This window comes from Aphelocoma coerulescens, unplaced genomic scaffold, assembly GCF_041296385.1.
Source record: "Aphelocoma coerulescens isolate FSJ_1873_10779 unplaced genomic scaffold, UR_Acoe_1.0 HiC_scaffold_284, whole genome shotgun sequence".
Classification (NCBI taxonomy): Eukaryota; Metazoa; Chordata; class Aves; order Passeriformes; family Corvidae; genus Aphelocoma; species Aphelocoma coerulescens.
In genome coordinates this window covers 13,929-85,002 of record NW_027183628.1, presented here as the reverse complement: position 1 = coordinate 85,002, position 71,074 = coordinate 13,929, and the positions used below count along the sequence as shown (strand labels likewise).

General features: G+C 49.0%; 1 protein-coding gene across 1 annotated transcript; it reads right to left on the bottom strand.

Moving 5' to 3' along the window:
* Positions 1 to 41,850: 41,850 nt before the first annotated feature.
* LOC138101404 (zinc finger TRAF-type-containing protein 1-A) lies at positions 41,851 to 63,966 on the bottom strand. The gene is made up of 3 exons (XM_068999207.1): positions 63,692 to 63,966; positions 45,042 to 45,253; positions 41,851 to 42,395 (listed from the first exon to the last, which is right to left on the bottom strand). The coding sequence occupies exons 1-3, from the start codon at positions 63,910 to 63,912 to the stop codon at positions 42,004 to 42,006; spliced, it is 825 nt and encodes a 274-aa protein (XP_068855308.1). The 5' UTR covers positions 63,913 to 63,966; the 3' UTR covers positions 41,851 to 42,003.
* Between the last annotated feature and the right edge of the window lie 7,108 nt (positions 63,967 to 71,074).

Here is a 71,074-nt window from a genome sequence, read left to right as displayed (position 1 = left end):
AGAGGGAGAGAGGGAGGAAAGTGGGAGAGAGGGAGAGGGAGAGAGAGGAGGAAAAGCAGGAGAGAGGGAGGAAAGTGGGAGAGAGGGAGGGAAATGTCGGGAAAGAGGGAGAGGGAAATGTCGGGAAAGAGGAGGAAAAGCAGGAGAGAGGGGAGGGAAAGTGGGAGAGGGACGAGGGAAATGTTGGGGAAGAGGGAAAGGGAAAGGTCGGGAAGGAGGAGGAAAAGTGGGAGAGAGAGGGAGGGAAATGTCGGGAAAGAGGGAGAGGGAAATGTCGGGAAAGAGGAGGAAAAGCGGGAGAGAGAGGAGGGAAAGAGGGAGAGAGGGAGGAAAGTGGGAGAGAGGGAGAGGGAGAGAGAGGAGGAAAAGCAGGAGAGAGGGAGGAAAGTGGGAGAGAGAGGGAGGAAAGAGGGAGAGAGGGAGGGAAACGTCGGGAAAGAGGGAGAGGGAAAGGTCGGGAAAGAGGAGAAAAAGCAGGAGAGAGAGGAGGGAAAGTGGGAGAGGGACGAGGGAAATGTTGGGAAAGAGGAGGAAAAGTGGGAGAGAGAGGGAGGGAAAGAGGGAGAGAGAGGGAGGGAAATGTCAGGAAAGAGGAAAAAACATCAAGAACCAACAAAACCCGGGAGAATCCACCCCAAAAATCCCCAGGGAAAAGGGGCAAAGTCCCAGGGAGGCGGCTCTGAAGGGATTCCGGACTGGCCGAGATTCCTGGATCCCAAAATCCCGGCCCAGGTTCCAAAATCCAATCCCAGATTTCCAAATCCAGTCCCAGACTCCCCAAATCCAATCCCAGATTCCCAAAATCCAATCCCAAAAACCCCAAATCCAATCCCAGATTCCCAAATCCCATCCCAGATTTCCAAATCCGGTCCCAGACTCCCCAAATCCAATCCCAGATTCCCAAAATCCAATCCCAAAAACCCCAAATCCAATCCCAGATCCCAAAATCCAGTCCCAGGTTCCCAAATCCAGTCCCAGACTCCCCAGATCCAATCCCAGATCCCCAAAATCCAATCCCAGGTTCCAAAATCCAATCCCAGATTCCCAAAATCCTGTCCCAGGTTCCCTAAATCCAATCCCAGATTCCCCAAATCCAATCCCAGGTCCCCAAAATCAATTCCAGATTCTCAAAATCCATTCCCAGACTCCCCAAATCCAATCCCAGATTCCCGAAATCCATTCCCAGATTCCCAGATCCAATCCCAAAAACCCCAAATCCAATCCCAGACTCCCCAATTCCAATCCCAGATTCCCAAAATCCCATCCCAGGTTCCCCAAATCCAATCCTATATCCCCAAAATCCTCTCCCAGATCCTCAAATCCACTCCCAGATTCCCAAAATCTGCTCCCAAAAACCCCAAATCCAATCCCAGATTCCCAAATCCAATCCCAGATCCCCCAAATCCAATCCCAGATTCCCAAATCCAATCCCAGATTCCCCAAATCCAATCCCAGGTTCCCAAATCCAATCCCAGGTCCCCAAAATCAATTCCAGATTCCCAAAATCCATTCCCAGACTCCCCAAATCCAATCCCAGATCCTCAAATCCAATCCCAGATTCCCAAAATCTGCTCCCAAAAACCCCAAATCCAATCCCAGATTCCCAAAATCCAATCCCAGATTCCCCAAATCCAATCCCAGGTTCCAAAATCAATGCCCAGATTCCCAAAATCCATTCTCAGAACTCCCCAAATCCAATCCCAGATCCCCAAAATCTGCTCCCAGATCCTCAAATCCCATCCCAGATTCCCAAAATCCAATCCCAGATTCCCCCAAATCCAATCCCAGATCCCAAAATCCAGTCCCAGGTTCCCAAATCCAGTCCCAGACTCCCCAGATCCAATCCCAGATCCCCAAAATCCAATCCCAGATTCCCCAAAATCCAATCCCAGGTTCCAAAATCCAATCCCAGATTCCCAAAATCCATTCCCAGATTCCCAAATCCAATCCCAGATTCCCCAAAATCCCGTCCCAGGTTCCCAAATCCAATCCCAGATTTCCAAATCCAGTCCCAGACTCCCCAAATCCAATCCCAGATTCCCAAAATCCAATCCCAAAAACCCCAAATCCAATCCCAGATCCCAAAATCCAGTCCCAGGTTCCCAAATCCAGTCCCAGACTCCCCAGATCCAATCCCAGATCCCCAAAATCCAATCCCAGATTCCCCAAAATCCAATCCCAGATCCCCAAAATCCAATCCCAGATTCCCCAAAATCCAATCCCAGGTTCCCTAAATCCAATCCCAGATCCCAAAATCCCGTCCCAGGTTCCCAAATCCAATCCCAGATTCCCCAAATCCAATCCCAGGATCCCAAATCCAATCCCAGGTCCCCAAAATCAATTCCAGATTCCCAAAATCCATTCCCAGACTCCCCAAATCCAATCCCAGATCCTCAAATCCAATCCCAGATTCCCGAAATCCATTCCCAGATTCCCAGATCCAATCCCAAAAACCCCAAATCCAATCCCAGACTCCCCAATTCCAATCCCAGATTCCCAAAATCCCATCCCAGGTTCCCCAAATCCAATCCCATATCCCCAAAATCCTCTCCCAGATCCTCAAATCCACTCCCAGATTCCCAAAATCCGCTCCCAAAAACCCCAAATCCAATCCCAGATTCCCAAAATCCAATCCCAGATTCCCCAAATCCAATCCCAGGTTCCAAAATCAATGCCCAGATTCCCAAAATCCATTCTCAGAACCCCCCAAATCCAATCCCAGATCCCCAAAATCTGCTCCCAGATCCTCAAATCCCATCCCAGATTCCCAAAATCCATTCCCAGACTCCCCAAATCCAATCCCAGATTCCCAAATCCAGTCCCAAACTCCCCAAATCCAATCCCAGGTTCCAAAATCAAATCCCAGATTCCCAAAATCCATTCCCAGACTCCCCAGATCCAATCCCAGACTCCCAAAATCCAGTCCCAGATTCCCAGATCCAATCCCAAAAACCCCAGAACCAATCCCAGATTCCCAAAATCCAATCCCAGATCCTCAAATCCAATCCCAGATTCCCAAAATCTGCTCCCAAAAACCCCAAATCCAATCCCAGATTCCCAAAATCCCGTCCCAGGTTCCCCAAATCCAATCCCAGGTTCCCAAATCCAATCCCAGACCCCCCAAAATCCAATCCCAGGTTCCAAAATCCAATCCCAGGTCCCCAAAATCGTCTCCCAGATTCCCAAATCCAGTCCCAAACTCCCCAAATCCAATCCCAGGTTTCAAAATCAATTCCCAGATTCCCAAAATCCATTCTCAGACTCCCCAAATCCTCTCCAAATCCCCCCAAATCCCCTCCCAATCTCCCCAAACCCCATCCCAATCCCCCAAATTCCCCCCCAATCCCCCAAATCCCCTCCCAATCCCCCCAAATCCCATCCCAAACTTCCCAAATCCATTCCCAGTTCCCCAAAATCCATTCCCAATTCCCCCAAATCCCCTCCCAATCCTCCAAAATCCCCTCCAGTCCCCCAAACCCCATCCCAATCCCCCCAATCCCCTCCCAGTCCCCCAAAATCCCTTCCCAGACTTCCCAAATCCCCTCCCAATCCCCCCAAATCCCCTCCCAGTCCCCCCAAATCCCCTCCCAATCCCCCCAAATTCATTCCCAGTCCCCCAAATCCATTCCCAATCCCCCCAAATCCCATCCCAATCCCCTCCCACCCCCTCCAACCCCACTCCCAACCTCTCCAAACTTCTCCCAGCTTCCCCAAAATCCTTCCCCAAACCCCTCTGTCCCCTCACCTCGAGGGCAGCCTGGAACCTGCCGAGCTCGGCCAGGCGCCCCCAAATCCCCTCCCAAACCCCAAAATCCCATCCCAATCCCCCCAAATCCCATCCCAGTCCCCCCAAATCCTCTCCCAGTCCCCCCAAACCCCATCCCAATCCCCCCCAAATCCATTCCCAGTCCCCCAAATTCCATCCCAGTCCCCCCAAATCCCCTCCCAGACCCCCAAATCCCATCCCAGACTTTCCAAATCCCATCCCAATCCCCCCAAATCCCCTCCCAAACCCCAAAATCCCCTCCCAGTCCCCCCAAATCCCATCCCAGACTTCCCAAATCCATTCCCAGTCCCCCCAAATCCATTCCCAGTCCCCAAAATCCCATCCCAGTGCCCCAAATCCCTTCCCAGTTCCCCCAAATCCCCTCCCAGTCCCCCCAAATCCCATCCCAGACTTTCCAAATCCCATCCCAGTCCCCCCAAATCCCCTCCCAATCCCCCCAAATCCATTCCCAGTCCCTCAAATCCCCTCCCAGACTTCCCAAATCCTCTCCCAGTCCCCCCAAATCCCATCCCAGACTTCCCAAATCCATTCCCAGTCCCCCAAAATCCCCTCCCAGTCCCCCAAATCCCCTCCCAATCCCCCCAAAATCCCATCCCAATCCCCCCAAATCCCATCCCAGTCCCCCCAAATCCTCTCCCAGTCCCCCCAAACCCCATCCCAATCCCCCCCAAATCCATTCCCAGTCCCCCAAATCCCATCCCAGTCCCCCCAAATCCCCTCCCAGACCCCCAAATCCCATCCCAGACTTTCCAAATCCCATCCCAGTCCCCCCAAATCCCCTCCCAATCCCCCCAAATCCATTCCCAGTCCCCCAAATCCCCTCCCAGACTTCCAAAATCCATTCCCAGTCCCCCCAAATCCATTCCCAGTCCCCAAAATCCCCATCCCAGTCCCCCAAAATCCCTTCCCAGTTCCCCCAAATCCATTCCCAGACTTCCCAAATCCCCTCCCAATTCCCCCAAATCCCCTCCCAATCCCCCCAAATCCATTCCCAGTCCCCCCAAACCCCATCCCAATCCCCCCCAAATCCATTCCCAGTCCCCAAAATCCCATCCCAGTGCCCCAAAATCCCTTCCCAGTTCCCCCAAATCCCATCCCAGACTTCCCAAATCCCCTCCCAATCCCCCCAAATCCCCTCCCAATCCCCCCAAATCCATTCCCAGTCCCCCAAACCCCATCCCAATCCCCCCCAAATCCATTCCCAGTCCCCAAAATCCCATCCCAGTGCCCCAAATCCCTTCCCAGTTCCCCCAAATCCCATCCCAGACTTCCCAAATCCCCTCCCAGTCCCCCCAAATCCTCTCCCAGTCCCCCCAAACCCCATCCCAATCCCCCCCAAATCCATTCCCAGTCCCCAAAATCCCATCCCAGTGCCCCAAAATCCCATCCCAATCCCCCCAAATCCATTCCCAGTCCCCCAAATCCCCTCCCAGACTTCCCAAATCCATTCCCAGTCCCCCAAATCCCCTCCCAGACTTCCAAAATCCTCTCCCAGTCCCCCAAAATCCCCTCCCAGTCCCCCCAAATCCATTCCCAGTCCCCCCAAACCCCATCCCAGACTTCCCAAATCCCCTCCCAATTCCCCAAAATCCCCTCCCAATCCCCCCAATCCCCTCCCAGTCCCCCCAAATCCTATCCCAGACTTCCCAAATCCATTCCCAGTCCCCCCAAATCCCATCCCAGACTTTCCAAATCCCATCCCAGTCCCTCCAAACCCCATCCCAGACTTCCCAAATCCATTCCCAGACCCCCAAATCCCCTCCTAATCCCCCCAAATCCCCTCCCACCCCCTCCAACCTTTTCCCACCCCCTCCAACCCCACTCCCAACCTCTCCAAACTTCTCCCAGTTCCCCAAAATCCTTCCCCAAACCCCTCTGTCCCCTCACCTCGAGGGCAGCCTGGAACCTGCCGAGCTCGGCCAGGCGCCCCCAAATCCCCTCCCAAACCCCAAAATCCCATCCCAATCCCCCCAAATCCCCTCCCAATCCCCCAAAATCCCATCCCAGTCCCCCAAATCCCCTCCCAGTCCCCCCAAATCCCCTCCCAATCCCCCCAAATCCATTCCCAATCCCCCAAAATCCCCTCCCAGTCCCCCCAAATCCTCTCCCAGGCCCCCCAAACCCCATCCCAATCCCCCCCAAATCCATTCCCAGTCCCCAAAATCCCATCCCAGTGCCCCAAAATCCCCTCCCAATCCCCCCAAATCCATTCCCAGTCCCCCAAATCCCCTCCCAGACTTCCAAAATCCCCTCCCAATCCCCCAAATCCCCTCCCAGTCCCCCCAAATCCCCTCCCAATCCCCCCAAATCCCCTCCCAGTCCCCCAAATCCCCTCCCAATCCCCCAAACCCCCTCCCAGTCCCCCAAATCCCCTCCCAGTCCCCCAAATCCCCTCCCAATCCCCCCAAATCCATTCCCAGTCCCTCCAAACCCCATCCCAGACTTCCCAAATCCATTCCCAGTCCCCAAAATCCCCATCCCAGTGCCCCAAATCCCTTCCCAGTCCCCCCAAATCCCATCCCAGACTTTCGAAATCCCTTCCCAGTCCCCCCAAACCCCATCCCAATCCCCCCAAATCCATTCCCAGTCCCCCAAATCCCATCCCAGACTTCCAAAATCCTCTCCCAGTCCCCCCAAATCCCATCCCAGACTTCCCAAATCCATTCCCAATCCCCCAAATCCCCTGCAGTTCCCCCAAATCCCCTCCCAGTTCCCCCAAATCCCCTCCCAGACTTCCAAAATCCTCTCCCAATCCCCCCAAATCCATTCCCAGTCCCTCCAAACCCCATCCCAGACTTCCCAAATCCATTCCCAGACCCCCAAATCCCCTCCCAATCCCCCCAAATCCATTCCCAGTCCCTCCAAACCCCATCCCAGACTTCCCAAATCCATTCCCAATCCCCCCAAATCCCCTCCCAATCCCCCCAAATCCATTCCCAGTCCCCCAAATCCCCTCCCAGACTTCCAAAATCCTCTCCCAGTCCCCCAAAATCCCCTCCCAATCCCCCCAAATCCCATCCCAATCCCCCAAATCCCCTCCCAATCCCCCCCAATCCCCTCCCAGTCCCCCCAAATCCATTCCCAATCCCCCAAATCCCCTCCCAGTCCCCCCAAATCCTCTCCCAGTCCCCCCAAACCCCATCCCAATCCCCCCAAATCCCCTCCCACCCCCTCCAACCCCATTCCCAACCTCTCCAAACTTCTCCCAGTTCCCCAAAATCCTTCCCCAAACCCCTCTGTCCCCTCACCTCGAGGGCAGCCTGGAACCTGCCGAGCTCGGCCAGGCGCCCCCAAATCCCCTCCCAAACCCCAAAATCCCATCCCAATCCCCCAAAATCCCCCCCCAATCCCCCCAAATCCCCTCCCAGTCCCCCCAAATCCATTCCCAATCCCCCCAAATCCCCTCCCAATCCCCAAACCCCTTTATCCCCCCCTCCCCCTCACCTCGAGGGCAGCCTGGAACCTGCCGAGCTCGGCCAGGCGCCCCCAAATCCCCTCCCAATCCCCAAAATCCATTCCCAGTTCCCCCAAATCCCCTCCCAGTCCCCCAAACCCCATCCCAGACTTTCCAAATCCCCTCCCAATCCCCCCAAATCCCCTCCCAGTCCCCCCAAATCCATTCCCAGTCCCCCCAAATCCCCTCCCAGTCCCCCCAAATCCTCTCCCAGTCCCCCCAAACCCCATCCCAATCCCCCCAAATCCCCTCCCACCCCCTCCAACCCCACTCCCAACCTCTCCAAACTTCTCCCAGCTTCCCCAAAATCCTTCCCCAAACCCCTCTGTCCCCTCACCTCGAGGGCAGCCTGGAACCTGCCGAGCTCGGCCAGGCGCTCCCCGATTTTCCGATGGGCCACGGCGCATCCCAAGGGATCCCCGGCCCCTTCCAGCAGCCTCAGCTCTTCCCGGTGCTCCTCCAGAGCCTCCTCGTAGCGCCCTGGAGGAGGGGAGAGCGTTCCAGGAATATTCCAGAGGGGGTTTTTTTGGGTTTTTTTCCCAAGGATTTCAGGGATTTGGGACTCACCGTGAGAGGCCAGAAGCTCGCCCAGGCGGTTGCAGGCGGCGGCTGCGTCGGCGGCGTTGCGGAGGCGCCGGGATTTTTCCTTGGATTTTTGGAGGTCTGGGATGAGGGGGGGAAGGGAGAAGGGAGAGTTGGGAAAAATTGGGAATTTCTATTTTTTTGGGGTTTTTTTTTTTTTTTTTTTTTTTTTTTGGTGGGGTTGCGGAAAGAGGTTTTAGGGAGGAGGGGGGGTTGGGATGCGGGAGATGCTTCCAAAGATCTGAGGAATCTCCTCAAGGATTCCCCCCACCAAGGAGCTGAGGGATCTTTTGAAGGATCCAGGGAATCTCCCCAGAGGTCCAAGAACCCCCCAAGGACCCCAAAAAATCCCAAGGATCCAGGGAATTCCCCCAAGGATTCAGGGAATCCCTTGAAGGATCCAGGGAATCACCCCAGGGATCCAGGGAATTCCCCCAAGGATCCAGGGAATCCCCTCAGGGATCCAAGAACTTTCCTGAAGGATCCAGGGAATCCTCCCAGGGATCCAGGGGATCTTCCCAAGGGTGCCAGGAGCCTCCTGAGCATCCCTGGGAATTCCCCCAAGGATCCAAGGATTCCCCAAGGATCCAGGAAATCACCACAAGGATCCCAGGGAATCCCCTCCCCCCCCCCACCAAGGATCCAAGGATTCCCCAAAGGACCCCAAAATCCCCACAAGGATCCAGGGAATCCCCTCAAGGATCCAAGGAGCCCTCCAGGACTTCAGGAATCTCCTGAAGGATCCAGGAAATCACTGAAAGATCCAGGGAATCCCCCCCAAGGATCCAAGGAATCCCTTAAGGTTCCAGGGAATCCAATAAAGATCCAGGGAATTCCCCCATAGGAATTCAGGGAGTCCCCCAAAGGATCCAAGGAATCCCTTGAAGGATCCAAGGAATCCCCTCAAGGACCCCCCCAAGGAGCTGAGGGATCTTTTGAAGGATCCAGGGAATCTCCCCAGAGATCCAAGAACCCCCCAAGGACCCCAAAAAATCCCAAGGATCCAGGGAATCCCCCAAGGAATCCCTTAAGGTTCCAGGGAATCCAATAAAGATCCAGGGAATTCCCCCCAAAGGAATTCAGGGAGTCCCCCCGAAGGATCCAAGGAATCTCCTCAAGGACCCCCCCAAGGAGCTGAGGGATCTTTTGAAGGATCCAGGGAATCTCCCCAGAGGTCCAAGAGCCCCCCCAAGGACCCCAAAAAATCCCAAGGATCCAGGGAATCCCCCAAGGAATCCCTTAAGGTTCCAGGGAATCCAATAAAGATCCAGGGAATTCCCCCAAAGGAATTCAGGGAGTCCCCCCGAAGGATCCAAGGAATCCCCTCAAGGACCCCCCCAAGGAGCTGAGGGATCTTTTGAAGGATCCAGGGAATCTCCCCAGAGGTCCAAGAACCCCCCAAGGACCCCAAAAAATCCCAAGGATCCAGGGAATCCCCCAAGGAATCCCTTAAGGTTCCAGGGAATCCAATAAAGATCCAGGGAATTCCCCCCAAAGGAATTCAGGGAGTCCTCCCCAAGGATCCAAGGAATCCCTTGAAGGATCCAAGGAATCTCCTCAAGGATCCCCCCAAGGACCTGAGGAATCTTTTGAAGGATCCAGGGAATCCCCCCAGAGATCCAAGAACCCCCCCATGGACACCAAAAAATCCCAAGGATCCAGGGAATCCCCTCAAGGATCCAAGGAAACCCCAAAAGGATCCAGGAAATCTTCCCAAGGGTCCTGGGAATTCCCCCAAAAATCCAAGGAATCCCCGAGGATCCAGGAAAGCCCCACAAGGATCCCAGGGAATCTCCTCAGGGATCCAAAAAACCCCGTAAGGATCAAGGGGATTCCCTCAAAGGATCCAGAGAATTCCCACAAGGATCCAAGAACTTCCCCCAAGGATCCAGGGAATTCCCAAAAGGATCCAGGGAATCCCCTCAAGGATCCAAGGAGCCCCCCAGGGACTCCCCAAAAACCCCTTAAGGATCCAAGGAATCCCTCAAGGATCCTGGGAATCATCCCAAGGGTCCCAGGAGCCTCCCAAGGATCCAGGGAATCATCCCAAGGATCCAGGGAATCCCTTGAAGGATCCAGGAAATCCCCACAAGGATCCAGGGAATCCCCTCAAGGATCCAAGGAGCCCCCCAAGGACCCCAGAAACTCCCAAAGGATCCAGGGAATCCCCTCAAGGATCCAGGGAATCCCTTTAAGGATCCAAGAACCCTCCCAGGACCTGGACGATCCCTTTAAGGATCCAAGGAATCCCCTCAAGGATCCCCCCAAGGACCTGAGGGATCTTTTGAAGGATCCAGGGAATCCCCCCAGAGATCCAAGAACCCCCCCAAGGACCCCAAAAAATCCCAAGGATCCAGGGAATCATCCCAAGGATTCAGGGAATCCCTTGAAGGATCCAGGGAATCCCCTCAAGGATCCAGGGAATCACCCCAGGGATCCAGGGAATTCCCCCAAGGATCCAGGGAATCCCCTCAGGGATCCAAGAACTTTCCTGAAGGATCCAGGGAATCCTCCCAGGGATCCAGGGGATCTTCCCAAGGGTGCCAGGAGCCTCCTGAGCATCCCTGGGAATTCCCCCAAGGATCCAAGGATTCCCCAAGGATCCAGGAAATCACCACAAGGATCCCAGGGAATCCCCTCCCCCCCCCCCCCAAGGATCCAAGGATTCCCCAAAGGACCCCAAAATCCCCACAAGGATCCAGGGAATCCCCTCAAGGATCCAAGGAGCCCTCCAGGACTTCAGGAATCTCCTGAAGGATCCAGGAAATCACTGAAAGATCCAGGGAATCCCCCCCAAGGATCCAAGGAATCCCTTAAGGTTCCAGGGAATCCAATAAAGATCCAGGGAATTCCCCCCAAAGGAATTCAGGGAGTCCCCCCGAAGGATCCAAGGAATCCCTTGAAGGATCCAAGGAATCCCCTCAAGGACCCCCCCAAGGAGCTGAGGGATCTTTTGAAGGATCCAGGGAATCCCCCCAGAGATCCAAGAACCCCCCATGGACCCCAAAAAATCCCAAGGATCCAGGGAATCCCCCAAGGAATCCCTTAAGGTTCCAGGGAATCCAATAAAGATCCAGGGAATTCCCCCCAAAGGAATTCAGGGAATCCCCCAAAGGATCCAAGGAATCTCCTCAAGGACCCCACCAAGGAGCTGAGGGATCTTTTGAAGGATCCAGGGAATCTCCCCAGAGGTCCAAGAACCCCCCCATGGACACCAAAAAATCCCAAGGATCCAGGGAATCCCCCAAGGAATCCCTTAAGGTTTCAGGGAATCCAATAAAGATCCAGGGAATTCCCCCCAAAGGAATTCAGGGAGTCCCCCAAAGGATCCAAGGAATCCCTTGAAGGATCCAAGGAATCCCCTCAAGGACCCCCCCAAGGACCTGAGGGATCTTTTGAAGGATCCAGGGAATCTCCCCAGAGGTCCAAGAACCCCCCCATGGACACCAAAAAATTCCAAGGATCCAGGGAATCCCCTCAAGGATCCCAGGAAACCCCAAAAGGATCCAGGAAATCTTCCCAAGGGTCCTGGGAATTCCCCCAAAAATCCAAGGAATCCCCGAGGATCCAGGAAAGCCCCACAAGGATCCCAGGGAATCTCCTCAGGGATCCAAAAAACCCCGTAAGGATCAAGGGGATTCCCTCAAAGGACCCAGAGAATTCCCACAAGGATCCAAGAACTTCCCCCAAGGATCCAGGGAATTCCCAAAAGGATCCAGGGAATCCCCTCAAGGATCCAAGGAGCCCCCCAGGGACTCCCCAAAAACCCCTTAAGGATCCAAGGAATCCCTCAAGGATCCTGGGAATCATCCCAAGGGTCCCAGGAGCCTCCCAAGGATCCAGGGAATTCCCCCAAGGATCCAGGGAATCCCTTGAAGGATCCAGGAAATCCCCACAAGGATCCAGGGAATCCCCTCAAGGATCCAAGGAGCCCCCCAAGGACCCCAGAAACTCCCAAAGGATCCAGGGAATCCCCTCAAGGATCCAGGGAATCCCTTTAAGGATCCAAGAACCCTCCCAGGACCTGGACGATCCCTTTAAGGATCCAAGGAATCCCCTCAAGGATCCCCCCAAGGACCTGAGGGATCTTTTGAAGGATCCAGGGAATCCCCCCAGAGATCCAAGAACCCCCCCAAGGACCCCAAAAAATCCCAAGGATCCAGGGAATCATCCCAAGGATTCAGGGAATCCCTTGAAGGATCCAGGGAATCCCCCCAGGGATCCAGGGAATTCCCCCAAGGATCCAGGGAATCCCCTCAGGGATCCAAGAACTTTCCTGAAGGATCCAGGGAATCCTCCCAGGGATCCAGGGGATCTTCCCAAGGGTGCCAGGAGCCTCCTGAGCATCCCTGGGAATTCCCCCAAGGATCCAAGGATTCCCCAAGGATCCAGGAAATCACCACAAGGATCCCAGGGAATCCCCTCCCCCCCCCCCCCAAGGATCCAAGGATTCCCCAAAGGACCCCAAAATCCCCACAAGGATCCAGGGAATCCCCTCAAGGATCCAAGGAGCCCTCCAGGACTTCAGGAATCTCCTGAAGGATCCAGGAAATCACTGAAAGATCCAGGGAATCCCCCCCAAGGATCCAAGGAATCCCTTAAGGTTCCAGGGAATCCAATAAAGATCCAGGGAATTCCCCCAAAGGAATTCAGGGAGTCCCCCCGAAGGATCCAAGGAATCCCTTGAAGGATCCAAGGAATCCCTTGAAGGATCCAAGGAATCCCCTCAAGGATCCCCCCAAGGACCTGAGGGATCTTTTGAAGGATCCAGGGAATCCCCCCAGAGATCCAAGAACCCCCCATGGACACCAAAAAATCCCAAGGATCCAGGGAATCCCCTCAAGGATCCAAGGAAACCCCAAAAGGATCCAGGAAATCTTCCCAAGGGTCCTGGGAATTCCCCCAAAAATCCAAGGAATCCCCGAGGATCCAGGAAAGCCCCACAAGGATCCCAGGGAATCTCCTCAGGGATCCAAAAAACCCCGTAAGGATCAAGGGGATTCCCTCAAAGGATCCAGAGAATTCCCACAAGGATCCAAGAACTTCCCCCAAGGATCCAGGGAATTCCCAAAAGGATCCAGGGAATCCCCTCAAGGATCCAAGGAGCCCCCCAGGGACTCCCCAAAACCCCCTTAAGGATCCAAGGAATCCCTCAAGGATCCTGGGAATCATCCCAAGGGTCCCAGGAGCCTCCCAAGGATCCAGGGAATTCCCCCAAGGATTCAGGGAATCCCTCCAAGGATCCAGGAAATCCTCTCAAGGATCCAGGGAATCACCCCAGGGATCCAGGGAATTCCCCCAAGGATCCAGGGAATCCCCTCAGGGATCCAAGAACTTTCCTGAAGGATCCAGGGAATCCTCCCAGGGATCCAGGGGATCTTCCCAAGGGTGCCAGGAGCCTCCTGAGCATCCCTGGGAATTCCCCCAAGGATCCAAGGATTCCCCAAGGATCCAGGAAATCACCACAAGGATCCCAGGGAATCCCCTCCCCCCCCCCCCCCAAGGATCCAAGGAATCCCCCAAAGGACCCCAAAATCCCCACAAGGATCCAGGGAATCCCCTCAAGGATCCAAGGAGCCCTCCAGGACTTCAGGAATCTCCTGAAGGATCCAGGAAATCACTGAAAGATCCAGGGAATCCCCCCCAAGGATCCAAGGAATCCCTTAAGGTTCCAGGGAATCCAATAAAGATCCAGGGAATTCCCCCCAAAGGAATTCAGGGAGTCCCCCCGAAGGATCCAAGGAATCCCTTGAAGGATCCAAGGAATCCCTTGAAGGATCCAAGGAATCCCCTCAAGGACCCCCCCAAGGACCTGAGGGATCTTTTGAAGGATCCAGGGAATCCCCCCAGAGATCCAAGAACCCCCCATGGACCCCAAAAAATCCCAAGGATCCAGGGAATCCCCTCAAGGAATCCTTTAAGGTTTCAGGGAATCCAATAAAGATCCAGGGAATTCCCCCAAAGGAATTCAGGGAGTCCCCCCGAAGGATCCAAGGAATCTCCTCAAGGACCCCCCCAAGGACCTGAGGGATCTTTTGAAGGATCCAGGGAATCTCCCCAGAGGTCCAAGAACCCCCCAAGGACCCCAAAAAATCCCAAGGATCCAGGGAATCCCCCAAGGAATCCTTTAAGGTTTCAGGGAATCCAATAAAGATCCAGGGAATTCCCCCCAAAGGAATTCAGGGAGTCCCCCCCAAGGATCCAAGGAATCCCTTGAAGGATCCAAGGAATCCCCTCAAGGACCCCCCCAAGGACCTGAGGGATCTTTTGAAGGATCCAGGGAATCTCCCCAGAGATCCAAGAACCCCCCCATGGACACCAAAAAATTCCAAGGATCCAGGGAATCCCCTCAAGGATCCCAGGAAACCCCAAAAGGATCCAGGAAATCTTCCCAAGGGTCCTGGGAATTCCCCTAAAAATCCAAGGAATCCCCGAGGATCCAGGAAAGCCCCACAAGGATCCCAGGGAATCTCCTCAGGGATCCAAAAAACCCCGTAAGGATCAAGGGGATTCCCTCAAAGGATCCAGAGAATTCCCACAAGGATCCAAGAACTTCCCCCAAGGATCCAGGGAATTCCCAAAAGGATCCAGGGAATCCCCTCAAGGATCCAAGGAGCCCCCCAGGGACTCCCCAAAAACCCCTTAAGGATCCAAGGAATCCCTCAAGGATCCTGGGAATCATCCCAAGGGTCCCAGGAGCCTCCCAAGGATCCAGGGAATCATCCCAAGGATCCAGGGAATCCCTTGAAGGATCCAGGAAATCCCCACAAGGATCCAGGGAATCCCCTCAAGGATCCAAGGAGCCCCCCAAGGACCCCAGAAACTCCCAAAGGATCCAGGGAATCCCCTCAAGGATCCAGGGAATCCCTTTAAGGATCCAAGAACCCTCCCAGGACCTGGACGATCCCTTTAAGGATCCAAGGAATCCCCTCAAGGATCCCCCCAAGGACCTGAGGGATCTTTTGAAGGATCCAGGGAATCCCCCCAGAGATCCAAGAACCCCCCCAAGGACCCCAAAAAATCCCAAGGATCCAGGGAATCATCCCAAGGATTCAGGGAATCCCTTGAAGGATCCAGGGAATCCCCCCAGGGATCCAGGGAATTCCCCCAAGGATCCAGGGAATCCCCTCAGGGATCCAAGAACTTTCCTGAAGGATCCAGGGAATCCTCCCAGGGATCCAGGGGATCTTCCCAAGGGTGCCAGGAGATCTTCCCAAGGGTGCCAGGAGCCTCCTGAGCATCCCTGGGAATTCCCCCAAGGATCCAAGGATTCCCCAAGGATCCAGGAAATCACCACAAGGATCCCAGGGAATCCCCTCCCCCTCCACCCAAGGATCCAAGGATTCCCCAAAGGACCCCAAAATCCCCACAAGGATCCAGGGAATCCCCTCAAGGATCCAAGGAGCCCTCCAGGACTTCAGGAATCTCCTGAAGGATCCAGGAAATCACTGAAAGATCCAGGGAATCCCCCCCAAGGATCCAAGGAATCCCTTAAGGTTCCAGGGAATCCAATAAAGATCCAGGGAATTCCCCCCAAAGGAATTCAGGGAGTCCCCCCGAAGGATCCAAGGAATCCCTTGAAGGATCCAAGGAATCCCCTCAAGGACCCCCCCAAGGACCTGAGGGATCTTTTGAAGGATCCAGGGAATCTCCCCAGAGGTCCAAGAACCCCCCCATGGATACCAAAAAATCCCAAGGATCCAGGGAATCCCCCAAGGAATCCCTTAAGGTTCCAGGGAATCCAATAAAGATCCAGGGAATTCCCCCCAAAGGAATTCAGGGAGTCCCCCAAAGGATCCAAGGAATCCCTTGAAGGATCCAAGGAATCCCTTGAAGGATCCAAGGAATCCCCTCAAGGACCCCCCCAAGGACCTGAGGGATCTTTTGAAGGATCCAGGGAATCTCCCCAGAGATCCAAGAACCCCCCCATGGACACCAAAAAATCCCAAGGATCCAGGGAATTCCCCCAAGGAATCCCTTAAGGTTCCAGGGAATCCAATAAAGATCCAGGGAATTCCCCCAAAGGAATTCAGGGAGTCCCCCAAAGGATCCAAGGAATCCCTTGAAGGATCCAAGGAATCCCCTCAAGGACCCCCCCAAGGACCTGAGGGATCTTTTGAAGGATCCAGGGAATCTCCCCAGAGATCCAAGAACCCCCCCATGGACACCAAAAAATCCCAAGGATCCAGGGAATCCCCTCAAGGATCCAAGGAGCCCCCCAGGGACTCCCCAAAAACCCCTTAAGGATCCAAGGAATCCCTCAAGGATCCTGGGAATCATCCCAAGGGTCCCAGGAGCCTCCCAAGGATCCAGGGAATCATCCCAAGGATTCAGGGAATCCCTTGAAGGATCCAGGAAATCCCCACAAGGATCCAGGGAATCCCCTCAAGGATCCAAGGAGCCCCCCAAGGACCCCAGAAACTCCCAAAGGATCCAGGGAATCCCCTCAAGGATCCAGGGAATCCCTTGAAGGATCCAGGGAATCCCTTGAAGGATCCAGGGAATCCCCCCAGGGATCCAGGGAATTCCCCCAAGGATGCAGGGAATCCCCTCAGGGATCCAAGAACTTTCCTGAAGGATCCAGGGAATCCTCCCAGGGATCCAGGGGATCTTCCCAAGGGTGCCAGGAGCCTCCTGAGCATCCCTGGGAATTCCCCCAAGGATCCAAGGATTCCCCAAGGATCCAGGAAATCACCACAAGGATCCCAGGGAATCCCCTCCCCCCCCCCCCAAGGATCCAAGGAATCCCCAAAGGACCCCAAAATCCCCACAAGGATCCAGGGAATCCCCTCAAGGATCCAAGGAGCCCTCCAGGACTTCAGGAATCTCCTGAAGGATCCAGGAAATCACTGAAAGATCCAGGGAATCCCCCCCAAGGATCCAAGGAATCCCTTAAGGTTCCAGGGAATCCAATAAAGATCCAGGGAATTCCCCCCAAAGGAATTCAGGGAGTCCCCCCCAAGGATCCAAGGAATCCCTTGAAGGATCCAAGGAATCCCCTCAAGGATCCCCCCAAGGACCTGAGGGATCTTTTGAAGGATCCAGGGAATCCCCCCAGAGATCCAAGAACCCCCCCATGGACACCAAAAAATCCCAAGGATCCAGGGAATCCCCTCAAGGATCCAAGGAAACCCCAAAAGGATCCAGGAAATCTTCCCAAGGGTCCTGGGAATTCCCCCAAAAATCCAAGGAATCCCCGAGGATCCAGGAAAGCCCCACAAGGATCCCAGGGAATCTCCTCAGGGATCCAAAAAACCCTGTAAGGATCAAGGGGATTCCCTCAAAGGATCCAGAGAATTCCCACAAGGATCCAAGAACTTCCCCCAAGGATCCAGGGAATTCCCAAAAGGATCCAGGGAATCCCCAAAAGGATCCAAGGAGCCCCCCAGGGACTCCCCAAAAACCCCTTAAGGATCCAAGGAATCCCTCAAGGATCCTGGGAATCATCCCAAGGGTCCCAGGAGCCTCCCAAGGATCCAGGGAATCATCCCAAGGATTCAGGGAATCCCTTGAAGGATCCAGGAAATCCCCACAAGGATCCAGGGAATCCCCCCAAGGATCCAAGGAGCCCCCCAAGGACCCCAGAAACTCCCAAAGGATCCAGAGAATCCCCTCAAGGATCCAGGGAATCCCTTTAAGGATCCAAGAACCCTCCCAGGACCTGGAGGATCCCTTTAAGGATCCAAGGAATCCCCTCAAGGATCCCCCCAAGGACCTGAGGGATCTTTTGAAGGATCCAGGGAATCCCCCCAGAGATCCAAGAACCCCCCCAAGGACCCCAAAAAATCCCAAGGATCCAGGGAATCATCCCAAGGATTCAGGGAATCCCTTGAAGGATCCAGGGAATCCCCCCAGGGATCCAGGGAATTCCCCCAAGGATCCAGGGAATCCCCTCAGGGATCCAAGAACTTTCCTGAAGGATCCAGGGAATCCTCCCAGGGATCCAGGGGATCTTCCCAAGGGTGCCAGGAGATCTTCCCAAGGGTGCCAGGAGCCTCCTGAGCATCCCTGGGAATTCCCCCAAGGATCCAAGGATTCCCCAAGGATCCAGGAAATCACCACAAGGATCCCAGGGAATCCCCTCCCCCTCCACCCAAGGATCCAAGGATTCCCCAAAGGACCCCAAAATCCCCACAAGGATCCAGGGAATCCCCTCAAGGATCCAAGGAGCCCTCCAGGACTTCAGGAATCTCCTGAAGGATCCAGGAAATCACTGAAAGATCCAGGGAATCCCCCCCAAGGATCCAAGGAATCCCTTAAGGTTCCAGGGAATCCAATAAAGATCCAGGGAATTCCCCCCAAAGGAATTCAGGGAGTCCCCCCGAAGGATCCAAGGAATCCCTTGAAGGATCCAAGGAATCCCCTCAAGGACCCCCCCAAGGACCTGAGGGATCTTTTGAAGGATCCAGGGAATCTCCCCAGAGGTCCAAGAACCCCCCCATGGATACCAAAAAATCCCAAGGATCCAGGGAATCCCCCAAGGAATCCCTTAAGGTTCCAGGGAATCCAATAAAGATCCAGGGAATTCCCCCCAAAGGAATTCAGGGAGTCCCCCAAAGGATCCAAGGAATCCCTTGAAGGATCCAAGGAATCCCTTGAAGGATCCAAGGAATCCCCTCAAGGACCCCCCCAAGGACCTGAGGGATCTTTTGAAGGATCCAGGGAATCTCCCCAGAGATCCAAGAACCCCCCCATGGACACCAAAAAATCCCAAGGATCCAGGGAATCCCCTCAAGGATCCAAGGAGCCCCCCAGGGACTCCCCAAAAACCCCTTAAGGATCCAAGGAATCCCTCAAGGATCCTGGGAATCATCCCAAGGGTCCCAGGAGCCTCCCAAGGATCCAGGGAATCATCCCAAGGATTCAGGGAATCCCTTGAAGGATCCAGGAAATCCCCACAAGGATCCAGGGAATCCCCTCAAGGATCCAAGGAGCCCCCCAAGGACCCCAGAAACTCCCAAAGGATCCAGGGAATCCCCTCAAGGATCCAGGGAATCCCTTGAAGGATCCAGGGAATCCCTTGAAGGATCCAGGGAATCCCCCCAGGGATCCAGGGAATTCCCCCAAGGATGCAGGGAATCCCCTCAGGGATCCAAGAACTTTCCTGAAGGATCCAGGGAATCCTCCCAGGGATCCAGGGGATCTTCCCAAGGGTGCCAGGAGCCTCCTGAGCATCCCTGGGAATTCCCCCAAGGATCCAAGGATTCCCCAAGGATCCAGGAAATCACCACAAGGATCCCAGGGAATCCCCTCCCCCCCCCCCCAAGGATCCAAGGAATCCCCAAAGGACCCCAAAATCCCCACAAGGATCCAGGGAATCCCCTCAAGGATCCAAGGAGCCCTCCAGGACTTCAGGAATCTCCTGAAGGATCCAGGAAATCACTGAAAGATCCAGGGAATCCCCCCCAAGGATCCAAGGAATCCCTTAAGGTTCCAGGGAATCCAATAAAGATCCAGGGAATTCCCCCCAAAGGAATTCAGGGAGTCCCCCCCAAGGATCCAAGGAATCCCTTGAAGGATCCAAGGAATCCCCTCAAGGATCCCCCCAAGGACCTGAGGGATCTTTTGAAGGATCCAGGGAATCCCCCCAGAGATCCAAGAACCCCCCCATGGACACCAAAAAATCCCAAGGATCCAGGGAATCCCCTCAAGGATCCAAGGAAACCCCAAAAGGATCCAGGAAATCTTCCCAAGGGTCCTGGGAATTCCCCCAAAAATCCAAGGAATCCCCGAGGATCCAGGAAAGCCCCACAAGGATCCCAGGGAATCTCCTCAGGGATCCAAAAAACCCTGTAAGGATCAAGGGGATTCCCTCAAAGGATCCAGAGAATTCCCACAAGGATCCAAGAACTTCCCCCAAGGATCCAGGGAATTCCCAAAAGGATCCAGGGAATCCCCAAAAGGATCCAAGGAGCCCCCCAGGGACTCCCCAAAAACCCCTTAAGGATCCAAGGAATCCCTCAAGGATCCTGGGAATCATCCCAAGGGTCCCAGGAGCCTCCCAAGGATCCAGGGAATCATCCCAAGGATTCAGGGAATCCCTTGAAGGATCCAGGAAATCCCCACAAGGATCCAGGGAATCCCCCCAAGGATCCAAGGAGCCCCCCAAGGACCCCAGAAACTCCCAAAGGATCCAGAGAATCCCCTCAAGGATCCAGGGAATCCCTTTAAGGATCCAAGAACCCTCCCAGGACCTGGAGGATCCCTTTAAGGATCCAGGGAATCCCCTCAAGGATCCAGGGAATCCCCTCAAGGATCCAGGGAATCCCCCTCAAGGATCCAGGGAATCATCCCAAGGATTCAGAGAATTCCTTTAAAGATCCAGGAAATCCCTCCAAGGATCCTGGAAATCCCCCAGGGATCCAGGAAATCCCTTTAAAGATCCAAGAACCCTCCCAGGACCTGGAGAATCCCTTTAAGGATCCAGGGAATCCCCTCAAGGATCCAGGGAATCCCCCCCAGGACCCAAAAAAAAACCCCCTTAAGGATCCAGGGAATCCCCTCAAGGATCCAGGGAATCCCCCCCAGGACCCAAAAAAACCCCTTAAGGATCCAGGGAATCCCCCCCAGGGATCCAGAGAATTCCCCAAAGGATCCAGGGAATCCCTTTAAGGATCCAAGAACCCTCCCAGGACCTGGAGGATCCCTTTAAGGATCCAGGGAATCCCCTCAAGGATCCAGGGAATCCCCCCCAGGACCCAAAAAAAACCCTTAAGGATCCAGGGAATCCCCCCCAGGGATCCAGGGAATCCCCTCAGGGATCCAGGGAATCCCTTTAAGGATCCAAGAACCCTCCCAGGACCTGGAGAATCCCCTCAAGGATCCAGGGAATCCCCCCCAGGACCCAAAAAAACCCCTTAAGGATCCAGGGAATCCCCCCCAGGGATCCAGAGAATTCCCAAAAGGATCCAGGGAATCCCTTTAAGGATCCAAGAACCCTCCCAGGACCTGGAGGATCCCTTTAAGGATCCAGGGAATCCCCTCAAGGATCCAGGGAATCCCTCTCAAGGATCTAGGGAATCATCCCAAGGATTCAGAGAATTCCTTTAAAGATCCAGGAAATCCCTCCAAGGATCCTGGAAATCCCCCAGGGATCCAGGAAATCCCTTTAAGGATCCAAGAACCCTCCCAGGACCTGGAGGATCCCTTTAAGGATCCAGGGAATCCCCTCAAGGATCCAGGGAATCCCTGAGGGACTCAAGAAGAGCGGGATGGGAGGAATTCGGGGGGATTTGGAGGAGATCAGGACACGGGGAAGGGGCTGAGGGAGAATTTGGGATGAATCTGAGATGGAAAAACGGAGGGAGAACCTGAGGGGGGAGGGGAATTTGAGGGGAAAACTGGGGGGATTTAAACTCCCCTTGGATTAAAATTTGGGGGGGAATTCGATCTTCTGAGGGGGGAAAAAAAGGAGATTTTGGGGGGGATTTGAGCCCCTCTGGAGGGGTTTGAGGGATCCTTGGGGGGATTTGAGCTTCTGAGGGGGGAAAAAAAAGGAGAATTTGGGGATTGAGGGGGATGGGGGGGGGTGTGAATACTTTGAGCGCCTCTGGGGCTATTTGAGCCCGTGAGGGGGAATTTGAGTCCCTATGAGGGGTTTGAGGACTCCCAGGAGGGTTTGAAGACCCGAACCCAGAGTGAGGATTAAAACTCCTGTGAGGGGAATTGGAGCCCATGGCGGCCTGAGGGAGAGAAAACCTGAGGGGACCGCGGGGCCGCCTGAGGACGCCCCAGGGCGGGGGAGACTCCTCGAGCTCTCAGGGTCCCCGTGCCCCCTTCCAGCCCTCATTAAAGCCTTTTAAGCCCGGGTTAAACCCCGTTAAACGCCATTAAAGCCCCAACTCACGGCGGATCTCCCGCGCCGCCTCAGCGCTGAGCTCGCCCGCCATTCCCGCCGCTCGCAGAAACCACGCCCCCCCCTCGCGTTCTGATTGGCTGAGTGCCGCCGCTTCTACCAATCAGCGCCCGGAACGGCGGGAAGGGCAGCTCCTATTGGTCAATGCGGGCCGAGGTCCCGCCTCCCCCCGTGAGGCGGGAAAAGGCGCTTCCGCCCTCCCCTCAGGGGCCGCGGGGAAGGTGGTGGCGCCCCCTGGTGGCGCCCAGTAGCTCCCAGTAGCTCCCAGTTCGCTCCCAGTAGCTCCCAGTAAATCCCAGTTCACTTCCAGTAAATCCCAGTGACTCCCAGGGCACTCCCAGTATCCCCCAGTAAATCCCAGTTGGCTCCCAGTAGCTCCCAGAAAATCCCAGTTCACTCCCAGTAGCTCCCAGTTCACTCCCAGTAGCTCCCAGTAAATCCCAGTTCACTCCCAGTAGCCCCCAGTAAATCCCAGTGACTCCCAGTGACTCCCAGTAAATCCCAGTGGCTCCCAGTAAATCCCAGTGACTCCCAGTGACTCCCAGTAAATCCCAGTAGCTCCCAGTAAATCCCAGTGACTCCCAGTAGCTCCCAGTTCACTCCCAGTAGCTCCCAGTAAATCCCAGTGACTCCCAGTGACTCCCAGTAAATCCCAGTAGCTCCCAGTAAATCCCAGTAGCTCCCAGTTCACTCCAGTAGCTCCCAGTAGCTCCCACTTCATTCCCAGTTTGCTCCCAGTAGCTCCCAGTTCGCTCCCAATAGCTCCCAGTAAATCCCAGTAGCTCCCAGTAAATCCCAGTAGCTCCCAGTTCACTCCAGTAGCTCCCAGTAGCTCCCACTTCATTCCCAGTTTGCTCCCAGTAGCTCCCAGTTCGCTCCCAATAGCTCCCAGTAAATCCCAGTAGCTCCCAGCAAATCCCAGTTCACTCCCAGTAGCTCCCAATTCACTCCAGTGGCCCCAGTGACTCCCAGTGAATCCCAGTAGCTCCCAGTAAATCCCAGTGACTCCCAGTAAATCCCACTTCACTCCCAGTAGCTCCCAGTTCACTCCAGTAGCTCCCAGTAGCTCCCAGTAACTCCCAGTTCACTCCCAGTAGCTCCCAGTGACTCCCAGTAAATCCCAGTTCACTCCAGTAGCTCCCAGTAGCTCCCAGTTCACTCCAGTAGCTCCCAGTAAATCCCAGTTCACTCCCAGTAGCTCTCAGTGACTCCCAGTAAACCCCAGTAGCTCCCAGTTCACTCCCAGTAAATCCCAGTTCGCTCCCAGTAGCTCCCAGTAAATCCCAGTTCACTTCCAGTAAATCCCAGTGACTCCCAGTAAACCCCAGTAGCTCCCAGTTCACTCCAGTAGCTCCCAGTAGCTCCCAGTTCATTCCCAGTTTGCTCCCAGTAGCTCCCAGTTCGCTCCCAGTAGCTCCCAGTAAATCCCAGTAGCTCCCAGCAAATCCCAGTTCACTCCCAGTAGCTCCCAGTGACTCCCAGTAAACCCCAGTAAATCCCAGTTCACTCCCAGTAAATCCCAGTTCGCTCCCAGTAGCCCCCAGTGACTCCCAGTAGCTCCCGGTAGCTCCCAGTTCACTCCCAGTAGCTCCCAGTGAATCCCAGTGACTCCCAGTAAATCCCAGTTCACTCCCAGTAGCTCCCAGTGACTCCCAGTAAATCCCAGTAGCTCCCAGTTCAGTCCCAGTAGCTCCCAGTAAATCCCAGTGACTCCCAGTAAATCCCACTTCACTCCCAGTAGCTCCCAGTTCACTCCCAGTAAATCCCAGTTCACTCCAGTGGCCCAGTAACTCCCAGTTCACTCCCAGTAGCTCCCAGTAAATCCCAGTGACTCCCAGTAAATCCCAGTTCACTCCCAGGAACTCCCAGTAACTCCCAGTTCACTCCCAGTAGCTCCCAGTAAATCCCAGTTCACTCCCAGTAGCTCCCAGTTCACTCCAGTAGGTCCCAGTAGCTCCCAGTTCACTCCCAGTAGCTCCCAGTAAATCCCAGTTCACTCCCAGTAGCCCCCAGTGACTCCCAGTAAATCCCAGTAGCTCCCAGTTCGCTCCCAGTAGCTCCCAGTTCACTCCAGTAGCTCCCAGTAGCTCCCAGCAAATCCCAGTTCACTCCCAGTATCCCCCAGTGCCTCCCAGTGCTCCCAGTTCCCCCAGTTAAACATCCCAGTGCCCCTCAGCAGCTCCCAGTATCCCCAGTAACTGCCACCCCAGTGCTCCCAGTATTCCCAGTATCCCCAGTATCCCCAGCCCAGTCTCCCCAGTAACCTCAGTCCCAGTGCTCCCAGTATTCCCAGTGACCCCATCCCAGTGCTCCCAGTATCCCCAGTAACCCCATCCCAGTGCTCCCAGTATCCCCAGTATCCCCACCCCAGTGCTCCCAGTATCCCCAGTAACCTCGACCAGTGCTCCCAGTATGCCCTACATGCAGCCCAGTGCTCCCAGTGCTCCCAGTATCCCCATCCCAGCGCTCCCAGTATCCCCACTACCCTCAGCCATCTTCCCAGTAACTCCCAGTATCCCCATCCCAGTGCTCCCAGTATCCCCAGTACCCCCATCCCAGTGCTCCCAGTAACCCCAGTACCCCCATCCAGAGTTCCCAGTAACCCCGTCCCAGTGCTCCCAGTTTCCCCAGTAACCCCATCCCAGTGCTCCCAGTATCCCCAGTGCTCCCAGTATCCCCAGTGCTCCCAGTACGCCGGTTCCAGCTCTCCCAGTATCCCCATCCCAGTGCTCCCAGTGCTCCCAGTATCCCCATCCCAGTACTCCCAGTGCTCCCAGTGCTCCCAGTGCTCCCAGTGCTCCCAGTAACCATATCCCAGTGCTCCCAGTAACCCCAGTACCCCCATCCAGAGTTCCCAGTAACCCCGTCCCAGTGCTCCCAGTTTCCCCAGTAACCCCATCCCAGTGCTCCCAGTGCTCCCAGTGCTCCCACTACGCCGGTTCCAGCTCTCCCAGTATCCCCATCCCAGTGCTCCCAGTGCTCCCAGTAACCCCATCCCAGTACTCCCAGTGCTCCCAGTGCTCCCAGTATCCCCAGTGCTCCCAGTAACCCCAGTGCTCCCAGTATCCCACTCCCAGTGCTCCCAGTATCCCCAGTGCTCCCAGTATCCCCCTCCCAGTGCTCCCAGTATCCCCAGTGCTCCCAGTATCCCCCTCCCAGTGCTCCCAGTAACCCCAGTGCTCCCAGTATCCCCCTCCCAGTGCTCCCAGTGCTCCCAGTACACCCATCCCAGTGCTCCCAGTATCCCAAGTATTCCCATCCCAGGATTCCCAGTGCTCCCAGTATCCCCAGTAACCCTATCCCCGTGCTCCCAGTAACCCCAGTACCCCCATCCAGTGTTCCCAGTAACCCCGTCCCAGTGCTCCCAGTATCCCCAGTGCTCCCAGTATCCCCAGTACTCCCAGTGCTCCCAGTAACCCCAGTGCTCCCAGTACGCCGGTTCCAGCACTCCCAGTATCCCCATCCCAGTACTCCCAGTGTTCCCACTAACCCCCATCCCAGTGCTCTCAGTGCTCCCAGTGCTCCCAGTGCTCCCACTGACGCCATCCCAGTGCTCCCAGTATCCCCAGTATCCCCATCCCAGTGCTCCCAGTGCTCCCAGTGCTCCCAGTGACGCCATCCCAGCGCCCCCAGTATCCCCAGTATCCCCATCCCAGTGCTCCCAGTATCCCCATCCCAGAGCTCCCAGTATCCCCAGTAACCCCAGCCCAGTGCTCCCAGTGCTCCCAGTAACCCCCTCCCAGTGCTCCCAGTGCTCCCCAGTATTCCATCCCAGTGCTCCCAGTGCTCCCAGTGCTCCCAGTGCTCCCAGTATTCCCAGTAACCCCCTCCCAGTGCTCCCAGTGCTCCCAGTAACCCCATCCCAGTGCTCCCAGTATCCCCAGTAACCCCATCCCAGTGCTCCCAGTGCTCCCCGTGACGCCATCCCAGTGCTCCCAGTATCCCCAGTAACCCCATCCCAGTGCTCCCAGTGCTCCCAGTATGACCATTCCCAGCGCTCCCAGTTCTCCCAGTATGACCATTCCAGTGCTCCCAGTGCTCCCAGTATCCCCCTCCCAGTGCTCCCAGTATCCCCAGTGCTCCCAGTATCCCCCTCCCAGTGCTCCCAGTAACCCCAGTGCTCCCAGTATCCCCCTCCCAGTGCTCCCAGTGCTCCCAGTACACCCATCCCAGTGCTCCCAGTATCCCAAGTATTCCCATCCCAGGATTCCCAGTGCTCCCAGTATCCCCAGTAACCCTATCCCCGTGCTCCCAGTAACCCCAGTACCCCCATCCAGTGTTCCCAGTAACCCCGTCCCAGTGCTCCCAGTATCCCCAGTGCTCCCAGTATCCCCAGTACTCCCAGTGCTCCCAGTAACCCCAGTGCTCCCAGTACGCCGGTTCCAGCACTCCCAGTATCCCCATCCCAGTACTCCCAGTGTTCCCACTAACCCCCATCCCAGTGCTCTCAGTGCTCCCAGTGCTCCCAGTGCTCCCACTGACGCCATCCCAGTGCTCCCAGTATCCCCAGTATCCCCATCCCAGTGCTCCCAGTGCTCCCAGTGCTCCCAGTGACGCCATCCCAGCGCCCCCAGTATCCCCATCCCAGAGCTCCCAGTATCCCCATCCCAGAGCTCCCAGTATCCCCAGTAACCCCAGCCCAGTGCTCCCAGTGCTCCCAGTAACCCCCTCCCAGTGCTCCCAGTGCTCCCCAGTATTCCATCCCAGTGCTCCCAGTGCTCCCAGTAACCCCAGTGCTCCCAGTACGCCGGTTCCAGCTCTCCCAGTGCTCCCAGTAACCCCCTCCCAGTGCTCCCAGTGCTCCCCAGTATTCCATCCCAGTGCTCCCAGTGCTCCCAGTGCTCCCAGTATTCCCAGTAACCCCCTCCCAGTGCTCCCAGTGCTCCCAGTAACCCCATCCCAGTGCTCCCAGTATCCCCAGTAACCCCATCCCAGTGCTCCCAGTGCTCCCAGTATCCCCAGTATCCCCATCCCAGTGCTCCCAGTGCTCCCAGTATCCCCATCCCAGTGCTCCCAGTTCTCCCAGTATGACCATTCCAGTGCTCCCAGTAATCCCAGTATCCCCATCCCAGTGCTCCCAGTGCTCCCAGTATCCCCATCCCAGTGCTCCCAGTGCTCCCCGTACACCTATCCCAGTGCTCCCAGTGCTCCCCAGTATCCCCATCCCAGTGCTCCCAGTGCTCCCAGTATCCCCATCCCAGTGCTCCCAGTGCTCCCAGTGCTCCCAGTGCTCCCCAGTATCCCCATCCCAGTGTTCCCAGTGCTCCCAGTGCTCCCAGTATCCCCATCCCAGTGCTCCCAGTGCTCCCAGTGCTCCCAGTATCCCCAGTATCCCCATCCCAGTGCTCCCAGTTCTCCCAGTATGACCATTCCAGTGCTCCCAGTGCTCCCCAGTATGACCATTCCAGTACTCCCAGTATCCCCATCCCAGTGCTCCCAGTATCCCCAGTATCCCCCTCCCAGTGCTCCCAGTGCTCCCAGTGCTCCCAGTGCTCCCAGTACCCCCCAGCCCAGTGCTCCCAGTGCTCCCAGTATCCCCATCCCAGTGCTCCCAGTTCTCCCAGTATGACCATTCCAGTGCTCCCAGTAATCCCAGTATCCCCATCCCAGTGCTCCCAGTGCTCCCAGTATCCCCCTCCCAGTGCTCCCAGTGCTCCCCGTACACCTATCCCAGTGCTCCCAGTGCTCCCCAGTATCCCCATCCCAGTGTTCCCAGTGCTCCCAGTGCTCCCAGTGCTCCCAGTATCCCCCTCCCAGTGCTCCCAGTGCTCCCAGTATCCCCAGTATCCCCCTCCCAGTGCTCCCAGTATCCCCAGTATCCCCATCCCAGTGTTCCCAGTGCTCCCAGTATCCCCCTCCCAGTGCTCCCAGTGCTCCCAGTGCTCCCAGTATCCCCCTCCCAGTGCTCCCAGTGCTCCCAGTGCTCCCAGTACCCCCCAGCCTTGCCCCCCAAGTTCCCGCTCTGTTTCCAACCCTTCACATTTGGGTAAAAAAACCCCAAAATCGCCAATTTTGGGGCCCCAAAAAAAAAGCGAATTTTGGTGAAAACCCAAATTTCTCCAATTTTGGGGTCAAAAATTCCAATTTTGGGGTCCAAAAAAATCCCTGAAATTTTGGGTTAAAAAAAAAAAGAGAATCCAATCCCAATTTTGGGTTAAAACCGCCCGATTTTGGTTAAAAAAATCCATCCGAATCCTCCCATTTTGGTTAAAAAAAAAATCTCCAAAATTCTCAAATTTTGGGGTCAAAAAACCTGATTTTGGTGAAAATCGAATTCCTCCAATTTTGATCTTAAAAAAAAATGAAATTAAATCCAATTTTGGGTTAAAACCATCAAATATTGGTTAAAAATCCATCCAAAATCGTCACGTTTTGGGTAAAAAAAAATCCCCGAACCCTCCAATTTTGGGGTCAAAAAATCGAATTTTGGTTAAAACCCCGAATTTCTCAAATATTTGTTGAAAAAGTGAAACAAATTCCAATTTTGGGTTAAAAACCTCCAATTTTGGTTAAAAAAATCCATCCAAGCTTTCAAATTTTGGTTTAAAAACCCCCCAAACGCTCAAATTTTGGGTTCAAAAATGATGATTTTGAATAAAACCCAAATTTCTCCAATTTTAGGAAAAATCCAAAGTGAGAAATTCAAATTTTGGGTAAAAACCGTCAAATTTTGGTTAAAAAAATCCCCAAAACCTTCAAATTTTGGGATAAAATCCTCAAATTTTGGTTAAAAATCCCAAATACTTTAAAAATTGGGGTAAAACCCTCAAATTTTGGTTAAAAATACCCCAAAACTTCAAATATTGGGGTAAAACCCTCAAATTTGGGTTAAAACCCCCCCCAAACTTCAACTATTGGGGTAAAATCCTCAAATTTTGGTTAAAAATCCCAAATACTTTAAATATTGGGGTAAATCCCTCAAATTTTGGTTAAAAATACCCCAAATACTTTAAATATTGGGGTAAAACCGTCAAATTTTGGTTAAAAACCCCCCAAATACTTCAAATTTTGGGGTAAAACCCTCAAATTTTGGTTAAAAAAATCCCCAAAACCTTCAAATTTTGGGGTAAAATCCTCAAATTTTGGTTAAAAAAAACCCAAAACTTCAAATATTGGGGTAAAACCCTCAAATTTTGGTTAAAATACCCCAAATATTTCAAATATTGGGGTAGAACCCTCAAATTTTGGTTAAAAACCCCCCAAATACTTCAAATTTTGGGGTAAAATCCTCAAATTTTGGTTAAAACCCCCCAAAAACTTCAAATCTTGGGGTAAAACCCTCAAATTTTGGTTAAAAAAACCCCAAAACTTCAAATATTGGGGTAAAATCCTCAAATTTTGGTTAAAAATACCCCAAATACTTCAAATTTTGGGGTAAAACCCTCAAATTTTGGTTAAAAATACCCCAAAACTTCAAATATTGGGGTAAAACCCTCAAATTTGGGTTAAAACCCCCCCCAAACTTCAACTATTGGGGTAAAATCCTCAAATTTTGGTTAAAAATCCCAAATACTTTAAATATTGGGGTAAATCCCTCAAATTTTGGTTAAAAATACCCCAAATACTTTAAATATTGGGGTAAAACCGTCAAATTTTGGTTAAAAACCCCCCAAATACTTCAAATTTTGGGGTAAAACCCTCAAATTTTGGTTAAAAAAATCCCCAAAACCTTCAAATTTTGGGATAAAATCCTCAAATTTTGGTTAAAAAAACCCCAAAACTTCAAATATTGGGGTAAAACCCTCAAATTTTGGTTAAACCCCCCCCAAAACTTCAACTATTGGGGTAAAATCCTCAAATTTTGGTTAAAAATCCCAAATACTTTAAATATTGGGGTAAAACCCTCAAATTTTGGTTAAAACACCCCAAAACTTCAAATATTGGGGTAAAACCCTCAAATTTTGGTTAAAAATACCCCAAATACTTCAAATTTTGGGGTAAAATCCTCAAATTTTGGTTAAAAATACCCCAAATACTTCAAATTTGGGGGTAAAATCCTCAAATTTTGGTTAAAAATCCCAAAAACTTCAAATATTGGGGTAAAACCCTCAAATTTTGGTTAAAAATACCCCAAAACTTCAAATATTGGGGTAAAACCTTCAAATTTGGGTTAAAAATACCCCAAATACTTCAAATTTTGGGGTAAAATCCTCAAATTTTGGTTAAAACCCCCCCAAAAACTTCAAATCTTGGGGTAAAATCCTCAAATTTTGGTTAAAAAACCCCCAAACCCTCAAATATTGGGGTAAAACCCTCAAATTTTTGTTAAAAATACCCCAAAACCCTCAAATATTGGGGTAAAACCCTCAAATTTTGGTTAAAAATGCCTCAAATTTTAAAGAAAAACGGAAATTCCAATTTTGGGTTAAAACCGTCAAATATTGGTTGAAAAATCCACCAAAATCTTCAAATCCTGGTTCAAAAAAACCCTCAAAAATCTCAAATTTCGGGGTTAAAAAATCTGATTTTTATTTAAAAAAAAATCCTTCAAATTTTGGGTAAAAAAAGCAACAAATCCAAACTTTGGGTCCGAAAAGTCAAATTTTGGTTTAAAAGCCTCAAAACCTTCAAACTTTGGTTAAAAATCCCCCAAAGTCTCCAATTTTGGGTCCAAAAAATCGAATTTTGATTAAAACCGAATTTCTCCAGGTTTGGTTAAAACCAACCAAATTCAAATTTTGGGTTAAAACCGTCAGATTTTGGTTCCAACCCCCCCCAAGAACCCCAAATTTTGGTTTAAAACATCAAATTTTGGTTCAAAAATCACAAATCCCTCAAATTTGGGTCAAAACCACCCCAAAATCCTCAAATTTGGGTCAAAAGCACCCCAAAATCCTCAATTTGGGTCAAAAGCACCCGAAAATTCTGAAATTTGGGTCAAAACCACCCCAAAATCTTCAAATTTGGGTCAAAATCACTCGAAAATCCTCAAATTTGGGTCAAACCCACCCCAAAATCCTCAAATTTGGGTCAAAATCCTCAAATTTGGAACTAAAACCCCCCAAACCTTCGATTTTGGATCAAAACCACCAAATTTTGGTCAAAGCCACCCCAAAATCCTCAAAATTGGGTCAAAACCACCCCAAAATGCTCAAATTTGGTCCAATAACCTCAATTTTTGCCCCAAACCACCCCAAAACATTCAAATTTTGGTCAAAACCTGCAAATTTTGGTCAAAACCACCCCAAGAACCTCAAAATTTCACCCAAACCACCCCAAAACTTCCAATTTTTGGTCAAAACCACCCCAAGAACCTCAAAATTTCACCCAAACCACCCCAAAACTTCGATTTTTGGTCAAAACCACCCCAAGAACCTCAAAATTTCATCCAAACCACCCCAAAACTTCGATTTTTGGTCAAAACCACCCCAAGAACCTCAAAATTTCACCCAAACCACCCCAAAACTTCAATTTTTGGTCAAAACCACCCCCAAAACCTTAAATTTTTACCCAAACCACCCCAAAACTTCAAATTTTTGGTCAAAACCACCCCAAAACCCTCAAAATTTCATCCAAACCACCCCAAAACTTCGATTTTTGGTCAAAACCACCCCAAAACCTCAAAATTTCACCCAAACCACCCCAAAACTTCGATTTTTGGTCAAAACCACCCCAAGAACCTCAAAATTTCACCCAAACCACCCCAAAACTTCGATTTTTGGTCAAAACCACCCCAAAACCTCAAAATTTCACCCAAACCACCCCAAACCCCTCAAATTTTCCCAAACCCTCCCGATTTCGACCCCACCCCCACCCCAAAAAAACCCAAAAAACCCCAAATGATTGGAAAACTCCCCCAAATTTTTATTCTCTACGAAAACGGGCGGCGGCCGCACCGCCCCTCCCCCAAAACCATCCCAAAATCATCCCAAAATCCCCCCAAATCCCCCAAAATAATCCCAAAATCTCCCAAAATCTCCCAAAATCATCCCAAAATCATCCCAAAATCCCCCAAAATCCCCCAAAATCCCCCAAAATCATCCCAAAATCCCCCAAAATCCCCCAAAATCCCCCAAAATCCCCCCAAATCACCCCAAAATCCCCCAAAATCATCCCAAAATCTCCCAAAATCATCCCAAAATCCCCCAAAATCACCCCAAAATCCCCCAAAATCATCCCAAAATCTCCCAAAATCTCCCAAAATCATCCCAAAATCCCCCAAAATCATCCCAAAATCATCCCAAAATCCCCCAAAATCCCCCAAAATCTCCCAAAACCCCCCCAAAATCACCCCAAAATCACCCCAAAATCATCCCAAAATCCCCCAAAATCCCCCCAAATCACCCCAAAATCCCCCAAAATAATCCCAAAATCACCCCAAAATCTCCCAAAATCCCCCAAAATCCCCCCAAATCACCCCAAAATCCCCCAAAATAATCCCAAAATCTCCCAAAATCACCCGAAAATCCCCCAAAATCACCCCAAAATCATCCCAAAACCCCCCCAAATCCCCCCAAATCCCCCAAAATCATCCCAAAATCCCCCCAAATCCCCCCAAATCACCCCAAAATCCCCCCAAATAATCCCAAAATCTCCCAAAATCCCCCAAAATCATCCCAAAATCACCCAAAATCACCCCAAAATCATCCCAAAATCCCCCAAAATCATCCCAAAATCCCCCAAAATCCCCCAAAATCATCCCAAAATCTCCCAAAATCACCCCAAAATCATCCCAAAATCTCCCAAAATCCCCCAAAATCTCGCCAAATCCCCCAAAATCATCCCAAAATCATCCCAAAATCTCCCAAAATCACCCCAAAACCCCCCCAAATCACCCCAAAATCCCCCAAAATAATCCCAAAATCTCCCAAAATCACCCCAAAATCATCCCAAAATCTCCCAAAATCCCCCAAAATCCCCCAAAATCATCCCAAAATCCCCCAAAATCTCCCCAAATCCCCCCAAATCATCCCAAAATCTCCCAAAATCCCCCAAAATCATCCCAAAATCCCCCAAAATCCCCCCAAATCATCCCAAAATCCCCCAAAATCTCCCCAAATCCCCCCAAATCATCCCAAAATCCCCCAAAATCATCCCAAAATCATCCCGGCCGCCGCCGGCGCCGCCGAATTCCGCCGCTTCCGGGACCTTCTCTCGTCTTTCGGGGCCCTTTTTGGGCGATTTCGGGACGGTTCCGAGATTTTCGCCGCCGCCGCCGTCGGATTTTTTTTTGTCCCGCCGGTTTTTTGGGGATTCGGGGTCGGGTTGGGGTGGGGGGGGGGGTGGAGATTTTGGGGGGGTTCAAGACCTTCGTGTTGGGTTTGGAGCCATTTTGGGTGGGCTTAGGCCAAGTTTGGGTGGGTTTAGGCCAAGTTTGGGTGGGTTTCATCCATTTTTGGTGGGTTTAGGCAAATTTTTGGTGGGTTCAAGACCTTTCTGTTGGGTTTGGAGCCATTTTGGGTGGATTTAGGCCAAGTTTGGATGGGTTCAAGCCAAGTTTTGGTGGGTTTAAGCCAAGTTTGGGTGGGTTTAAGCCAAGTTTGGGTGGGTTTCATCCATTTTTGGTGGTTTTAAGCCCATTTTGGGTGGGTTCAAGACCTTTCTGTTGGGTTTACACCGATTTTTGGTGGTTTCAAACCCATTTTTGGTGGTTTCAAACCCATTTTGGGTGGGTTCAAGGCAATTTTTGGTGGTTTCAAGACCTTTCTGTTGGGCTTCAACCAAATTTTGGTGGTTTACACCAATTTTTGGTGGTTTCAAACCAATTCTTGATGGTTTCAAGACCTTTCTGTTGGGTTTGGAGCGATTTTGGGTGGATTTAAGCCAAGTTTGGGTGGGTTTAGGCCAAGTTTTGGTGGTTTCATCCATTTTTGGTGCCTTTAAGCCCATTTTGGGTGGGTTCAAGACCTTTCTGTTGGGTTTGGAGCGATTTTGAGTGGGTTTAAGCCAAGTTTTCATGGGTTTCATCCATTTTTGGTGGTTTTAAGCCCATTTTGGGTGGGTTTAGGCCAAGTTTGGGTGGGTTTCATCCATTTTTGGTGGTTTTAAGCCCATTTTTGGTGGGTTCAAGACCTTTCTGTTGGGTTTGGAGCCATTTTGGGTGGGTTTAGGCCAAGTTTGGGTGGGTTTAAGCCAAGTTTGGGTGGGTTTAAGCCCATTTTGGGTGGGTTTAGGCCAAGTTTGGGTGGGTTTAAGCCAAGTTTTGGTGGGTTTAAGCCCATTTTGGGTGGGTTTAGGCCAAGTTTGGGTGGGTTTAAGCCAAGTTTTCGTGGGTTTAGGTCAAGTTTTGGTGGGTTTCATCCATTTTTGGTGGTTTTAAGCCCATTTTGGGGGGGTTCAAGACCTTTGTGTTGGGTTTGGAGCGATTTTGGGCGAGTTTAAGCCAAGTTTGGGTGGGTTTAAGCCAAGTTTTGGTGGGTTTAAGCCAAGTTTTGGTGGGTTTAGGCCAAGTTTGGTGAGTTTCATCCATTTTTGGTGCCTTTAAGCCCATTCTGGGTGGGTTCAAGACCTTTGTGTTGGGTTTGGAGCGATTTTGGGTGGGTTTAAGCCAAGTTTGGGTGGGTTTAGGCCAAGTTTGGGTGGATTTAGGCCAAGCTTGGGTGGATTTAGGTCAAGTTTTGGTGGTTTCATCCATTTTTGGAGGTTTTAAGCCCATTTTGGGTGGATTCAAGACCTTTCTGTTGGGCTTGGAGCCATTTTGGGTGGATTTAGGCCAAGTTTGGGTGGGTTTAGGCCAAGTTTGGGTGGGTTTAAGCCAAGTTTGGGTGGGTTTAAGCCAAGTTTGGGTGGGTTCCATCCATTTTTGGTGGTTTTAAGCCCATTTTGGGTGGGTTCAAGACCTTTCTGTTGGGTTTAGACCCGTTTTTGGTGGCTTTAGGCCAATTTTTGGTGGGTTCAAGACCGTTCTGTTGGGTTTGGAGCCATTTTGGGTGGGTTTAGGCCAAGGTTGGGTGGGTTTAGGCCAAGTTTGGGTGGGTTCCATCCATTTTTGGTAGTTTTAAGCCCATTTTGGTGGATTCAAGACCGTTTGGTTGGGTTTACACCAATTTTGGGTGGATTTAGGCCAAGTTTTGGTGGGTTTAGGCCAAGTTTTGGTGGTTTCATCCATTTTGGGTGGTTTTAAGCCCATTTTGGGTGGGTTCAAGACCTTTCTGTTGGGTTTGGAGCAATTTTGGGTGGGTTTAGGCCAAGTTTGGGTGGGTTTAGGCCAAGTTTGGGTGGATTTAGGCCAAGTTTGGGTGGATTTAGGTCAAGTTTTGGTGGTTTCATCCATTTTGGGTGGTTTTAAGCCCATTTTGGGTGGGTTCAAGTCCTTTGTGTTGGGTTTGGAGCGATTTTGGGTGGATTTAGGCCAAGTTTGGGTGGATTTAGGCCAAGTTTTGGTGGGTTTAAGCCAAGTTTTCATGGGTTTAGGTCAAGTTTTGGTGGGTTTCATCCATTTTTGGTGGTTTTAAGCCCATTTTGGGTGGGTTCAAGACCTTTCTGTTGGGTTTGGAGCAATTTTGGGTGGGTTTAGGCCAAGTTTGGGTGGGTTTAGGCCAAGTTTGGGCGGATTTAGGCCAAGTTTGGGTGGGTTTAGGCCAAGTTTTGGTGGGTTTAAGCCAAGTTTTCATGGGTTTAGGTCAAGTTTTGGTGGGTTTCATCCATTTTTGGTGGTTTTAAGCCCATTTTGGGTGGGTTCAAGTCCTTTGTGTTGGGTTTGGAGCGATTTTGGGTGGGTTTAGGCCAAGTTTGGGTGGGTTTAAGCCAAGTTTTGGTGGGTTTAAGCCAAGTTTGGGTGGGTTTTATCCATTTTTGGTGGTTTCAAACCAATTCTTGATGGTTTCAAGACCTTTCTGTTGGGTTTGGAGCCATTTTGGGTGGTTTTAAGCCCATTTTGGGTGGGTTCAAGACCTTTGTGTTGGGTTTGGAGCGATTTTGGGTGGGTTTAGGCCAAGTTTGGGTGGGTTTAAGCCAAGTTTTCGTGGGTTTAGGTCAAGTTTTGGTGGGTTTCATCCATTTTTGGAGGTTTTAAGCCCATTTTGGGGGGGTTCAAGACCTTTGTGTTGGGTTTGGAGCGATTTTGGGCGAGTTTAAGCCAAGTTTGGGTGGCTTTAAGCCAATTTTTGGTGAGTTTCATCCATTTTTGGTGGGTTTAGGCCAATTTATGTTGGGTTCAAGACTGTTCTGTTGGGTTTACACCGATTTTGGGTGGGTTTAGGCCAAGTTTTGGTGGTTTCATCCATTTTTGGTGGTTTTAAGCCCATTTTGGGTGGGTTCAAGACCGTTCTGTTGGGTTTACACCGATTTTTGGTGGTTTCGAACCCATTTTTGGTGGTTTCAAACCCATTTTTCGTGGTTTCAAACCCATTTTTGGTGGTCTCAAGACCTTTCTGTTGGGCTTCAACCAAATTTTGGTGGTTTACACCAATTTTTCATGGTTTCAAACCAATTCTTGATGGTTTCAAGACCTTTGTGTTGGGTTTGGAGCGATTTTGGGTGGATTTAAGCCAAGTTTGGGTGGGTTTAGGCCAAGTTTTGGTGGGTTTAGGTCAAGTTTTGGTGGGTTTCATCCATTTTTGGTGGTTTTAAGCCCATTTTGGGTGGGTTCAAGACCTTTCTGTTGGGTTTGGAGCAATTTTGGGTGGGTTTAGGCCAAGTTTGGGTGGGTTTAGGCCAAGTTTGGGTGGATTTAGGCCAAGTTTGGGTGGGTTTAGGCCAAGTTTTGGTGGGTTTAAGCCAAGTTTTCATGGGTTTAGGTCAAGTTTTGGTGGGTTTCATCCATTTTTGGTGGTTTTAAGCCCATTTTGGGTGGGTTCAAGTCCTTTGTGTTGGGTTTGGAGCGATTTTGGGTGGGTTTAGGCCAAGTTTGGGTGGGTTTAAGCCAAGTTTTGGTGGGTTTAAGCCAAGTTTGGGTGGGTTTTATCCATTTTTGGTGGTTTCAAACCAATTCTTGATGGTTTCAAGAGCTTTCTGTTGGGTTTGGAGCCATTTTGGGTGGTTTTAAGCCCATTTTGGGTGGGTTCAAGACCTTTGTGTTGGGTTTGGAGCGATTTTGGGTGGGTTTAGGCCAAGTTTGGGTGGGTTTAGGCCAAGTTTGGGTGGATTTAGGCCAAGTTTGGGTGGGTTTCATCCATTTTTGGTGGTTTCAAACCAATTTTTGGTGGTTTCAAGACCTTTCTGTTGGGTTTGGAGTGATTTTGCGTGGATTTAGGCAAAGTTTGGGTGGGTTCAAGCCAAGTTTGGGTGGGTTTCATCCATTTTTGGTGGTTTTAAGCCCATTCTGGGTGGGTTCAAGACCGTTCAGTTGGGTTTGGAGCGATTTTGGGTGGGTTTAGGCCAAGTTTGGGTGGGTTTAGGCCAAGTTTTGGTGAGTTTCATCCATTTTTGGTGGTTTCAAACCAATTTTTGGTGGGTTGAAGACCGTTTGGTTGGGTTTACACCAATTTTGGGTGGATTTAGGCCAAGTTTTGGTGGATTTAAGCCCATTTTTGACGATCTCAAGACCTTTCTGTTGGGTCTAGAGCCATTTTTGGTGGCTTTAAGCCCATTTTGGTGGATTCAAGACCGTTTGGTTGGGTTTACACCAATTTTGGGTGGATTTAGGCCAAGTTTTGGTGGCTTTAAGCCCATTTTTGGTGGTTTCAACCACTTTTTGTCACTTTCAAGCCAACTTTGGACCGTTTCAAGACCTTTCTGGGGAATCCCCACCACTTTTGACGCTTTCAAGCCAATTTTTGGTGGTTTCAAGACCTTTCTGTTGCTTTTGGACCGATTTTTGCCGGTTTCAAGCCATTTTTTGATGCTTTCAAGACCTTTCTGTTGGAATTAGAGCATTTTTTGGCCAATTTTGGTGGTTTTGAGACTCTTTTGTTGGTTTTAAGCCCATTTTTGATGGTTTCAAGCCAAACCTCTTGGTTTACCACCAATTTTTGTCCCTTTCCCACCAATTTTTGTCACTTTCCCACAATTTTTGTCTCTTTCCGATCAATTTTTGTCGCTTTCCCACCAATTTTTGTCTCTTCCCACCAATTTTTGTCACTTTCCACCAATTTTTGTCACTTTCCACCAATTTTTGTCTCTTTCCACCAAATTTTGTCAATTTCCCACCAATTTTTGTCCCTTTCCCCCAATTTTTGTCACTTTCCCACCAATTTTTGTCGCTTTCCCACCAATTTTTGTCACTTTTTAGCCAATTTTTGTTTCTTTCCCACAATTTTTGTCACTTTCCCACCAATTTTTGTCGCTTTCTCACCAATTTTTGTCACTTTCCCCCAATTTTTGTCACTTTCTCACCAATTTTTGCCAATTTCCCACCAACTTTTGTCACTTTCCCACCAATTTTTGTCACTTTCCCACCAACTTTTGTCACTTTCCCACCAATTTTTGTCACTTTCCCATCAATTTTTGTCACTTTCCCATCAATTTTTGTCACTTTTGAGCCAATTTTTGTCTCTTCCCACCAATTTTTGTCCCTTTCCCACCAATTTTTGTCACTTTCTCACCAATTTTTGTCACTTTCTCACCAATTTTTGTCACTTTTGAGCCAATTTTTGTCACTTTCCCCCAATTTTTGTCACTTTCCCATCAATTTTTGTCACTTTCCCCCAATTTTTGTCACTTTCCCCCAATTTTTGTCACTTTCCCATCAATTTTTGTCACTTTCCCCCAATTTTTGTCACTTTCCCACCAATTTTTGTCACTTTCCCACAATTTTTGTCACTTTCCCATCAATTTTTGTCACTTTCCCACCAATTTTTGTCACTTTCCCATCAATTTTTGTCACTTTTGAGCCAATTTTTGTCTCTTCCCACCAATTTTTGTCACTTTCTCACCAATTTTTGTCACTTTCCCACCAATTTTTGTCACTTTTGAGCCAATTTTTGTCACTTTCCCCCAATTTTTGTCACTTTCCCATCAATTTTTGTCACTTTCCCCCAATTTTTGTCACTTTCCCCCAATTTTTGTCACTTTCTCACCAATTTTTGTCACTTTCCCACAATTTTTGTCGCTTTCTCACCAATTTTTGTCGCTATCCCACCAATTTTTGTCACTTTTTTACCAATTTTTGTCACTTTCCCACCAATTTTTGTCATTCCTCACCAATTTTTGTCGCTTTCGAGCCAATTTTTGTCGCTTTCCCACCAATTTTTGTCATTCCTCACCAATTTTTGTCGCTTTCGAGCCAATTTTTGTCGTTTTCTCACAAAAATTTGTCACTTTCCCACAATTTTTGTCGCTATCCCACCAATTTTTGTCACTTTCCCCCAATTTTTGTCACTTTCCCCCAATTTTTGCCACTTTCCACCAATTTTTGTCTCTTTTCCACCAATTTTTGTCTCTTTCCCACCAATTTTTGTCACTTTCTCACCAATTTTTGTCACTTTCCCACCAATTTTTGTCATTTTTTCACCAAATTTTGTCACTTTTCCACCAATTTTTGTCACTTTCCCACCAATTTTTGACGGTTGCACCAATTTTTGATGGTTTCAAGCCATTTTGGGTGCTTTCAAGTCAAATTTTGTTGCTTTCAAACCACTTCTGATCTTTCCCACCATTTCTGGTCATTTCCAGGTCATTTTTGATGCTCCAAAGCCCAATTTTCACTCAATTTCACCCATTTTTGCCACTTCCAACCCATTTTTGACGCTCTCAACCCCAATTTTCACTCAATTTCTCCCATTTTTGCCACTTCCAACCCATTTTTGACGCTCTCAACCCCAATTTTGGTCACTTTTACCCATTTTTGCCACTTCCAACCCATTTTTGACGCTCTCAACCCCAATTTTCACTAATTTCACCCATTTTTACCACTTCCAACCCATTTTTGTCGCTCTCAACCCCAATTTTCCCTCAATTTCACCCATTTTTACCATTTCCAACCCATTTTTGACCCTCCCAACCCCAATTTTGGTCACTTTCACCCATTTTTACCACTTCCAACCCATTTTTGACCCTCTCAAGCCCAATTTCGGCCACTTTCACCCATTTTTACCGCTTCCAACCCATTTTTGACGCTCTCAAACCCAATTTTCCCTCAATTTCTCCCATTTTTACCATTTCCAACCCATTTTTGACGCTCTCAAACCCAATTTTCCCTCCTTTTTCTCCCATTTTTGCCATTTCCAACCCATTTTTGACACTCTCAACCCCAATTTTCACTCAATTTCTCCCATTTTTGTCATTTCCAACCCATTTTTGACGCTCTCAAACCCAATTTTCCCTCCTTTTTCTCCCATTTTTGCCATTTCCAACCCATTTTTGACACTCTCAACCCCAATTTTCACTCAATTTCTCCCATTTTTGTCACTTCCAACCCATTTTTGACCCTCTCAACCCCAATTTTCCCTCAATTTCTCCCATTTTTACCACTTCCAACCCATTTTTGACGCTCCCAACCCCAATTTTCCCTCCTTTTTCTCCCATTTTTACCATTTCCAACCCATTTTTGACGCTCTCAACCCCAATTTTCCCTCCTTTCACCCATTTTTACCATTTCCAACCCATTTTTGACGCTCCCAACCCCAATTTTCCCTCAATTTCACCCATTTTTACCATTTCCAACCCATTTTTGACACTCTCAACCCCAATTTTCCCTCCTTTCTCCCATTTTTGCCATTTCCAACCCATTTTTGACGTTCTCAACCCCAATTTTGGTCACTTTCACCCATTTTTACCACTTCCAACCCATTTTTGACGCTCTCAACCCCAATTTTCCCTCCTTTCACCCATTTTTACCATTTCCAACCCATTTTTGACAATCTCAACCCCAATTTTCCCTCTTTTCACCCATTTTTGCCACTTCCAACCCATTTTTGCTGCTCTCAACCCCAATTTTCCCTTTCACCCATTTTTACCATTTCCAACCCATTTTTGACGCTCTCACCCCACTTCCAGCTCTCCCCAACCAACCCAACCCAACCCAACTCAACCCAACCCAACCCATCCCAACCCAACCCAACTCAACCCAACCCAACCCAACCCAACCCAACCCAACCCAACCCAACTCAACTCAACCCAACCCAACCCAACCCAACCCAACTCAACTCAACCCAACTCAACCCAACCCAACCCAACCCAACCCAACTCAACTCCACCCAACTCAACCCAACCCAACCCAACCCAACCCAACCCAACCCAACCCAACCCAACTCAACCCAACTCAACTCAACCCAACTCAACTCAACCCAACCCAACCCAACTCAACCCAACCCAACTCCACCCAACCCAACTCAACCCAACCCAACCCAACTCAACCCAACCCAACTCAACTCAACCAACCCAACCCAACCCAACCCAACTCAACCCAACCCAACTCAACCCAACTCAACCCAACTCAACCCAACCCAACCCAACTCAACCCAACCCAACTCAACCCAACTCAACTCAACTCAACCAACGCAACTCAACTCAACCCAACCCAACTCAACTCAACCCAACTCAACCCAACCCAACTCAACTCAACCCAACCCAACTCAACTCAACCCAACTCAACCCAACTCAACCCAACCCAACCCAACTCAACCCAACCCAACCAACCCAACTCAACCCAACTCAACCCAACTCAACCCAACTCAACTCAACCCAACCCAACCCAACCCAACTCAACCCAACTCAACTCAACCCAACTCAACCCAACCCAACTCAACCCAACTCAACCCAACTCAACCCAACCCAACTCAACTCAACCCAACCCAACTCAACCCAACTCAACTCAACCCAACTCAACCCAACCCAACCCAACTCAACCCAACTCAACCCAACCCAACTCAACTCAACCCAACCCAACCCAACTCAACCCAACTCAACCCAACTCAACCCAACCCAACCCAACTCAACTCAACTCAACCCAACCCAACTCAACCCAACTCAACCCAACCCAACCCAACCCAACTCAACCCCACCCAACCCAACCCAACCCAACCCAACTCAACCCAACCCAACCCAACCCAACCCAACTCAACTCAACCCAACTCAACCCAACCCAACTCAACCCAACCCAACCCAACTCAACCCAACCCAACCCAACCCAACTCAACTCAACCCAACTCAACTCAACCAACCCAAGTCAACCCAACCCAACCCAACCCAACCCAACCCAACTCAACCCAACCCAACCCAACCCAACTCAACTCAACCCAACTCAACTCAACCAACCCAAGTCAACCCAACCCAACCCAACCCAACCCAACCCAACCCAACCCCGCCGCCGGCCAACGTCGGAACCCGAGGCAGAGAACGAAGGCGGGAGGGGGAAGAGGAAAATCTTTGCGACGCGGCCGTAAAATCTTTTTTTTTTCCCGTTTTTCCTGGTTTTTTTTTTTTCCTCCTTTCCTCCCGAGTCCATTTTTTTGTTTGTTTTGGTTCTTTTTTTGGTTTTTTGTTGGTTTTTTTTTGTTTTTTTTTTTATTTTTGGATCTGGAATATAAAAAGCCGGAGGTTGATGTTCTTGGCCGCCAGCAGTTTGTTACACTCCACCGAGTCGACGATGGGCAGCGCCATGTAGTCGGTCTCATTGCTCTCGTTGCTGAAGACGAAGTGGTAGATGACGGGGTTGATCTTGACGTCGTCGTAGGGCCCCTCGAGGAGCAGGAAGGAGCATTCCATGGGCGAGTTGACCTTGCTCTTGAGGATGAGCTGGAAGCTCAGCGTGCGCTTGCACGACAGGTTGGGGTTGCGCTCGGAGTCGTTGACGCGCGCCTTCAGCACCCAGGTCTGGTTGAGCACGGTGAGGCGCGGCGTCTCGTAGTAGAGGCGCGTGATGAAGTCGTCGGTGCGGTACGGGCGGAATTGGACCTCTGGGGGAGGGGGGAAAAGAGGAAAAAAAAGTGGGAGAAACGGTCGGAGTCGGGTCGGAATTCTGCCAGGAGGAGGTGGAGGGGGGAGGGGGAGAGGGGGGGGACTCCAGGTTGGAGGGAGAGCTTAAAATGGGCATGGGAGTGGTGGGGGATGGGAAAGAGGTGTGGGGGAGGTCTGAAAAAATTGCGGGAATGAGAAGGGGACGCCTAAGAGGGTTCGTGGATGTCCGAAAAAAATCCTGGAATTAGCACCGGATCCTAAGAAAATTTATGGATATCCTAAAAAATTCCTGGAATTAAAACTGGATCCCAACAGGATTCATGGATATATGAAAAAATTCCTGGAATTATCAGTGGATCCTAAGAGGATTCATGGATATCCTAAAAATTCCCGGAATTATCACTGGATCCTAAAAGAATTCATGGATATCCTAAAAAATTCCCAGAATTAAAACTGGATCCTGACAGGATTCATGGATATCCTAAAAATTCCCGGAATTAAAACTGGATCCTGACAGGATTCATGGATATCCTAAAAAATTCCCGGAATTAAAACTGGATCCCGACAGGATTCATGGATATCCTAAAAATTCCTGGAATTAAAACTGGATCCTGACAGGATTCATGGATATCCTAAAAAATTCCTGGAATTAAAACTGGATCCCAACAGGATTCATGGATATCCTAAAAAATTCCTGGAATTAAAACTGGATCCCGACAGGATTCATGGATATCCAAAAAAATTCCTGGAATTAAAACTGGATCCTGACAGGATTCATGGATATCCTAAAAAATTCCTGGAATTAAAACTGGATCCTGACAGGATTCATGGATATCCTAAAAAATTCCTGGAATTAAAACTGGATCCTGACAGGATTCATGGATATCCTAAAAATTTCCTGGAATTAGCCCCAGATCCCGACAGGATTCATCCTTATCCCACAGAATTCCCAAAATTCCCCCCAGCCCTCCCTTACAAAATTCCCGGAATTCCCCTCCCCCCACCAAAAAAACAGGAAAAACCTTGGAAAAAACGGGAATGCCGCGAGCAGATCCCCGAAAAACCCCGGAATTCCCGCCGAACCCAATTCCCGCCCTTTTTCAACCCCAAACCCCCAAACTCCCTCCGCCCCTCCCCTAAAAAATCCCAAATTCTCCTCCCCCACCCCAACCCCACCAAAAAACCGGGAAAAACCTTGGGAAAAACAGGAATACCCCGAGGAGATCCCCGAAAAACCCCGGAATTCCCGCCGAACCCAATTCCCGCCCTTTTCCAACCCCAAACCCCCAAATTCCCTCCGCCCCTCCTTTACAAAATTCCTGGAATTCCCCTCCCCTACAAAATTCCCAGAATTCTCCTCCTCCCCTCCCCCACCCCAACCCCACCGGAAAACCGGGAAAACCCTTGGAAAAAACAGGAACGCCCCGAGCAGATCCCTGAAAAACCCCGGAATTCCCGCCGAACCCAATTCCCGCCCTTTTCCAACCCCAAACCCCCAAATTCCCTCCGCCCCTCCTTTACAAAATTCCCGGAATTCCCCTCCCCCCACCAAAAAACCGGGAAAAAACCCTTGGAAAAAACAGGAATGCCCCGAGCAGATCCCCAAAAAACCCCGGAATTCCCGCCGAACCCAATTCCCGCCCTTTTCCAACCCCAAACTCCCAAATTCCCTCCACCCCTCCTTTACAAAATTCCTGGAATTCTCCTCCTCCCCTCCCCCACCCCAACCCCACCGGAAAACCGGGAAAACCCTTGGAAAAACCGGGAATGCCCCGAGCAGATCCCCGAAAAACCCCGGAATTCCCGCCGAACCCAATTCCCGCCCTTTTCCAACCCCAAACTCCCAAATTCCCTCCGACCCTCCCCTACAAAATTCCCAGAATTCTCCTCCTCCCCTCCCCCACCCCAACCCCACCGGAAAACCGGGAAAACCCTTGGAAAAAACAGGAATGCCGCGAGCAGATTCCCAAAAAACGCCGGAATTGCCGCCGAACCCAATTCCCGCCCTTTTCCAACCCCAAAGCCCCAAATTCCCTCCACCCCTCCCCTACAAAATCCCAAATTCTCCTCCTCCCCTCCCCCACCCCAACCCCACCAGAAAACCGGGAAAACCCTTGGAAGAAATGGGAATGCCCCGAGAAGATCCCCGAAAAACCCCGGAATTCCCATTTAACCCAATCCCCGCCCTTTTCCAACCCCAAAGCCCCAAATTCCCTCCACCCCTCCTTTACAAAATTCCTGGAATTCTCCTCCTCCCCTCCCCCACCCCAACCCCACCGGAAAACCGGGAAAACCCTTCGGAAAAATGGGAATGCCGCGAGCAGATCCACGAAAAACCCCGGAATTCCCATTGAACCCAATTCCCGCCCTTTTCCAACCCCAAAGCCCCAAATTCACTCCACCCCTCCCTTACAAAATTCCCGGAATTCCCCTCCCCCCACCAAAAAACCGGGAAAAAACCCTTGGAAAAAACCGGGAACGCCCCGAGCAGATCCCCCAAAAAACCCCCGGGCAATCGCAGCGACTCGGAACTCGGCAAGGCGAACGGATCCCGCTCGGCGTCGTTTCCGCGCCGGCGCCGGGGATTTTCGGGAATGCCGAGAATTCCCGATTTTTTGGTGGTGTTTTTCCCCCCGGCTCCGTACCGGTGTATCCGATTTTCTCGAAGCTGAGCAGGCTGAAGATGCTGTTGTAGAGCTGCATCTCCTTCTGGCGCGTTTGGTCCATCTCGTCCAGGATGTCCATGAGCTCGTTGCCGGTTTTGGTGGGATGCGTGCACTCGGATTCGTGCACGGAGAGCTCGTGGAAAGGGCCCTGCCAGGGGCAGCCGATGCGTTTGTACCTGCACTGCGTCACCCTGAGGGGGGGGAAAAGAGGGAACGATGGGAAACGGCGGGAAGAGAGGGGAATGGCGGGAAATGGAGGGAAGAGAGGGAAAGGAGGGAATGGTGGGAAAGGGCAGGAAGAGGCGGGAATGGTGGGAAAGGGTGGGAAAAGAGGGAAAGGAGGGAATGGTGGGAAAGGGAGGGAAGAGACGGGAATGGTGGGAAAGGGAGGGAAGAGAGGGAAAGGAGGGAATGGTGGGAAAGGGAGGGAAGAGACGGGAATGGTGGGAAAGGGAGGGAAGAGAGGGAAAGGTGGGAATGGTGGGAAAGGGCGGGAAGAGAGGGAAAGGAGGGAAATGGAGGGAAGAGAGGGAAAGGAGGGAATGGTGGGAAGAGAGGGAATGGTGGGAAAGGGCGGGAAGAGGAGGAAAGGAGGGAATGGCGGGAAAGGGCGGGAAGAGGAGGGAATGGTGGGAAATGGAGGGAAGAGCCGGGAATGCTGGGAAACAGCGGGAAGAGCCGGAGAGGAGGGAATGCTGGGAAACGGCGGGAAGAGAGGGAATGGTGGGAAATGGAGGGAAAGGAGGGAATGGTGGGAAAGGGCGGGAAAAGAGGGAAAGGAGGGAATGGTGGGAAATGGCGGGAAGAGGAGGGAATGGAGGGAAAGGGCGGGAAGAGGAGGAAAGGAGGGAATGGCGGGAAAGGGCGGGAAGAGGAGGGAATGGTGGGAAATGGTGGGAAGAGAGGGAAAGGAGGGAATGGTGGGAAATGGCGGGAAGAGAGGGAAAGGAGGGAATGGTGGGAAAGGGCGGGAAGAGCCGGGAATGGTGGGAAAGGGCGGGAAAAGAGGGAAAGGAGGGAATGGTGGGAAATGGCGGGAAGAGAGGGAAAGGAGGGAATGGTGGGAAATGGCGGGAAGAGACGGGAATGGTGGGAAATGGAGGGAAGAGACGGGAATGCTGGGAAACGGCGGGAAGAGCCGGAAAGGAGGGAATGCTGGGAAATGGCGGGAAGAGACGGGAATGGTGGGAAATGGAGGGAAAGGAGGGAATGGTGGGAAAGGGCGGGAAGAGCCGGAAAGGAGGGAATGCTGGGAAACAGCGGGAAGAGAGGGAAAGGAGGGAAAGGGCGGGAAGAGACGGGAATGGTGGGAAAGGGCGGGAAGAGAGGGAAAGGAGGGAATGGTGGGAAATGGAGGGAAGAGACGGGAATGGTGGGAAATGGAGGGAAGAGAGGGAAAGGAGGGAATGGTGGGAAATGGCGGGAAGAGAGGGAAAGGAGGGAATGCTGGGAAATGGCGGGAAGAGAGGGAAAGGAGGGAATGGTGGGAAAGGGCGGGAAGAGAGGGAAAGGAGGGAATGGTGGGAAAGGGCGGGAAGAGACGGGAATGGTGGGAAAGGGCGGGAAGAGGAGGAAAGGAGGGAATGGTGGGAAACGGCGGGAAGAGACGGGAATGGCGGGAAATGGAGGGAAGAGAGGGAAAGGAGGGAATGGTGGGAAAGGGCGGGAAGAGAGGGAAAGGAGGGAAAGGGCGGGAAGAGGAGGGAATGGTGGGAAATGGAGGGAAGAGAGGGAATGCTGGGAAATGGAGGGAAAGGAGGGAATGGTGGGAAAGGGCGGGAAGAGACAGGAATGGTGGGAAATGGAGGAAAGAGCCGGAAAGGAGGGAATGGTGGGAAACGGCGGGAAGAGAGGGAAAGGAGGGAATGGTGGGAAAGGGCGGGAAGAGAAGGGAATGCTGGGAAATGGCGGGAAGAGGAGGAAAAGAGGGAATGTTGGGAAATGGGAAGAGAGGGAAAGGAGGGAATGGTGGGAAATGGCGGGAAGAGGAGGAAAGGAGGGAATGCTGGGAAATGGCGGGAAAAGACGGGAATGGTGGGAAATGGAGGGAAGAGAGGGAAAGGAGGGAATGGTGGGAAATGGAGGAAAGAGACGGGAATGGTGGGAAAGGGCGGGAAGAGAAGGAAAGGAGGGAATGCTGGGAAAAGAGGGAAAGGAGGGAATGGTGGGAAGAGAGGGAAAGGAGGGAATGCTGGGAAGAGAGGGAAAGGAGGGAATGCTGGGAAGAGAGGGAAAGGAGGGAATGGTGGGAAAGGGCAGGAAGAGGCGGGAATGGTGGGAAACGGAGGGAAAAGAGGGAAAGGAGGGAATGGTGGGAAAGGGCGGGAAGAGAAGGAAAGGAGGGAATGGTGGGAAAGGGCAGGAAGAGGAGGGAATGGTGGGAAATGGTGGGAAATGGCGGGAAGAGACGGGAATGGTGGGAAATGGAGGGAAGAGGGGGAAAAGAGGGAATGCTGGGAAATGGAGGGAAGAGACGGGAATGGTGGGAAATGGAGGGAAGAGAGGGAAAGGAGGGAATGGTGGGAAAGGGCGGGAAGAGAGGGAAAGGAGGGAATGCTGGGAAATGGCGGGAAGAGCCGGGAATGCTGGGAAAGGGCGGGAAGAGCCGGAGAGGAGGGAATGGTGGGAAACGGCGGGAAGAGACGGGAATGGTGGGAAATGGAGGGAAGAGAGGGAAAGGAGGGAATGGTGGGAAATGGCGGGAAGAGGAGGGAATGGTGGGAAAGGGCGGGAAGAGAGGGAAAGGAGGGAATGGTGGGAAATGGAGGGAAGAGAGGGAAAGGAGGGAATGGTGGGAAATGGCGGGAAGAGGAGGGAATGGTGGGAAATGGAGGGAAGAGGGGGAATGGTGGGAAAGGGCGGGAAGAGAAGGAAAGGAGGGAATGGTGGGAAAGGGCGGGAAGAGACGGGAATGGTGGGAAATGGAGGGAAGAGAGGGAAAGGAGGGAATGGCGGGAAATGGAGGGAAGAGAGGGAAAGGAGGGAATGGTGGGAAAGGGCGGGAAGAGAGGGAAAGGAGGGAAAGGGCGGGAAGAGGAGGGAATGGTGGGAAAGGGCGGGAAGAGAGGGAAAGGAGGGAATGGTGGGAAATGGAGGAAAGAGACGGGAATGCTGGGAAATGGAGGGAAAGGAGGGAATGGTGGGAAAGGGCGGGAAGAGAGGGGAATGGTGGGAAATGGAGGGAAAGGAGGGAATGGTGGGAAAGGGCGGGAAGAGACGGGAATGGTGGGAAAGGGCGGGAAGAGAAGGAAAGGAGGGAAATGGAGGGAAGAGAGGGAAAGGAGGGAATGCTGGGAAATGGCGGGAAGAGGAGGGAATGGTGGGAAATGGCGGGAAGAGAGGGAAAGGAGGGAATGCTGGGAAATGGCGGGAAGAGCCGGGAATGCTGGGAAAGGGCGGGAAGAGCCGGAGAGGAGGGAATGGTGGGAAACGGCGGGAAGAGACGGGAATGGAGGGAAATGGAGGGAAGAGAGGGAAAGGAGGGAATGCTGGGAAATGGCGGGAAGAGACGGGAATGGTGGGAAATGGAGGGAAGAGAAAGAAAAGAGGGAATGCTGGGAAATGGAGGGAAGAGACGGGAATGGTGGGAAATGGAGGGAAGAGAGGGAAAGGAGGGAATGGTGGGAAAGGGCGGGAAGAGAGGGAAAGGAGGGAATGCTGGGAAAAGAGGGAAAGGAGGGAATGGTGGGAAATGGAGGGAAGAGACGGGAATGCTGGGAAATGGCGGGAAGAGGAGGGAATGCTGGGAAATGGCGGGAAGAGGAGGAAAAGAGGGAATGGTGGGAAAGGGCGGGAAGAGGAGGAAAGGAGGGAATGGTGGGAAAGGGCAGGAAGAGAGGGAAAAGAGGGAATGGTGGGAAATGGCGGGAAGAGAGGGAAAGGAGGGAATGGTGGGAAAGGGCGGGAAGAGACAGAGAGGAGGGAATGCTGGGAAATGGAGGAAAGAGCCGGGAATGCTGGGAAATGGCGGGAAGAGAAGGGAATGCTGGGAAATGGTGGGAAGAGGAGGAAAAGAGGGAATGCTGGGAAATGGTGGGAAGAGGAGGAAAAGAGGGAATGCTGGGAAATGTCGGGAAGAGACGGGAATGGTGGGAAAGGGCGGGAAGAGAGGGAAAGGAGGGAATGGTGGGAAATGGCGGGAAGAGGTGGAGAGGAGGGAATGCTGGGAAACAGCGGGAAGACCCGGGAATGCTGGGAAATGGCGGGAAGAGCCGGAAAAGAGGGAATGCTGTGAAATGGCGGGAAGAGGAGGGAATGCTGGGAAATGGCGGGAAGAGCCGGAAAGGAGGGAATGCTGGGAAATGGCGGGAAGAGCTGGGAATGCTGGGAAATGGCGGGAAGAGGAGGGAATGCTGGGAAATGGCGGGAAGAGAAGGAAAGGAGGGAATGCTGGGAAATGGCGGGAAGAGAAGGGAATGCTGGGAAATGGCGGGAAGAGGAGGGAATGCTGGGAAATGGCGGGAAGAGGAGGAAAAGAGGGAATGCTGGGAAATGGCGGGAAGAGGAGGAAAGGAGGGAATGCTGGGAAATGGCGGGAAGAGACGGGAATGGTGGGAAACGGCGGGAAGAGCCGGAAAAGAGGGAATGCTGGGAAATGGCGGGAAGAGGAGGGAATGCTGGGAAACGGCGGGAAGAGCCAGGAATGCTGGGAAATGGCGGGAAGAGCCGGAAAAGAGGGATTCGAGAGGAGGAGGGGGATTCTGGGGAATGGGGAGGGGGGGGAGGGGAGAGGAGGGGAGGGCAGGGGAATCCCGGGAAATGCGGAGGGGGGAGCTGGGAGAGGAGGGCGGGAAGTGGGGGAGGAAAGGGGGGAAGCAGAGAGGGAAACGTGGGGAAAATCTGGGAGAAACAGGGAAAAGGAGATTGGAAAATCTGGGAGGAAAGCGGGAAAGCAGAGTGGGAAATTTGGGGAAAATGGGGAAAATCTGGGAGAAATTTGGGAAAATCTGATTGGGAAACCTGAGAGAAAAGTGGGAAATTGGAGTGGGAAATTTGGGAAAAATGGGGAAAAGCAGAGAGGGAAAAGTGGGAAAAATCCAGGAAAAATATGGAAAAAGAGATTGGAAAATCTGGGAGAAAAGTGGGAAATAGGAGCGGGAAATTTTGGGAAATATGGGGAAAATTTGGGAGGAAAGTGGGAAATTGGAGTGGGAAATTTGGGAAAGGGATGTGGAAAACCAGAGTGGGAAATTTGGGAAAAATGGGGGAAATTTGGGAGAAATTTGGGAAAAAGAGATTGGAAAACCTGGGAGAAAAACGGGAAAGCAGAGTGGGAAATTTTGGGAGAGAATTGGAAAATTTGGGAGGAAAGTGGGAAATTGGAGTGGGAAATTTGGGAAAAATGGGGAAAATTTGGGAGAAATTTGGGAAAATCAGATTGGGAAACCTGAGAGAAAAGTGGGAAATTGGAGTGGGAAATTTGGGAAAAATGGGGAAAAGCAGAGAGGGAAATGTGGGAAAAATCTGGGAAAAATATGGAAAAAGAGATTGGAAAATCTGGGAGAAAAGTGGGAAATTTGGGAAAAATGGGGGAAATTTGGGAGAAATTTGGGAAAAGGAGATTGGAAAATCTGGGAGAAAAGGGGGAAATTGGAGTGGGAAATTTTGGGAGAGAATTGGAAAATTTGGGAGGAAAGTGGGAAATTGGAGTGGGAAATTTGGGAAAGGGATGTGGAAACCCAGAGTGGGAAATTTGGGAAAAATGGGGAAAATTTGGGAGAAATTTGGGAAGAAGAGATTGGAAAACCTGAGAGAAAAGTGGGAAATTGGAGTGGGAAATTTGGGAAAAATGGGGAAAATTTGGGAGAAATTTGGGAAAATCAGATTGGGAAACCTGAGAGAAAAGGGGGAAATTGGAGTGGGAAATTTGGGAAAAATGGGGAAAAGCAGAGAGGGAAATGTGGGAAAAATCCGGGAAAAATATGGAAAAGGAGATTGGAAAATCTGGGAGAAAAGGGGGAAATAGGAGCGGGAAATTTTGGGGAGAAATGGGGAAAATTTGGGAGGAAAGTGGGAAATTGGAGTGGGAAATTTGGGAAAGGGATGTGGAAAACCAGAGTGGGAAATTTGGGAAAAATGGGGGAAATTTGGGAGAAATTTGGGAAAATCAGATTGGGAAACCTGAGAGAAAAGTGGGAAATTGGAGTGGGAAATTTGGGAAAAATGGGGAAAATTTGGGAGAAATTTGGGAAAATCAGATTGGGAAACCTGAGAGAAAAGTGGGAAATTGGAGTGGGAAATTTGGGAAAAATGGGGAAAATTTGGGAGAAATTTGGGAAAATCAGATTGGGAAACCTGAGAGAAAAGTGGGAAAATGGAGTGGGAAATTTGGGAAAAATGGGGAAAAGCAGAGAGGGAAATGTGGGAAAAATCTGGGAAAAATATGGAAAAGGAGATTGGAAAATTTGGGAGAAAAGGGGGAAACTGGAGTGGGAAATTTGGGAAAAATGGGGGAAATTTGGGAGGAAAGTGGGAAATTGGAGTGGGAAATTTGGGAAAGGGATGTGGAAAACCAGAGTGGAAAATTTGGGAAAAATGGGGAAAATTTGGGAGAAATTTGGGAAGAACAGATTGGGAAACCTGAGAGAAAAGTGGGAAATTGGAGTGGGAAATTTGGGAAAAATGGGGAAAAGCAGAGAGGGAAATGTGGGAAAAATCTGGGAAAAATCTGGAAAAAGAGATTGGAAAATCTGGGAGAAAAGTGGGAAATAGGAGTGGGAAATTTTGGGGAGAAATGGGAAAAATTTGGGAGGAAAGTGGGAAATTGGAGTGGGAAATTTGGGAAAGGGATGTGGAAAACCAGAGTGGGAAATTTGGGAAAAATGGGGGAAATTTGGGAGAAATTTGGGAAAATCAGATTGGGAAACCTGAGAGAAAAGTGGGAAATTGGAGTGGGAAATTTGGGAAAAATGGGGAAAAGCAGAGAGGGAAATGTGGGAAAAATCCGGGAAAAATATGGAAAAAGAGATTGGAAAATCTGGGAGAAAAGGGGGAAATTGGAGTGGGAAATTTGGGAAATATGGGGAAAATTTGGGAGGAAAGTGGGAAATTGGAGTGGGAAATTTGGGAAAGGGATGTGGAAAACCAGAGTGGGAAATTTGGGAAAAATGGGGGAAATTTGGGAGAAATTTGGGAAGAACAGATTGGAAAACCTGAGAGAAAAGTGGGAAATTGGAGTGGGAAATTTGGGAGAGAATTGGAAAATTTGGGAGGAAAGTGGGAAATTGGAGTGGGAAATTTGGGAAAGGGATGTGGAAAACCAGAGTGGAAAATTTGGGAAAAATGGGGAAAATTTGGGAGAAATTTGGGAAGAACAGATTGGGAAACCTGAGAGAAAAGTGGGAAATTGGAGTGGGAAATTTGGGAAAAATGGGGAAAAGCAGAGAGGGAAATGTGGGAAAAATCTGGGAAAAATCTGGAAAAAGAGATTGGAAAATCTGGGAGAAAAGTGGGAAATAGGAGTGGGAAATTTTGGGGAGAAATGGGAAAAATTTGGGAGGAAAGTGGGAAATTGGAGTGGGAAATTTGGGAAAGGGATGTGGAAAACCAGAGTGGGAAATTTGGGAAAAATGGGGGAAATTTGGGAGAAATTTGGGAAAATCAGATTGGGAAACCTGAGAGAAAAGTGGGAAATTGGAGTGGGAAATTTGGGAAAAATGGGGAAAAGCAGAGAGGGAAATGTGGGAAAAATCCGGGAAAAATATGGAAAAAGAGATTGGAAAATCTGGGAGAAAAGGGGGAAATTGGAGTGGGAAATTTGGGAAATATGGGGAAAATTTGGGAGGAAAGTGGGAAATTGGAGTGGGAAATTTGGGAAAGGGATGTGGAAAACCAGAGTGGGAAATTTGGGAAAAATGGGGGAAATTTGGGAGAAATTTGGGAAGAACAGATTGGAAAACCTGAGAGAAAAGTGGGAAATTGGAGTGGGAAATTTGGGAGAGAATTGGAAAATTTGGGAGGAAAGTGGGAAATTGGAGTGGGAAATTTGGGAAAGGGATGTGGAAAACCAGAGTGGGAAATTTGGGAAAAATGGGGGAAATTTGGGAGAAATTTGGGAAGAACAGATTGGAAAATCTGGGAGAAAAGTGGGAAATTGGAGTGGGAAATTTGGGAAAAATGGGGGAAATTTGGGAGAAATTTGGGAAGAACAGATTGGAAAATCTGGGAGAAAATGGGGAAATTGGAGTGGGAAATTTGGGAAAAATGGGGAAAAGCAGAGAGGGAAATGTAGGAAAAATCTGGGAAAAATATGGAAAAGGAGATTGGAAAATCTGGGAGAAAAGGGGGAAATTGGAGTGGGAAATTTTGGGAGAGAATTGGGGAAAATTTGGGAGGAAAGTGGGAAATTGGAGTGGGAAATTTGGGAAAGGGATGTGGAAAACCAGAGTGGGAAATTTGGGAAAAATGGGGAAAATTTGGGAGAAATTTGGGAAGAACAGATTGGGAAACCTGAGAGAAAAGCGGGAAATTGGAGTGGGAAATTTGGGAGAGAAATGGGGAAAAGCAGAGAGGGAAATGTGGGAAAAATCTGGGAAAAATATGGAAAAGGAGATTGGAAAATCTGGGAGAAAAGTGTGAAACGGGAGTGGGAAATTTTGGGAGAGAATTGGAAAATTTGGGAGGAAAGTGGGAAATTGGAGTGGGAAATTTGGGAAAGGGATGTGGAAAACCAGAGTGGGAAATTTGGGAAAAATGGGGGAAATTTGGGAGAAATTTGGGAAAATCAGATTGGGAAACCTGAGAGAAAAGTGGGAAATTGGAGTGGGAAATTTGGGAAAAATGGGGAAAAGCAGAGAGGGAAATGTGGGAAAAATCCGGGAAAAATATGGAAAAAGAGATTGGAAAATCTGGGTGAAAAGGGGGAAATTGGAGTGGGAAATTTGGGAAATATGGGGAAAATTTGGGAGGAAAGTGGGAAATTGGAGTGGGAAATTTGGGAAAGGGATGTGGAAAACCAGAGTGGGAAATTTGGGAAAAATGGGGGAAATTTGGGAGAAATTTGGGAAGAACAGATTGGAAAACCTGAGAGAAAAGTGGGAAATTGGAGTGGGAAATTTGGGAGAGAATTGGAAAATTTGGGAGGAAAGTGGGAAATTGGAGTGGGAAATTTGGGAAAGGGATGTGGAAAACCAGAGTGGGAAATTTGGGAAAAATGGGGGAAATTTGGGAGAAATTTGGGAAGAACAGATTGGAAAATCTGGGAGAAAATGGGGAAATTGGAGTGGGAAATTTGGGAAAAATGGGGAAAAGCAGAGAGGGAAATGTAGGAAAAATCTGGGAAAAATATGGAAAAGGAGATTGGAAAATCTGGGAGAAAAGGGGGAAATTGGAGTGGGAAATTTTGGGAGAGAATTGGGGAAAATTTGGGAGGAAAGTGGGAAATTGGAGTGGGAAATTTGGGAAAGGGATGTGGAAAACCAGAGTGGGAAATTTGGGAAAAATGGGGAAAATTTGGGAGAAATTTGGGAAGAACAGATTGGGAAACCTGAGAGAAAAGCGGGAAATTGGAGTGGGAAATTTGGGAGAGAAATGGGGAAAAGCAGAGAGGGAAATGTGGGAAAAATCTGGGAAAAATATGGAAAAGGAGATTGGAAAATCTGGGAGAAAAGTGTGAAACGGGAGTGGGAAATTTTGGGAGAGAATTGGAAAATTTGGGAGGAAAGTGGGAAATTGGAGTGGGAAATTTGGGAAAGGGATGTGGAAAACCAGAGTGGGAAATTTGGGAAAAATGGGGAAAATTTGGGAGAAATTTGGGAAAAACTGATTGGAAAACCTGAGAGAAAAGTGGGAAATTGGAGTGGGAAATTTGGGAAAAATGGGGGAAATTTGGGAGAAATTTGGGAAGAACAGATTGGAAAATCTGGGAGAAAAGGGGGAAATTGGAGTGGGAAATTTGGGAAAAATGGGGGAAATTTGGGAGGAAAGGGGGAAATTGGAGTGGGAAATTTGGGAAAAATTGGGAAAATTTGGGAGAAATTTGGGAAGAACAGATTGGAAAACCTGGGAGAAAAGTGGGAAATTGGAGTGGGAAATTTGGGAGAGAATTGGAAAATTTGGGAGAAAAGTGAGAAATTGGAGTGGGAAATTTGGGAAAAATTGGGAAAATTTGGGAGAAATTTGGGAAAATCAGATTGGGAAACCTGAGAGAAAAGTGGGAAATTGGAGTGGGAAATTTTGGGAGAGAACTGGAAAAGAGGAATGGAAAATTTGGGAGAGAAATTTGGGAAAATCTGGGAGAGAAATTTGGGAAAATCTGGGAGAGAAATTTGGGAAAATTTGGGAGAAAGGTGGAAAACCAGGCTGGGAAATCCGGGAAAAGCTCGGAAAAGCAGAGTGGGAAATGTGGGAGAGCCCAATCCCTCCAAAAGGCACCGGGATGAATCCCAGCCCAAAAAGCAGCCGGGATTTCCTTGGAAAGAATCCCAAATTTCCCCCAAAAGCAGCCGGAATTCCCGCGAAATTCTCTGGGAGGGAATCCCAGCGCAAAAACCGACCAGAATTCCATCAAAACCACCCCAAAACTTCCCGAAATCCCAAGAAATTCCCCCAAAATCCATCCAGGATCGATGCCAGCCCTCACCTATCCTGGCACTTCTCCTTCTGGGGCCGATCCAGGAGGGATTTCAGGGATTTTTTGGCACAAAACCTGCCAGAAATCCCCAGAAACGGCCCCAAAATCCCTCTAAATCCCACCAAACCCATCCCAAATCCTATAAAAACCATCCCAAATCCCATAAAAACCATCCCAAACCCCACAAAAACCATCACAAATCCTATAAAAACCACCCCAAATTCCACAAAAACCATCCCAAATCCTATAAAAACCATCTCAAATCCCACAAAAACCATCCCAAATCCCATAAAAACCATCCCAAATCCCACAAAAACCATCCCAAATCCCACAAAAACCATCCCAAATCCTATAAAAACCATCTCAAATCCCACAAAAACCATCCCAAATCCCACCAAACCCATCCCAAATCCCACAAAAACCATCCCAAATCGCACAAAACCCATCCCAAATCCCATAAAAACCATCCCAAATCCCACAAAAACCATCCCAAATCCCATAAAAACCACCCCCAATCCCATAAAAACCATCCCAAATCCCATAAAAACCATCCCAAATCCCATAAAACCCATCCCAAATCCCACAAAAACCATCCCAAATTCCAACAAACCCATCCCAAATCCCACAAAATCCATCCCAAATCCCATAAAAACCATCCCAAATTCCACAAAACCCATCCCAAATCCCACAAAACCCATCCCAAATCCCACAAAAACCATCCCAAATCCCACAAAAACCATCCCAAATCCCATAAAAACCACCCCCAATCCCATAAAAACCATCCCAAATCCCATAAAAACCATCCCAAATCCCATAAAAACCATCCCAAATCCCACAAAACCCATCCCAAATCCCACCAAAACCATCTCAAATCCCACAAAAACCATCCCAAATCCCACAAAAACCATCCCAAATCCCATAAAACCCATCCCAAATCCCACCAAACCCATCTCAAATCCCATAAAAACCATCCCAAATCCCATAAAACCCATCCCAAATCCCACAAAAACCATCCCAAATTCCATAAAAACCATCCCAAATCCCACAAAAACCATCCCAAATTCCACAAAAACCATCCCAAATTCCAACAAACCCATCCCAAATCCCACAAAAACCATCCCAAATCCCACAAAAGCCATCCCAAATCCCACAAAACCCATCCCAAATCCCACAAAAACCATCCCAAATCCCATAAAAACCATCCCAAATCCCACAAAAACCATCCCAAATCCCACAAAAACCATCTCAAATCCCACAAAAACCATCCCAAATCCCACAAAAACCATCCCAAATCCCATAAAACCCATCCCAAATCCCACCAAACCCATCTCAAATCCCATAAAAACCATCCCAAATCCCATAAAACCCATCCCAAATCCCACAAAAACCATCCCAAATCCCATAAAACCCATCCCAAATTCCACAAAAACCATCCCAAATTCCAACAAACCCATCCCAAATCCCACAAAAACCATCCCAAATCCCACAAAAGCCATCCCAAATCCCACAAAACCCATCCCAAATCCCACAAAAACCATCCCAAATTCCACAAAAACCATCCCAAATCCCACAAAACCCATCCCAAATCCCACAAAAACCATCCCAAATCCCATAAAAACCATCCCAAATCCCACAAAAACCATCTCAAATCCCACAAAAACCATCCCAAATCCCACAAAAACCATCCCAAATCCCATAAAACCCATCCCAAATCCCACCAAACCCATCTCAAATCCCATAAAAACCATCCCAAATCCCATAAAACCCATCCCAAATTCCACAAAAACCATCCCAAATTCCAACAAACCCATCCCAAATCCCACAAAAACCATCCCAAATCCCACAAAAGCCATCCCAAATCCCACAAAAGCCATCCCAAATCCCACAAAAACCATCCCAAATTCCACAAAAACCATCCCAAATCCCACAAAAACCATCCCAAATCCCACCAAACCCATCCCAAATCCCACAAAAACCATCCCAAATTCCAACAAACCCATCCCAAATCCCATAAAAACCATCCCAAATCCCACCAAACCCATCCCAAATCCCACAAAACCCATCCCAAATCCCATAAAAACCCATCCCAAATCCCACAAAAACCATCCCAAATCCCATAAAACCCATCCCAAATCCCACAAAAACCATCCCAAATCCCATAAAAACCATCCCAAATCCCATAAAAACCATCCCAAATCCCATAAAACCCATCCCAAATCCCACAAAAACCATCCCAAATCCCACAAAAACCATCCCAAATCCCACAAGAACCATCCCAAATCCCAAAAAACCATCCCAAATCCCAAAAAAATCATCCCAAATCCCACAAAGACCATCACAAATTCCACAAAACCCATCTCAAATCCCATAAAAACCATCCCAAATCCCACAAAAACCATCCCAAATCCCACAAAAACATCCCAAATCCCATAAAAACCATCCCAAATCCCACAAAAACCATCCCAAATCCCACAAAAACCATCCTAAATCCCACTGGGATCGCTGCCAACCCCTCACCTATCCTGGCACTCCTCCTGCTGGTGCCAATCCAGGATGGATTTTGGGAATTTTTGGCTGCAGAATCACCCCGAAAACACCCAAAACCACCCCGAAACCTCCCGAAATCCCAAGAAATCCCAATAAATTCCCACTGGGATCGCTGCCAACCCCTCACCTATCCTGGCACTCCTCCTTCTGGTGCCACTCCAGGATGGATTTTAGGAACTTTGAAGCACCAAACCAACCCGAAAACACCCAAAACCACCCCGAAACCTCCCGAAATCCCAATAAAATCCCACTGGGACCCCTGCCACCCCTCACCTATCCTGGCACTCCTCCTGCTGCTGCCAATCCACGATAAATTTTAGGAACTTTGAAGCACCAAACCACCCCAAAACCTCCCGAAATCGCCCCAAAACCCCTCCAGGACCCCTCCCACCCCTCACCTATCCTGGCACTCCTCCTGCTGCTGCCAATCCACGATGGATTTAGGGAATTTTTGGCTGCAGAATCATCCAGAAATCCCCCAAAACCACCCCAAAACCACCCCGAAACCTCCCGAAATCCCAAGAAATCCCAATAAAATCCCACTGGGATCGCTGCCAACCCCTCACCTATCCTGGCACTCCTCCTCCTGCTGGTGCCAATCCACGATGGATTTCAGGAATTTTTGGCTGCAGAATCACCCCGAAAACACCCAAAACCACCCCAAAACCTCCCGAAATCCCAAGAAAATCCCACTGGGATCGCTGCCAACCCCTCACCTATCCTGGCACTCCTCCTGCTGGTACCAATCCAGGATGGATTTTGGGAACTTTGAAGCACCAAACCACCCCAAAACCTCCCGAAACCCCAAAAAATCCCCCCAAAACCCCTCCAGGACCGCTGCCACCCCTCACCTATCCTGGCACTCCTCCTTCTGCTGCCAATCCAGGATGGATTTTAGGAACTTTGAAGCACCAAACCAACCCGAAAACACCCAAAACCACCCCGAAACCTCCCGAAATCGCCCCAAAACCCCTCCAGGACCGCTGCCACCCCTCACCTATCCTGGCACTCCTCCTGCTGCTGCCAATCCAGGATGGATTTTGGGAACTTTGAAGCACCAAACCAACCCGAAAACACCCAAAACCACCCCAAAACCTCCCAAAATCCCAATAAAATCCTACTGGGACCCCTGCCACCCCTCACTTATCCTGGCACTCCTCCTTCTGCTGCCAATCCAGGATGGATTTTGGGAACTTTGAAGCACCAAACCACCCCAAACCCATCCCAAATCCCATCCAGGACCGATGCCACCCCTCACCTATCCTGGCACTGCTCCTGCTGGTGCCACTCCACGATGGATTTTAGGAACTTTGAAGCACCAAACCAACCCGAAAACACCCAAAACCACCCCGAAACCTCCCGAAATCCCAAGAAATCCCAATAAAATCCCACTGGGATCACTCCCACCCCTCACCTATCCTGGCACTCCTCCTGCTGCTGCCAATCCAGGATGGATTTTGGGAACTTTGAAGCACCAAACCAACCCGAAAACACCCAAAACCACCCCAAAACCTCCCAAAATCCCAATAAAATCCTACTGGGACCCCTGCCACCCCTCACTTATCCTGGCACTCCTCCTTCTGCTGCCAATCCAGGATGGATTTTGGGAACTTTGAAGCACCAAACCACCCCAAACCCATCCCAAATCCCATCCAGGACCGATGCCACCCCTCACCTATCCTGGCACTGCTCCTGCTGGTGCCACTCCACGATGGATTTTAGGAACTTTGAAGCACCAAACCAACCCGAAAACACCCAAAACCACCCCGAAACCTCCCGAAATCCCAAGAAATCCCAATAAAATCCCACTGGGATCACTCCCACCCCTCACCTATCCTGGCACTCCTCCTGCTGGTGCCAATCCAGGATGGATTTTGGGAACTTTGAAGCACCAAACCACCCCGAAAACACCCAAAACCACCCCAAAACCTCCCGAAATCCCATCCAGGACCGATGCCACCCCTCACCTATCCTGGCACTCCTCCTTCTGCTGCCACTCCACGATAAATTTTAGGAACTTTGAAGCACCAAACCACCCCAAAACCTCCCGAAATCGCCCCAAAACCCCTCCAGGACCACTCCCACCCCTCACCTATCCTGGCACTCCTCCTGCTGGTGCCAATCCACGATGGATTTCAGGAATTTTTGGCTGCAGAATCACCCCGAAAACACCCAAAACCACCCCAAAACCACCCCGAAACCTCCCAAAACCCCAATAAAATCCCACTGGGACCCCTCCCAGCCCCTCACCTATCCTGGCACTCCTCCTTCTGCTGCCAATCCAGGATGGATTTCAGGAATTCATGGACACAAAATCCCCCCAAAACCCCTCCAGGACCGATGCCACCCCTCACCTATCCTGGCACTCCTCCTGCTGCTGCCAATCCACGATGGATTTCAGGAATTTTTGGCTGCAGAATCACCCCGAAAACACCCAAAACCACCCCAAAACCTCCCGAAATCGCCCCAAAACCCCTCCAGGACCCCTCCCAACCCCTCACCTATCCTGGCACTCCTCCTTCTGCTGCCAATCCAGGATGGATTTTGGGAACTTTGAAGCACCAAACCAACCCGAAAACACCAAAAACCACCCCAAAACCTCCCAAAATCCCAATAAAATCCTACTGGGACCGCTCCCACCCCTCACCTATCCTGGCACTCCTCCTGCTGGTGCCAATCCACGATGGATTTCAGGAATTTTTGGCTGCACAATCACCCCGAAAACACCCAAAACCACCCCGAAACCCCAAAAAACCCCACTAAAATCCCACTGGGACCCCTCCCAGCCCCTCACCTATCCTGGCACTCCTCCTTCTGCTGCCAATCCAGGATGGATTTTAGGAACTTTGAAGCACCAAACCAACCCGAAAACACCCAAAACCACCCCGAAACCTCCCAAAATCCCAAAAAACCCCACTAAAATCCCACTGGGATCGCTGCCAACCCCTCACCTATCCTGGCACTCCTCCTTCTGCTGCCACTCCACGATAAATTTTAGGAATTTTGGGTGCAGAAATCCCCCAAAACCACCCCAAAACCTCCCGAAATCCCCCCAAAACCCCTCCAGGACCCCTCCCACCCTCTCACCTATCCTGGCACTCCTCCTTCTGCTGCCAATCCAGGATGGATTTTAGGAACTTTGAAGCACCAAACCAACCCGAAAACACCCAAAACCACCCCGAAACCTCCCAAAATCCCAATAAAATCCCCCCAAAACCCCTCCAGGATCGATGCCACCCCTCACCTATCCCGGCACTCCTCCTTCTGGTGCCACTCCACGATGGATTTCAGGAATTTTTGGCTGCAGAATCACCCCGAAAACACCCAAAACCACCCCAAAACCTCCCAAAATCCCCCCAAAACCCCTCCAGGACCGCTGCCACCCCTCACCTATCCTGGCACTCCTCCTTCTGCTGCCAATCCACGATGGATTTTGGGAAACTTTGAAGCACCAAACCAACCCGAAAACACCCAAAACCACCTCGAAACCTCCCGAAATCGCCCCAAAACCCCTCCAGGACCACTCCCACCCCTCACCTATCCTGGCACTCCTCCTTCTGCTGCCAATCCAGGATGGATTTTGGGAACTTTGAAGCACCAAACCCACCCCAAAACCTCCCGAAATCCCAAAAAATCCCCCCAAAACCCCTCCAGGACCGCTGCCACCCCTCACCTATCCTGGCACTCCTCCTTCTGCTGCCAATCCACGATGGATTTTGGGAAACTTTGAAGCACCAAACCAACCCGAAAACACCCAAAACCACCCCAAAACCTCCCAAAATCCCAATAAAATCCTACTGGGACCGTTGCCACCCCTCACCTATCCTGGCACTCCTCCTGCTGCTGCCAATCCAGGATGGATTTTGGGAACTTTGAAGCACCAAACCACCCCAAACCCATCCCAAATCCCATCCAGGACCGATGCCACCCCTCACCTATCCTGGCACTGCTCCTGCTGGTGCCACTCCAGGATGGATTTTAGGAACTTTGAAGCACCAAACCAACCCGAAAACACCAAAAACCACCCCAAAACCTCCCAAATCCCATCCAGGACCGATGCCACCCCTCACCTATCCTGGCACTCCTCCTTCTGCTGCCACTCCACGATAAATTTTAGGAACTTTGAAGCACCAAACCACCCCGAAACCTCCCGAAATTGCCCCAAAACCCCTCCAGGACCGCTCCCACCCCTCACCTATCCCGGCACTCCTCCTTCTGGTGCCACTCCACGATGGATTTCAGGAATTTTTGGCTGCACAATCACCCCGAAAACACCCAAAACCACCCCAAAACCACCCCAAAACCTCCCGAAATCCCAAGAAATCCCAATAAAATCCCACTGGGATCACTCCCACCCCTCACCTATCCTGGCACTCCTCCTGCTGCTGCCAATCCAGGATGGATTTTAGGAACTTTGAAGCACCAAACCACCCCGAAACCTCCCGAAATTGCCCCAAAACCCCTCCAGGATCGCTCCCACCCCTCACCTATCCTGGCACTCCTCCTTCTGCTGCCAATCCAGGATGGATTTCAGGAATTTTTGGCTGCACAATCACCCCGAAAACACCAAAAACCACCCCGAAACCTCCCAAAATCCCAATAAAATCCCCCCAAAACCCCTCCAGGACCACTCCCACCCCTCACCTATCCTGGCACTCCTCCTTCTGCTGCCAATCCAGGATGGATTTTGGGAACTTTGAAGCACCAAACCACCCCAAACCCATCCCAAATCCCATCCAGGACCGATGCCACCCCTCACCTATCCTGGCACTCCTCCTTCTGGTGCCACTCCACGATGGATTTTGGGAATTTTTGGCTGCACAATCACCCCGAAAACACCCAAAACCACCCCAAAACCACCCCAAAACCTCCCGAAATCCCAAAAAATCTCCCCAAAACCCCTCCAGGACCCCTCCCACCCCTCACCTATCCTGGCACTCCTCCTTCTGGTACCAATCCACGATGGATTTTGGGAATTTTTGGCTGCAGAATCACCCCGAAAACACCCAAAACCACCCCGAAACCTCCCAAAACCCCACTAAAATCCCACCGTGACCCCTCCCAGCCCCTCACCTATCCTGGCACTCCTCCTTCTGCTGCCACTCCAGGATGGATTTTAGGAACTTTGAAGCACCAAACCAACCCGAAAACACCAAAAACCACCCCAAAACCTCCCAAAATCCCAATAAAATCCTACTGGGACCGCTGCCACCCCTCACTTATCCTGGCACTCCTCCTTCTGCTGCCAATCCAGGATGGATTTAGGGAATTTTTGGCTGCAGAATCACCCCGAAAACACCCAAAACCACCCCGAAACCTCCCGAAATCGCCCCAAAACCCCTCCAGGACCACTCCCACCCCTCACCTATCCTGGCACTCCTCCTGCTGGTGCCACTCCACGATGGATTTCAGGAATTTTTGACTGCACAATCACCCCGAAAACACCCCAAACCACCCCGAAACCCCAAAAAACCCCACTAAAATCCCACTGGGACCCCTCCCAGCCCCTCACCTATCCTGGCACTCCTCCTTCTGGTGCCTCTCGAGCAGCGAGCGGGGGAACTGGCGGGCGCAGAAGCCGCACTCGGCCGGCAGCTCGCTGACCGCCTTCTCCACGGCCAGGTTGCGGCAGCAGAGGCTCTTGGAGATCTCGCAGCGGCAGTTGGGGCACGTGGCCTGCTCCTCCTTGAGCCGCGAGTCCGCCAGCAGGTGGATGAAGCAGCCGGCGCACATCAGGTGCCCGTTGGTGCACTGGCAACAACGGGGGAAAGGGGTCGGAAAATTCCCCCAAAAAAGTTCCCGCCAAGGGGTATGGGGTGGGGGAGGGGCGGTGGGATGGATGCTGAATTGTTCCCAAATTGTTCCCAAATTATTCCCAAATTATTCCTGGGGTTTAGCCCGAATATTCGGGATTTATTCGGATTTTTTTCACGTTTTTATCGTCATTTTCCCACCTTTTTCGTCATTTTCCCATCTTATTTTTTCCCAATTATTTATCCCGAATTTTCCTAATTTATCGTTATTTTCCCACCCCATTTATTGCCATTTTTTCATCTTATTTATTAACATTTTTTCCTATTATTTATTCCTAATATTCCTCATTTATCGTTATATTCCCATCCCATTTATTGCCATTTTTCATCTTATTTATTAACATTTTTCCCAATTATTTCTCCCTAATATTCCTAATTTTTCACTATTTTCCCACCCCATTTATTGCCATTTTTCCGTCTTATTTTTTCCCTTTTTCCCTATTATTTATCCCAAATATTCCTCATTTATTCTCATTTTTCCACTTTTTTTATCGCCATTTTTCCACCTTTTTCGTCATTTTCTCTCTTATTTATTAAGATTTTTCCCAATTATTTATCCCTAATATTCCTAATCTACCATTATCTTCCCATCCCATTTATTGTCATTTTTCCACCTTATTTATTACCATTTTCCCTATTATTTATCCCTAATATTCCTCATTTATCACTATTTTCCCACCCCATTTATTCCCATTTCCCACCTCATTTATGACCCTTTTTCCCAATTCTTTCTCCCCAAATTCCCTCATTTCTCAGCGTTTCCCAGCCCAGCCGGTGCCCAGCAGGTGCCCCTTGGTGCCCTGGCAACAACGGGAAAGGGGTCGGGAAATTCCCCCAAAAAGTTCTGCCCCCAAAGGGGTATGGGGTGGGGGAGGGGCGGTGGGATGGATGCTGAATTGTTCCCAAATTGTTCCCAAATTATTCCTAAATTATTCCTGGGGTTTATCCCGAATATTCGGGATTTATTCTCGTTTTTTTGGGGTTTTTATTGTCTTTTTCCCATTTTTTTTATCGTCATTTTCCCACCTTTTTTATCGCCATTTTCCCACCTTTTTCGTCATTTTTTCATCTTATTTATTAACATTTTTCCCAATTATTTCTCCCTAATATTCCTAATTTTTCACTATTTTCCCACCCCATTTATTGCCATTTTTCCGTCTTATTTTTTCCCTTTTTTCCCTATTATTTATCCCTAATATTCCTAATTTATCATTATTTTCCCATCCCATTTATTGCCATTTTTCCATCTTATTTATTAAGATTCTTCCCAATTATTTATCCCTAATATTCCTAATCTACCATTATCTTCCCATCCCATTTATTGTCATTTTTCCACCTTATTTATTACCATTTTCCCAATTATTTATCCCTAATATTCCTCATTTATCACTCTTTTCCCACCCCATTTATTCCCATTTCCCACCTCATTTATGACCCTTTTCCCCAATTCTTTCTCCCCAAATTCCCTCATTTCTCAGCCTTTCCCAGCCCAGCCGGTGCCCAGCAGGTGCCCCTTGGTGCCCTGGCAACAACGGGAAAGGGGGCGGAAAATTCCCCCAAAAAAGGTTCCCCCAAAGGGGGTATGGGGTGGGGGAGGGGCGGTGGGATGGATCCCGAATTGTTCCCAAATTATTCCCAAATTATTCCCAAATTATTCCCAGGGTTTATCCCGAATATTCGGGATTTATTCTCGTTTTTTTGGGGTTTTTATTGTCTTTTTCCCAGCTTTTTCGTCATTTTTTCATCTTATTTATTAACATTTTTTCCCATTATTTATCCCTAATATTCCTAATTTATCGTTATTTTCCCATCCCATTTATTGCCATTTTTCCATATTTTTATTGCCCTTTTTCCCTATTATTTATCCCAAATATTCCTCATTTATTCTCATTTTTCCACATTTTTCATCGCCATTTTCCTGCCTTATTTATTAACATTTCCCCAATTATTTATCCCTAATATTCCTAATTTATCGTTATTTTTCCATCCCATTTATTGCCATTTTTCCGTCTTTTTTATTCCCTTTTTTCCCTATTATTTATCCCAAATATTCCTCATTTATTCTCATTTTTCCACATTTTTCATCGCCATTTTCCTGCCTTATTTATTAACATTTCCCCAATTATTTATCCCTAATATTCCTCATTTATCGTTATTTTCCCATCCCATTTATTCCCATTTTTCCATCTTTTTTATTCCCTTTTTTCCCTATTATTTATCCCAAATATTCCTCATTTATTCTCATTTTTCCGCTTTTTTTATCGCCATTTTTCCACCTTTTTCGTCATTTTTTCATCTTATTTATTAAGATTTTTCCCAATTATTTCTCCCTAATATTCCTCATTTATCACTCTTTTCCCACCCCATTTATTCCCATTTCCCACCTCATTTATGACCCTTTTCCCCAATTCTTTCTCCCCAAATTCCCTCATTTCTCAGCCTTTCCCAGCCCAGCCGGTGCCCAGCAGGTGCCCCTTGGTGCCCTGGCAACAACGGGAAAGGGGGCGGAAAATTCCCCCAAAAAAGGTTCCCACCAAGGGGGTATGGGGTGGGGGAGGGGCGGTGGGATGGATCCTGAATTGTTCCCGAATTATTCCTGGGGTTTATCCCGAATATTCGGGATTTATTCCCGTTTTTTTGGGGTTTTTATTGTCTTTTTCCCACCTTTTTCGTCATTTTTTCATCTTATTTATTAATATTTTTCCCAATTATTTCTCCCTAATATTCCTAATTTATTGTTATTTTCCCACCCCATTTATTCCCATTTTTCCATCTTTTTTATTCCCTTTTTTCCCTATTATTTATCCCAAATATTCCTCATTTATTCTCATTTTTCCGCTTTTTTTATCGCCATTTTCCCACCTTTTTCGTCATTTTTTCATCTTATTTATTAACATTTTTTCCTATTATTTATCCCTAATATTCCTAATTTATCATTATTTTCCCATCCCATTTATTGCCATTTTTCCATCTTATTTATTACCATTATCCCCAATTATTTCTCCCTAATATTCCTAATTTATCGTTATTTTCCCACCCCATTTATTCCCATTTTTCCATCTTATTTTTTCCCTTTTTTCCCTATTATTTCTCCCAAATATTCCTCATTTATTCTCATTTTTCCACATTTTTTATCGCCATTTTTCCACCTTTTTCGTCATTTTTTCATCTTATTTATTAATATTTCCCCCAATTATTTATCCCTAATATTCCTAATTTACCATTATCTTCCCATCCCATTTATTCCCATTTTTCCACCTCATTTATTAATATTTTTCCCAATTATTTATCCCTAATATTCCTAATTTACCATTATTTTCCCATCCCATTTATTCCCATTTTCCCACCTCATTTATTAAGATTTTTCCCTATTATTTCTCCCTAATTTTCCTAATTTATCGTTATTTTCCCATCCCATTTATTGCCATTTTTCCGTCTTATTTTTTCCCTTTTTTCCCTATTATTTCTCCCAAATATTCCTCATTTATTCTCATTTTTCCACATTTTTTATCGCCATTTTTCCACCTTTTTCGTCATTTTTTCATCTTATTTATTAACATTTTTCCCAATTATTTATCCCTAATATTCCTAATCTACCATTATCTTCCCATCCCATTTATTGTCATTTTTCCACCTTATTTATTACCATTTTCCCAATTATTTATCCCTAATATTCCTCATTTATCACTCTTTTCCCACCCCATTTATTCCCATTTCCCACCTCATTTATGACCCTTTTCCCCAATTCTTTCTCCCCAAATTCCCTCATTTCTCAGCGTTTCCCAGCCCAGCCGGTGCCCAGCAGGTGCCCCTTGGTGCCCTGGCAACAACGGGGAAAGGGGTCGGGAAATTCCCCCAAAAAAGTTCCCACCAAGGGGTATGGGGTGGGGGAGGGGCGGTGGGATGGATGCTGAATTGTTCCCAAATTGTTCCCAAATTATTCCCAAATTATTCCTAAATTATTCCCGGGGTTTATCCCGAATATTCGGGATTTATTCGGATTTTTTTCACGTTTTTATCGTCATTTTCCCACCTTTTTCGTCATTTTCCCATCTTATTTTTTCCCAATTATTTATCCCGAATTTTCCTAATTTATCACTATTTTCCCACCCCATTTATTCCCATTTTCCCACCTCATTTATTACCATTTCCCCAATTATTTATCCCTAATACTCCTCATTTATCGTTATTTTCCCATCCCATTTATTCCCATTTTTCCATCTTTTTTATTCCCTTTTTTCCCAATTATTTATCCCTAATATTCCTCATTTATCACTCTTTTCCCACCCCATTTATTCCCATTTTCCCACCTCATTTATTAAGATTTCCCCCAATTATTTATCCCAAATATTCCTCATTTATCCCCATTTTCCCACCCCATTTATTCCCATTTTTCCACCTCATTTATTAACATTTTTCCCAATTATTTATTCCCTAATATTCCTCATTTATCGTTATATTCCCATCCCATTTATTCCCATTTTCCCACCTCATTTATTAATATTTTCCCCAATTATTTCTCCCTAATATTCCTCATTTATCACTCTTTTCCCACCCCATTTATTCCCATTTCCCACCTCATTTATTAACATTTTTCCCAATTATTTATTCCCTAATATTCCTCATTTTTCACTATTTTCCCACCCCATTTATTCCCATTTTCCCATCTTATTTATTACCATTTTCCCTATTATTTATCCCTAATATTCCTCATTTATCACTCTTTTCCCACCCCATTTATTCCCATTTCCCACCTCATTTATGACCCTTTTCCCCAATTCTTTCTCCCCAAATTCCCTCATTTCTCAGCCTTTCCCAGCCCAGCCGGTGCCCAGCAGGTGCCCCTTGGTGCCCTGGCAACAACGGGAAAGGGGCGGAAAATTCCCCCAAAAAAGGTTCCCCCAAAGGGGGTATGGGGTGGGGGAGGGGCGGTGGGATGGATGCTGAATTGTTCCCAAATTATTCCCAAATTATTCCCAAATTATTCCCAAATTATTCCTGGGGTTTAGCCCGAATATTCGGGATTTATTCACTTTTTTTTTGCTTTTTTGATCATCATTTTCCCACCTTTTTTGTCATTTTCCCATCTTATTTTTTCCCAATAATTTATCCCTAATTTTCCTAATTTATCGTTATTTTCCCATCCCATTTATTCCCATTTTCCCACCTTATTTATTAAGATTTTTCCCAATTATTTCTCCCTAATATTCCTAATTTATTGTTATTTTCCCACCCCATTTATTCCCATTTTTCCATATTTTTATTGCCCTTTTTCCCTATTATTTATCCCAAATATTCCTCATTTATTCTCATTTTTCCACATTTTTCATCGCCATTTTCCTGCCTTATTTATTAACATTTCCCCAATTATTTATCCCTAATATTCCTAATTTATCGTTATTTTCCCATCCCATTTATTGCCATTTTTCCATCTTTTTTATTCCCTTTTTTCCCTATTATTTATCCCAAATATTCCTCATTTATTCTCATTTTTCCACATTTTTTATCGCCATTTTTCCACCTTTTTCGTCATTTTTTCATCTCATTTATTAACATTTTTTTCCCTATTATTTATTCCTAATATTCCTAATTTATCCCCATTTTTCCATCCCATTTATTGCCATTTTCCCATCTTAGTTATTAAGATTTTCCCCAATTATTTATTCCTAATATTCCTCATTTATCGTTATTTTCCATCCCATTTATTGCCATTTTCCCACCTCATTTATTAATATTTTTTCCCAATTATTTATCCCTAATATTCCTCATTTATCATTATTTTCCCATTTTATTCACTCCCATTTTCCCACCTCATCCATTAATATTTCCCCAATTATTTATTTCCCCATTTTTATTAATATATTTATTAATTATTAATATCATTATTTATCCTTATTTTTCCATTTTTTCTTATTTTTCAATATTATTTACCAATACTTTTCCCAATTATTAACCCCTAATATTCCTTATAATTCCTATTTTCCCTATTATTAATCCCCAATATTTTTCTTCTCCTTTTCCCATTTTCCCCCTTATTTATCAATATTTCTCCCAATAATTAATCCCTAATATTCCTTATTATTCCCTAATTTTCCCTATTATTAGTCCCCAATATCTTTATCCTTCTTTTCCCATTTTTCCCCCCTTTTTTTCCCAATTCCCCCCCTTATTTATTAATATTTTTCCCAATTATTAATCCCTAATATTCCTTATTCATTCATATTTTTCTATATTATTTATTAATATTTTTCCCAATTATTAACCCCTAATATTCCTCATTAATCCCTAATTTTCCCTATTATTAATTCCCACTATTTTTCTTCTCCTTTTCCCATTTTTCCCCCTTATTTATTAATATTTCTCCCAATTATTAATCCCTAATATCCCTTATTCATTAATATTTTTCCTGTTATTTATTAATATTTTTCCCAAATTTTTTTCGTAGCATTTCTTCTTTTTCCACCTTTTTCCCCCATTTTCCCCCCTTATTTATTAATATTTTTCCCAATTATTAATCCCTAATATTCCTCATTAATTCCTATTTCTCTATATTATTTATTAATATTTTTCCCAATTATTAATCCCTAATATTCCTTATTAATCCCGAATTTTCCCTATTATTAATCCCCAATATTTTTCTTCTCCTTTTTCCATTTTTCCCCCTTTTTTCCCCAATTTCCCTCCCTTATTGATTAATATTTTTCCCAATTATTAATCCCCAATATCCCTTATTTATTAATACTTTTCCTATTATTTATTCATATTTTTTCCCTATTTTTTCTTAATATTTCTTCTTTTTCCACCTTTTTTCCCCATTTTCCCCCCTTATTTATTAATATTTTTCCCTATTATTAATCCCTAATATTCCTCATTAATTCCTATCTCTCTATATTATTTATTAATATTTTTCCCAATTATTAATCCCTAATATTCCTTATTAATCCCGAATTTTCCCTATTATTAATCCCCAATATTTTTCTTCTCCTTTTCCCATTTTTCCCCTTTTTTCCCCAATTCCCCCCCTTATTTATTAATAATTCTCCCAATTATTAATCCCTAATATCCCTTATTTATTAATACTT

Excerpts from the sequence above, each read along its gene's own strand:
- LOC138101404 (XM_068999207.1), bottom strand. The coding sequence starts at position 63,912 with ATGTGCGCCGGCTGCTTCATCCACCTGCTGGCGGACTCGCGGCTCAAG. Across the intron at positions 45,254-63,691 it reads AAGGAGGAGTGCCAGGATAG|GGTGACGCAGTGCAGGTACA; the intron begins GTGAGGGGCTGG and ends CCCCCCCCTCAG. Across the intron at positions 42,396-45,041 it reads CGAGAAAATCGGATACACCG|AGGTCCAATTCCGCCCGTAC; the intron begins GTACGGAGCCGG and ends CCCCTCCCCCAG.